General features: G+C 34.4%; 2 protein-coding genes and 1 long non-coding RNA gene across 3 annotated transcripts; 1 reads left to right on the top strand and 2 right to left on the bottom strand.

The window, feature by feature from the left end:
- Nucleotides 1–12,905: 12,905 nt before the first annotated feature.
- On the bottom strand, nucleotides 12,906–15,218 carry LOC123871780 (dynein axonemal intermediate chain 2-like). Its single transcript, XM_045915720.1, has 2 exons — nucleotides 14,608–15,218; nucleotides 12,906–13,668 (listed from the first exon to the last, which is right to left on the bottom strand). The coding sequence occupies exons 1-2, from the start codon at nucleotides 15,083–15,085 to the stop codon at nucleotides 13,340–13,342; spliced, it is 807 nt and encodes a 268-aa protein (XP_045771676.1). The 5' UTR covers nucleotides 15,086–15,218; the 3' UTR covers nucleotides 12,906–13,339.
- A 471-nt stretch (nucleotides 15,219–15,689) lies between these two features.
- LOC123871781 lies at nucleotides 15,690–22,883 on the bottom strand. Its single transcript, XM_045915722.1, has 4 exons — nucleotides 22,714–22,883; nucleotides 16,801–16,871; nucleotides 16,638–16,715; nucleotides 15,690–16,327 (listed from the first exon to the last, which is right to left on the bottom strand). The coding sequence occupies exons 2-4, from the start codon at nucleotides 16,856–16,858 to the stop codon at nucleotides 15,849–15,851; spliced, it is 615 nt and encodes a 204-aa protein (XP_045771678.1). The 5' UTR covers nucleotides 16,859–16,871; nucleotides 22,714–22,883; the 3' UTR covers nucleotides 15,690–15,848.
- Nucleotides 22,884–34,257: 11,374 nt separating this feature from the next.
- LOC123871665 lies at nucleotides 34,258–48,761 on the top strand. The gene is made up of 2 exons (XR_006797316.1): nucleotides 34,258–34,662; nucleotides 48,710–48,761. It is a non-coding gene; the product is annotated as an uncharacterized LOC123871665 (long non-coding RNA).
- The last annotated feature ends 23,328 nt before the right edge of the window (nucleotides 48,762–72,089 follow it).

Raw genomic sequence — 72,089 nt, 5'->3', positions numbered from 1 at the left:
TTTGAAATTCGTATAATATTTCTTACATTTTTTATTTGATAGGATCGCTTTTATTTTTGAAATAATACATACCTTGAGCTATCTATCTATCTAGTATCTATCTATTTTATTTATGTAAGATATGAGTTTAGTCGTATACTATTGCAGTTTAAATTCCAATTTTTTTTTACTTTTTCGTGGTCTTCGGCTAAACAAAAGGTGAAACACATACGCCTAATTCATACCACATTAATTTTGCTTATCAAAATGTCAATTAACCTTTTTTTGTGCTTACATAATAAAATACTTAAACATTAAATTTGATCTCTGAAGATCCCAACGAAAAGTGCGTCATTTATCTCACTCAGGGATCACTAGTGACAGGCGTGATGTGACAGTCCACTTTACTCACAATTTTTTCTGTGAACTAAAAACTATTGCACATTATTGTCAGATAAACTTAGATTAGGTTAATTTTCACGTTAGAGTGATGTGGAGCGGAGCGAAGAAGCGTTCATTAGCGTTCAGAAGCGTTCAAGCAGATTGTTAGATGACGTGATAATTTCATCACATCTGTTAATGATCTGATTGGTCGAAAATACCCATCAGCTCTGCTCTACTTCGCTTTAGTTGAAACGCACCCTTACTCATGAATCCATACGTCATAATACCTAAATCGAAAATAAAAGACACTGACTGATTGGCATAGTAATCAAGGAATAAGTGTTTAAATAGAGGTTAAAGGTATAATATTGTAATAAATCGATATTATAAATGCAAGTCTGGCTATCTGCTAGCTTTTATGGCCCATCCAATTTTGACGAAATTTGGTACTTACAGAGATACCTTGCACTCTTGGGGAAGGATATGGCTACTCTTAATCCCGGAAAATTGAAGGGGTATTTTTAAATATCATATTTTTTAAACCGGTTCTATATTTTCTCATTTAAATAACTCAATATGGAGAAAAAACAACATAGATTGCAAATGAAAAACCTGAGCATGTATTAAAAAGTTTTGATGAGATAAAATTGGATATGCTGCCAAGGCTTAAAATAATTTTAGAGTCTTCGAATCAGCAAATTTTGTGCTGCAGACTTTTTGCCTGTAGCAAGTTCGCCGCGCCTCCCCGTCCGCGTCACCTCGTCCATGAATATATTAGAAAACTTATATAAGTTCAATTGGTACTTTTGCTTTCGTTTTATAAGGCAAATTAATGTCAGGACCTAGCAATAAATTTATCATTCAGTATACCCACAGATTAAGGATGTAGGAGTAAGTTAGTGATCTAGTAGGTTAGCTTTGCGAAAATTTGTCATTTATAGCATACTAGCAACCCGTTAGGCTATCCCTAAAGGGCGCCACCACACCCGGTCCTCAGCCTTCCTCATCCAGCCACTTCACGCCAGCCGCTTTATATCGTCGGTCTATCGTGCTGGGACGCGTCCCACACTACGCTTGCTTAAACGCGGTCTCTACTCAAGGACTATCCGGATCCAACGACCATCGCCTCTACGACAGGCATAGCCTGCCCACTGCCACTTCAGCTTGCTAATAGTTTAGGCTATGTCAGTGTCCTTGGTTCTCCTGCTGATCTCATCATCATCATCTAACATAGCCCTCTCCATAGCTCGCTGAGCTACTTTGAATTTGTGAACAAGGCCGTTTGTTAGTGTCCACGTAATAGGTACACTGTATTCATACTGTATAAAATAATTGTATAATCTTATTTATTTAGGATTTTTGAAACTTGTAGGAAATAAGTAGCCTATTTCATTCTCTACGTCTGGAAAAAAATCACGTCGCGCGCCGATTCGCTGTTCTGTTGTGACGTGATTGAAGGACAAACCAACTAACAAACACACTTTCGAATCTTTAGTATTCTGGTTAGTGATTCTTTATTAATTATTCTTAAAATATTACAAAAACTACTTCATAAAATTTTAATGATTTACTTCATCTCTAAACTATAATATTAAGTACTTAAGTATGAAAAGAATTTCAACAATATCTATCAATCAAAAGCATTCAACTCTGTATTCAATTGCCTTGTTAAATAAATCCAGCAAAGTTTTAGCAAGTTCAATTAATATTTGACCGGGAGTTACCGATAAAAGCGAATATTGTTTTAGTTCAATAGCGAATTCCGCTTGAATATTACAAAGCCTTTGTAGGCTACCTCAAAGAATTTTACGCCGTACCAAATTTTTATCCGACTATGACGAAGCATAGCATATGTTTAATAGTTTATTATATGTATCCATTGTGTGTGTATGTACAGAATGTGTTTCGCTTCTAGTCGCAGTTGACAATAATCTAGATGACGTTCGCGATTTCATCCGCCTGTAAGTATCCGCCTCCGTATCCGTTGCTCTGTTGCTGTATGATTGAAAGAAACAGGTATGAAAAATAGTATGTAAAGTGGTAGAAATTAATTGTTTTCTCGCAATGAATAGTAGCATGTCGCTTTCGTCGCAAAACAAGTACATTTTCGCCAGTATGAGTAGCTGTTGTCGGATAATATAGATGGATCTTTCGCGCTGCGAGTTGGCGATTCAAGTATTGACACCACATGAAGCGCTTTACACAATTTTGTATCACAGAACGTACACTGTACGCGCGCATTCAGTGTGATGTCCATACAGCCGTATATACAGCGGACCGAAGGATATTATGAGTTATGACTGTATCTCTGTCTGTATCTGTATATGTATGTTTATGTGGTGTGTCACACACTACATAATATATAAACACACATGTTTGTGTGTGTGTTCCTACTCTACACCTGAGACACTTGCCATTTCTGCATAAACTGCGGGCTAAAACTTTTGTATATTTAAAAAATCAATGGGCTCATTTTAGGCTTGTGTGAAATAAGTATAAGGTATTTTTAAGGATCAGCCAATTAAAACAATTATGTGTTGCTCTGAATTAAGAGAAACGACATTAAAGTTTATATTTTCACTAAGTTAATTGCTTATTAAAGAATTTTTTCTGTTTCAATTTAATCTTTTCACGTCAGTCCTCTCATGTTGTCACCACAGAATACTTCCCTTCGTTATAACCTCCAATCTTGTCAAATGCTTTGTAACTTCCAAAACACAGACAAGATACAACTCGCTGACAAATGACAGTCTTATTATGGAGCGCGGCAAAATTCAAATTCAAAGATTACTAAGAAAATGGGAATGTATTTTCTTTACATCTCCCCTCCCGGTGGAGAAAATTTAAAATTTTCTCTCAAATACAGCAATTCCTTAAACATCTAACGTAGGGACTGGTATTAATTTTGTAATATGGAAAAGGTTCGATTCTGTTTTTCTGTGCCCTGTATCAATTTTGTAAATTGAGTTTGATAATTTTTGTATTATTTCATAAGGTCCAATTTTTAGTTCATCTAATTTCTTCCTGTTTAGCTTGTTTCCATTTTCCACATAAACCATGTCTCCCACATTAAATTCATGGTGTATCCGATTCCTATCAAATAGTGTTTTGTTGTAGTTGTGTGACTTTATTGTGTTTTCTAGTGCTGTTTTTCTGTCCTCTATCCAATCACTATTGGATATCTCTTGCTTTAATTCGTTTGGTAAAATATTGACATCTCCCCATATCATCATATAATAGAAGCATGCCAATATCCTCCACCTCTGATATGTTCATGACTAGTTTTACAAAATCGTCTGCTGTCTGCGTTTTCGATGTTACAATAAATGCATATCTTGTAAAGTGATCTACTAAGAGATGAAGATATTTCTTTGTTGATCTTGAGCCCCCAAAGCCACCAATTGTGTCTATAGAGATTATTTCGAAAGGCTTTTTGGCCGGGCCCAGATGAGACATAAGTCCAAATTTGTCATGTCCTCTTGATTTATTTTAATACAAATTTCACAATTACTACAAACTTTTTTAATGTTTTTCATCAAATTTTTGGCAGCATAGTGTGGACTAATTGTTTTCTGCATTTGTCCAATTCCAATATGGCACAGGTTTTTATGTATATTTTCCAATAATTTAATGCTGAATTGTTCTGATAGAATAATTTTTTCTTTTTTCCCCCTCTTTTTTAAGTAGACCATGTTTTTTTCAATCAACTTGCTTTTTTGGTTTTGTATTTCTTCATTGTTTTTCTGATCTGTTAAAATATCTTCAAGTTTAACCAAGTTAACAACTTTCAATTGTTCATCTGTATTTTCTTCAGACTCTAACACTGGGTTCCTACTTAAGCAGTCTGCTTCCAAATTTTGTTTTCCTGGAGCGTATTTTATTTTAAAATCGTATTGGGAAACATAATACATTAAATCGCCCAGCTCTTCATCCGTTCTAGATTTCAAATTCATGTTTTCTAGTGGTTTGTGATCTGAATAAACTGTAAATGATTTACCTATTAGCCAGTACTGCCAGTATCTCAGTGCTTCCTTGATAGCTAAACATTCTAAGTATATTGCCTTCTTTTTCTTCTGGGCTTCATTTAGTTTTTTTGAAAAGTATGCAACTGGTTTCTCTTTTCCATTAGGCTGGGTTTGCTTTAAAATTGCTCCAATACCTTCTATAGAAGCATCAGTGTAAATGTTGATTGGCAAATGTTGGTCAAATATTTCTAGAACTGGTTGTGAGCAAAGCAAGCTTTTTATCTTGTCAAATGCTTTCTGGCATTTGTCTGACCAAAAAAATTTTTGATTTTTCCTGAGTAAATTATGCAATGGTTCGAGTATTATTGCCCTATTTTGTATATACTCATGGTAAAAGTTTATTTTGCCCAGAAATTGTCTTACATTTTTTTGTGTTCGTGGAACTGGAAAATCCTTTATAGAAATCAGGTTATCTTTTAATGGTTTTACAGAATTATTCTGTATGATGTGGCCCAGGTATTTGACAGAGTTCGATGCGAATGTGCATTTGGTAAATTTTAACCTGAAACCTTCTGTTTTGATTGCCTCTAACAACATTGTTAAATGATTAATGTGCTCATCGAATGTTTCAGAATAAATGAGTATATCATCAATGAAATTAACTGTAAAATCCGTAAGTTTATATTTTCTCAATATGTTACTTAATATTCTCTGAAAAATTGCTGGCGATGTTTTCAGTCCGAATGGTAGGCATGTCCACTGAAAGTGGCCATCTTGTGTAACGAATCCTGTCTTTTTTCTATCTTCGATTCGTAAAGGAATGGACCAAAATGCTGAGTTTATATCTAATGTAGAAAAAAATTTGCAATTTCTAGTTTTTATTACCAGGTCTTCAATTAACGGAAATGGTTGAGCTTGAGGCACTACTATCTTGTTCAAGTCTCTGAAGTCTATGCATAGCCTGGATTTTCTGTTATCCTCTTTTTTAAATGCCAATGTAACAGGTGCCGCAAATGGACTGTATGATTCTTCTATAAGTTTATGATCCAGTAATTTTGCTATTTGGTTCTCTATTTCTTTTTTATCTTCTATAGTGCATCTATAGGGCCTCTTACTGCAATATTTGTCTACCAATAAATCTATTCTCGCTTCATATCCCTTAACAGTACCAACATCATACTTATCTTTTGCAAAAACTGATTTATATTTGCAAATCAGTGTATCTATTTTGTTTTGTTGATACTGATTTAAGTGATCTATCTTTATTTCAAAATCTTCTTCTTTAACATGTTCATTGAAATTTATTTTGTATTCTCTTGAAATGTTATTATTGTATTGTATATTTACCAATCCAATGTCTGTTTGCGTATTTTTTAAAACTTCTTCCATTTTTTTTGTTTCACTCAAACATTGTTTCTGTGTTATTGTCAAGTCTTCATTTTGAATAAGTTTAAACATTTTTATCATGTCTAATCCAATCAAAAAATCATACTTAAAGTTTTGTTCATCAATTATGTATACATCCACATTTTTTTCTAATTCAAAAATTTTTATTTTCAAATTTGTCAAACCAGTTGTCTTTTTAACACCATTAATTGTTACTAAATTAGCTTTATTCAAATTGTTTCCTTTTCCTTTAAGTTTCAGCAATCTTGAATTAATCAAAGAAACATTTGAACCCGAATCGTAAACTCCATAAATTTGTAATTTATCATTTATTAGTAGTTTGACATTTATTAATGGTGTTACTAATCGTTTTTTTGATCAGTTTCATTTAATTCAGCTTCGATCACTGAATTGTTTACATGTTTGATTACATTTTTCTTTAACTTATCATCCTCTTTTGTTCTAAACCAACAAGAAGTTTCAGCGTGGTACCGAGTGCCTTTATTTAATTGTTCACAAATCTTGCATGGGTATTTATCTTCATTTTTAGCATTAATTTTGGAATTTCCATATCTTTTCTTATTCAAAAAAACCCTTTTATTTACCATATGTTCATACTTGCTTACTTCATTGAACAGATCAACTGTGTCTTGCAATACTTCCCTATCGATCTTATTAAGAATAAATTCTGGTAAACCAGCTGCAATAAGATCCACCAAAGTACCTGTATCGATTGTTCTTCTCATTTCTAGTAAAAGTTTCTCTTTCCTCATAGCGTAATCCAATAATGAACCTTCTTTGTATTTAAATAATAATGCGTATGTGACTGGGTTCCATCCCTTGTTTGCGAATGTCTCACAGAATTTGTTTTTCCACGTCAACCATTCAGAGTTCATGGTTAATTTTATGATCATTGAACTATACCAATCTACGCAACTTTTATCCAAAAACAATCGGAGTATTTCTATTTTTTTTTCATCTGTTGTTATATCAAACCGCATGCATTCTTTTTCAAATAATTCCATCCATTGGTTCGCATTGGAATGTTTGCTTGTGAATTTATCGATCACAAACTTTTCTGCTATATGTTTTAGGCTTTTACTCGCCTGTGAACTTTCTACTAGTTTTTCAAACAATCTTTCTAACGTACCTGTTTCTGTTTTCTGAGTAGCAAGTTTTTCTTGGTTGATTTCTTCAAGAAATTGATCCCCAAATTGTAAATTACCATCCTCATCCATGTAGGTCTTTTCAAGGTCTTTTGTCAATGTTATCCATATTCTTCTTACCTGGTACCTTTTTTTTAAACTGTTTTTTACTTTAGTATAAGCAGGTGTTTTCACAATTTCCTTATGAAGACTGGCTGACTGTAAATCTTCCGGTATTGCATACACTTTACTATCACTCGTAGCTATTGAGGTTATAGAAGTAATGTTTGATTTTCCATCACTTCCAGGCAATAGTGTAAATTCAAAACGTAGTTTCTCCATTTTCAATTGACTTTTACAAACAAAAATGTCGTTTTATAAGGTATTTTTAAGGATCAGCCAATTAAAACAATTATGTGTTGCTCTGAATTAAGAGAAACGACATTAAAGTTTATATTTTCACTAAGTTAATTGCTTATTAAAGAATTTTTTCTGTTTCAATTTAATCTTTTCACGTCAGTCCTCTCATGTTGTCACCACAGAATACTTCCCTTCGTTATAACCTCCAATCTTGTCAAATGCTTTGTAACTTCCAAAACACAGACAAGATACAACTCGCTGACAAATGACAGTCTTATTATGGCGCATCCACACATGCCCGGCGGCACGGCCGGCGGCATGGCCGGCGGCCAGGCCGCCGGCCAAGCCGCCGGCTCATGCATCTTTTACCTGCGGCACGCGCGGCTTTTGGTGCCGGCGGCAGTTTGCTTGCGGCTTCGATACGGAGTGGTAGTGTTGTCGTATTCATTTAAATAACAAAATGACAGAATTTAACTGGGATGATAGTGCTGTACTTTTATTAATAGAAAAGTATCAAGAAAATGAACTATTGTGGAACCCAAGGCATATGGATTTCAAGAATCGCAACAAAAGAAACGATGCTGTTAGGGATATTGCTTCTGTGTTCAACATAGCATCAACAGAAATTGGTTTATGTCGTCCCTTCTAAAATCTTCAAGTATCGGGGACACATTAGGCCTATTTCGAAGACTTGGTCTGACCCAATATCTTCGTTTGATTTTGCGGTTCTTTTTATGAATAATGACATACAACACTACACTTGCGATACACGCAACTATATCATAGTCCAACATCTTTCGATTCTACGTACACGACTAATTTCAACGAAAGTCACAACACTACTGCGTAAATTGCAACCGCGACTGCAGGCCGCCGGTAAAGCCGGCGGCAAAGTCAGCGGCAAGGCGGTCTGAAAGTCGGCGGCAAACCCGGCGGCATAAGCCGGCGGCATGTGTGGATGCGCCATTATGGAGCGCGGCAAAATTCAAATTCAAAGATTACTAAGAAAATGGGAATGTATTTTCTTTACATAAGTATTACGGATTTTCTTTCACAGAGTAAGTAAAACAAAAGATGTTGAAATTGTTAAGCTCAAGCTCGGAAAGTGAAGAGGCACTTACGCAGGTCAGAATACGCCAGGTGTTTGTCGGAACTGAGACTCTGTAAACTACTCTCTACCACTCGGAGACTGTTAAAGCGCGATGAAGCGAAATAAGGTGGCTTTCTTTTGAGAAAACTTCAGAATATTTTTCAAAAAATAATCTTTGTTTAGCTAGTATCGTTTTAGAATTCAAAGAATATTCCTGGTTAGTTTTGAAGAAGTTTACGTTTAACCCCCGACCCAAAACGAGGGGTGTTATAGGTTTGACGTGTGTATCTGTGTATATGTCTGTGCCAGCTCCTAAACTAATGAACCGATTTTAATTTAGTTTTTTTTTGTTTGAAAGGTGGCTTGATCGAGAGTGTTCTTAGCTATAATCCAAGAAAATCGGTTCAGCCGTTTGAAAGTTATTAGCTCTTTTCTAGTTACTGTAACCTTCACTTGTCGGGGATGTTATAAATTTTTATTTTACATTTATTATTGTATTTGTGCTACGTCTCCATATACTCAGTTTCAGTGTCTAAACGAGTCCGCATTCAACGAGTCAATATGGATGGATTAAAGTGCCGATGCGTTTGCATTGCCAGTCCATTATCTGAATATTTGCCTCTTATCCAGTAGAGTATAATGGAGTTCTATCCAATTTTCGGGAGTAAAACTTTTTAACATAGACGCGACGGTTAGGGATCTTACTTAAAATATTATAAATGTGAAAGTTTGAATGTTTGGATGTTTGTTACTCCTTCACTCCACAGTTGAATGAACCGATTTGACTGAAATTTGGAATGGAGATAAGTAGCACGTATATGCGTACGTAGGTAGTACATAGGCAACTTCCTATATTATAGGCAAATCAAAGTTTCGGCAGGATTTAAAAAAACCTATATCCACGCGGGTGAAGCCGCGAGAATCATTTAATAGTTTGACAAAATGTTAAGAGGATACTTGTCAACAAGCCCCCGTCGATTTCCTACGTATGATATTATTGTTCTTATCTCTATCTGCCCTGGTTCGTGCATTCTCGGTTCCTAGATCGGTACATTTGTGATATCCAATTCAAATTGCTGTGATTGGCTGAATTTACCATGTTCTTGCTGCGACAGTGAGTTTGAGCCACTAGCGGAACAATGTTAGCCGGTCAGAAATGATTGCAATTAGTCAACCTGTTTGACGTCCGTGTTCTGTTTTAGTGTTTTATGAAGAACCAACCAACGTATTATTTTAATTTTACAAGTTTCACTCTTATAATAAAGTAAAATATAACTGAAAACGTATGCTTATATCTGTTTATAGGATTTAATTCAAAAGTTAAATCGTTTGAATTAGTCTAGAAAGTACCTAGTGCACAGACAAACAATAACTTCTTATTATGCTATATTTTCTTTTATCTTTTTATTTAGCACTGAGACTGTACCCTAAATAAAATCCGCCTAGCAAAACCGACGTGTTTGCATCGATCCCAAATTACAAAACAAGCTATGAGATATACTGGTATCAGCCCGTAGAGAAAGTTTGGATGGCGTTCGAACATTGTTCATTTTGGTTTAGAATCTGAGATCTAGGCTATTTGCGTATTATAGGTAGAAACCTATGTGAATTTTCATGAACATTTGCCGCTGCTCTGCATGATCAAATTAGAAATGAAGAGACCAGTAGAAGAAGCAAAGTAGTTTTTCTGCAGGTACCTACTTACGCTCTTTTCATAACACGATCCTTTGTAATTCCCTCTTGGAGTTCAAGCCACTGAAACTGTCCCATTATCTTTCCATTTAAATTAATTTTAATAATATATTATGTAGGTATATTATGCCTTTGAATTTTCTGTTGAAGAAATTTCCAAATGCTTGAAATTGCAAACGAGAATAGTGGAGTTTGCGGCTTAAAACAAAGTAGGTAGGTACGTCACAGTAAAGTTTCATTTGCTGAAAAGCCTCTTGGCTAAATTGGATGCAGTGGAAATTGTTCAGTTGTATACCTAGCTGGATATACAATTCTTATCTACCGTAATGTTCGTGTGTAGAGCTGCGACAGGTTTGCTCGGTGACCACTTTAGATAACATATTCATTAATTAGTTGAACTGACTGTTTGCTGAGCTGAATACTTGTTTTGTATAATCAGGCTTGAGGCACAAAGCCGATAATTTTTGGGTTCTATACCCAAAGGGTGCCAATAGGTCCCTATGACTAACTAAGTCTCCGTTGTTCGCTCGTCTGTTCATTAGTGTTTGATTTTTTATTATTTGTTGTTATAGCAGCAATAGAAATACAGACTCTATTAAAATTTCAACCCTCTACCTATTATGGTTCCTGAGATAATGCCTGTTGACAGACAGATATATCGATGGACGGATGGACACGCGGATGAGTGGACAGACGGGCGGACAGACGGTCGGACGGACAGACGCATGGACGGACAGACAAACGGGTGGACAGACGGACGGCACGTGGAGGCTTAGCCCCCTTAAACCGGAACGAATCGGAATATACATTAACTTAAAAATCATATCAAAGAAGTCAAAGGCTAGTAGGTGCGGAATAAACCCAAATATTATGTTGAAAACCTCCCGACAATATAAAATACTGTCAAGATATGAATAGATGCACTTAATAGAATTTCCCACTGAAAATGTGCATACAATATTATCGCCGGTCAACTGCCGGAGTGTCCAAGCGAGTCTGTAGGTACTCTGTATTTTACAGAATACATTCAGCGAGGGAATGTTGATATCAAATAGCATCTACATTGCGAATAATCCGTTCTCCACATGTTTCGTATCCACTGGAGTCTAATGGAATTGACACGACCTTACTGAAAATAAATTTTAAACATAGGTACCTATTAATATTATTAAATTCTGCTACTTAACTGTTAAGAGAGGCATTAAGTCAGACAGCGCACCCAGTGTAAAACGCCTTAAGAGGGGTCTCTCCGTCACTCGCTCCATACAAACGTAGTTCCGATTTCATTTGAATATTAAGCAACCAAAGTCTATGAAATTTTGCAGACATATTCTAGAAACTATGCCTGTGGTTTTCCAGATTTCTGTTAAAATATTTGGATTCAAAGTTACGCGGTCTAAAAATTCCCACACAAATCTTTGAGCCCCTGTAATTTTAAAACTACATATTTTTAGAAAAATCTAAAACTCCACAGGCACAGATATTAGTTTCTAGAATATGTCTGCACATGGACTTTGGTTGCTTAGTATTCAAATGAAATTGGAACTACGATTGTATGGAGAAACTGATTTCGTGCCACTAGTTTCATAATGTAAAATAAATTATTCGTGGTTAACTTATAACATAATTCATAACTTTGATTTTCGGCGAACAACTTTAACTTGAGTTAACAACGTATAATTTGTTTTCCGATATTCGAGTATACTAATTAAATTTAACCTTTAAAGTGCCATGACAACCAAACGACTAGTATTCGGGTAAAACTTCATGTGGAAAGCACTTATAATATAGTTTGTTGTAACCACCTAGTAGGTACCTACTAACTTTTGCACCAAGTAAGGACATTCCATCTCAAAGAACATAGGTACATTCTACTTACATTCACTCTAACAGGGCTCTCTCCGTCACTTACTCCATACAATTTCATTTGATATATTAAGATGATATTAAGCAACCAAAGTCCATGAAATTTTGCAGACATATTCTAGAAACCTCTATCTATCTATCTGTCTATCTATCTGTGCCCGTGGTGCTTTAGATTTTTCTAAAAATATGTAGTTTTAAAATTACAGGAGCTCAAAGATTTGTATGTGGCAATTTATTTTAGGTTAGTTAGACCTGAAAAAAGCCTTTGCTTGAAATATCTCACCCAAAACTTATTATATTCTATGGACCAATTGTACTGTACCTGTACTGCACGTTTGCGACGATCAAGACGAAGTTTTAACATCATCATGATGAATGTCAAAACTTTATCATCAACAAATCTGCTAGTTTAGTAGTTTAGTAGTCGTAGCAGACTTGTAGTCAACAAGAATGAGAGGGGCTTGGCAATAGTCCACCGCGCTGGTCAAGTGCAGATTAGTAGACTTCACACACCTTTGAGGGCATTATGGAGAACTCTCAGGCATGCAGGTTTTCCTCTCGCTGTTTCCCTTCACCGTCAAAGCAAGTGCATAAAACACGCATAACTCTGAAAAGTTAAAAGTAACCCGAGACCGAACCCACTACCTCCCACTAGGGTACCACAACTTCACATTGGTATAACCAAATTGAATTTCTTTACTTCTAACGATGTCAATAATAAGATATATTACCTTGTGGTAGGTATACCGTGAGTCGTGATGTATAAATATTCCACATTATCTGATTGAAAACACCTCGTGGCGGTGAAATATATTTATTTCTAAGCGATTACGATTTCTGAATGGATAAATCGATTAAACGAAAAATGTTCGTTCCGCGGACATTATGTGAAAGGAACAAAAAAGCACATTATATTAAATGAACAAAGTTTTTATATAAACATATTTATTAGTTCAAACTCAAATGAAAAGAAGATAGTATTCATTTAAAACACAAAAAAGTATATATTATAAACTATTTATGCATAATATTACAGATGTTGGTAGAAGTAATAAACGAAATTAGCTTTTAAACTTAATAGTAAAAAAAAGCATTAGCTTATGATCTTTCTTAATAGAAACAAACCAATATGAAACTTAACTAAGAAATTATTTTATCCTTAAGTGTGTTTCAGTATTATTATCTTCAACTAATAATAATATAAAGTAAATTCTAATAAGCTAATAATAATAGGCTTCCGCCTGTAGCTAACTTCCTAGAAAGCTCTACGACGTTGGTAGAGTTAGCAAATACATTTTCATAGAACAAAATAAAAATACTTAAGTAATTTATGTTTATTTCCGTGAATATAGTTTTATTATTACATACATATTAATTATCGTATGCTATAAAATCATTAAGTAGTTTTATTTTATTGCACACGCTACTCATTATTACTTTTTTGAAAAAAAAAAGAAATAAAAATAGCGACTTTATCGTTTTCGCATTTTATCTAACCTATTTTTAGGCCGATTAGTTAATGCGTCATATTTTTGTAATTCCTCTGTCACCATTTTGAAATATTCATATTCAGTATCTACTATCAAATTTTCCTCAACAGATTCAGTTAGGCCTGGAGCCGCTGCAGCTTCCTCTTCTGCTTTGATTCTTAGACGTATTTCTTTGACTCTCGTCTCAAGAATATGTTCTCGTCGATATTCACGTTCAAAACATTGTATCATCAATTGCTTATCTCGTTCCTCAGACCAAATCAGATCTTGAGATAATGATATGAGATTTAGCGATCCCTTTATGTCACCAACTGCGACAAGGTGATTTTTTTCATTAGGTTTTAATTTTGTTAAACGATATTCAGAAACGGGGAAAACTAAAACAGGAGCATGCCGTTTTCGTAAAAGATCCCAGTATCTAAATTTACCATCATCACTTACAGACATGTAACCAGAAACTCTTTGAGGAGACCAAGCTACGTCAGAAATTTGCTTTCGCTGAGCACTACCACTTAGGATTGGATCAAATTGCATATCATCACTCCAAATATGAGTAGTCCAATCACCGCAAGTTATAAATATTTTCGATGAACAAGGACTTCGATGAACGGCTCGAACTGGACCATAGTGAGCGTCAAAAACCCTACTCATTATTTCCTGGTGAGATTTACCTTTACGGTTAACATTTATTACCAATCCTGTATCAGTTCCACACAGAAATTTAGTTGGAAAAGCTCTGTCCCATTGTAATGAGCTTACTCCTTCAGAATTGGCCAGACTAACTTTTTCATTGGTAGGAACTCGAACAGACATAATAAGTTCCTCGGTCGGTTGTGACATATTTCTAATATCCCACCAAATACATTTCCCATCGGTAGAACCACTAAAAAACTCTGTATTAAGGCGAGAATGAATAAACATCAGGGCACTAACAGGGTTTCGGTGAGACAAATGCATTGGACTTAGTACAGTAGCTTTTGACTGTTCGCGTATATCAAAAATACTAACTCTACCGTCTTCAAGGCCACCAATAATTACTTTATGATATTCAGGAGAGCAAACTACTTGCCAGCAAGCAGACGGAGGGTCAAAATAATCGTTCGGCTCATTTGCGTACTCAATATTCCAAACGAAACATTTTAAACTTGTATTTACATGACCACTGATTGGATATTTTTTATCACAATAAGCAGCTACAAGCTTAGAATCGTCTTCGCAAGTCCAACAAATTGCAGCAATCGGACGTTTACCTTCATCAGTCGCTGCTTTATTCATACGAAATGAATATTTTTCCACTGACTTTTTAGACTCTATTTCCTTAAAGTACATATTGTACATGTCGATAGCATTGTTTTGATTAATATAATGTGTGAACTTGGGATATGTAGACATAATTGCTTTAACATATGGATCATCTCGTTCAATACGTTTTCGGTATCGAGAAGTTGCTTCGTCATCATTACTATTAATATCCTTTGGCCATCCCCCTTCAGCGTGTTCAACTCCTTGATTGCATGTTGTTATTTTTCTAGTATTCGCATAGTGCTCAGATAAAACTACAGAAGTTTGAGTCTGCCGATTAACTGGATTACGACAACAATATAGCTTCTGTTCACATTTATCGGGGTCAATGGAGTCTAATAATGTTGCATTAACTTCACAAAACAAAGCTTGCCTTCCAAAGTCCTTCCTCTTCTTTAGGTACATATAGGATAAGCTGGAATCCATATTTATATTTCAAACACTGTGAAGTGTGTAGCAGTTACTATAGCTATATATTATTACAAGTAGGGTAGCTAATATTTATTATTTCATTTTAGTAATTTAAAAGCATTTTAAAAGCAATTCGACTTAACTCATAGAGGCGATGACGTGTACATTGACGTCGTTTTTATTTTTCTTTTGATGGTTACTTTCTAAAAATATATCAACTTTGCCAGTAATGTATAAAAAATGTTTATATTTTAATTTCAAGATGATTTGGTGATAAGGTAATATTTTGATTTTTCATGGTGATATTAATAATTATGTACTTATTATTAGGTAACTAATGGTTGCTCGTATGAACATGCAAAACAAAGTCAAAAAATGTAGTCATAACTCGTAATATGGGATTTATAAATAAAATATAACAAAATAATATGTTTCTCAGCTTATCTTTATTATTTTTTACATTTGCTCGAATACAAAGGAAACACTTATATTGTATAATTTATGTCAGCACTCAGCAATAACAAAAAAAAAAATCTAGTTTGTGGTGAGTGATATTTTTGTTGTTGAAGTAGAATTTTATTGGAAGAGACATTATTTACTGGTTACATTATGTTTTTAATAGCATGATTGTTTTATAACATTACAAATTATTTCTGATACACTTACTTAATCACTTCATTTAAATACATTTTTAACCTTTATCTCATTGGTCCCCTCAAGTGTAAGAAATACAAGAACCCTCAATAATAAGCTTAAGCTCCATACCAACGTATGTTTTCTATCTTACAGCCGTTACAGCGACTACAATATTTCTTTTACTTTTGGCCCTATTTAGTTTTACAATTTTATACCTAAAATTATGTTTCAAATGTTCTATATTGTTCTTAGAGTTGGCAGGCAAACGTTTTTCTTTATCCTTTATTTTATTCTTTACTTTTATCCATCGATCATTTTTCCAATCGTATTTTTTCCCCATTTCTGTTAAAATATCTTCAAAACTAGGCCACTCAAAATTTGTGTCCGCTGTTACAAACGTATCATTTTTTACTGAAGCTTTTATATCTTGCAATGTGTTTTTAGTGTAACGTGGTTTATAATTGTCAATGTTTGAGTTAACACGCTTCTCTGTTTGTGTTTTTCTTTTCATATTCATATCAATTTTACTTTGTAAATAATCGATCTCTTCAAAAAAATAATCTGTAAATGGTTCGTCGGAAAATTCATCGTAATATGCTCCAAGTTCTTCTTTGATTTTTTCTGTAACAAAAATAGCATAGTATTACGAACAAAAATATTTTAGAAGGGACAAAATGTTAATTTAATTTGCTATTCATGACTTCTGTTCGTCTCACATATGTTAATTTGAGGAAGGCAAAAATATTTATAAGGTATTTTTTAAAGTAATAAGGTCCTTATTTGTGGGGAAAATACTACTAACAAGTAAAAGTTATAGATACAGAGATAGAGAGCAGAGAGAGAATAAATATGTAATTTATTTTATTGTTTTCTGATAATTTCAACCCATACTAGACTAACTAAAGATTAACCTTACAAGAGATTAACGTACCCGTCATCTTTTTGAACAACTTTATATCGTGCTGAAGCATTTCTCTATTCGATTTTTTCCACCTACCATCGCCTTGATCTGAAAACAATAATTTCTATTAATATAAAAATTATTCAGTATTTCTTGCAGTATTATTAACCAATATATTGTTTGGCATACATACCTATTAATAAAACGAGCAAAATTAACAAGAATGTGTGTCGTATAGAGCTACAATCCATCTTGAACAGCAATCTGGAACAAGTAAAGAACAAGTATTAGATGTAATCATAGTTTTACTTTCATTTAGAATGTAATATTGGGGGTTTTTTTAATGTATGTTTTGCTGGCAACCCTCCGACATAGTTATCGGAGACTTTGTATAGCTTAACACGGCATTTTTTTTGTACTGTGATCATGATTTCTATGCTAAAGCCTTAGTTTTTTACTTTATTCTATTAAGCTGATATTTATATGCATATATAACAAATTATTCCATTAATTTATTATATACATAATTTCTAACGTGTTCTTATTTATCTTATTTTAATTTAACAATAATCATGGCCTCTAATATTAATTAGCTACTATCTAGTCTTATTTCTATCTAATGTTTTATTTACTACCATGTATAAAATTTTAAAATCCTTTTTCTTACTTTACTGTTCATAATTATTTCAGAGATTGACTGCAGAGTTAAATTTACTTTAAATAATATTGGGGTTATAATAATACGATAAGTGACTTATAAAAGGCCGTTAATAATAAATAATCAATCGTTAAGGATATCAGATTTAAAAAAAAAATCCTTAAATCTTGACTTCAGCTATAATCCTAAAATAAGTCTCGCTTTGTAAATGATAATAAATGAGTCCATAAAATTCCAAATAACATTTTCATACTTTCAGTAACATAGGCTACTTTTTAACCGACTTTAAAAAATTTAGAAGTTTTTTTCTACCTGTGTACACTGATATCTTCGAGATTTCTAAACCGATTTGCGTAATTTTTATTTATCGATAGAGGAAGTTTGCGACATTGTTCATAAAAAATTTTATTTCAACTCCTCAATCCTGATTCCTGATGCTGCAGGGGATCTGACCAATCCACGCGGGCGAAGCTGCGGGCATCGTGTAGTTTTAGTATAAAAGATTACTTACTACTATTTAAAGACTACTAATTGAACTTTTATAGATCAAATCGTACAGTAGGTAGGAGTAGCCATACGTAGATTTAAGGTAGGTATGCTTAGTTAGTGAGCTTAGGAGTAACACGAGAATATCCAATTAGTTCCATAACTAATTTCGATAGCAGGTGTTCCTTCTCATTTATCTAGACTACAAACTTATTATTAACCATTAATATAATAGGTTCCTTTCATTTACTACAAAGACGAGTCTTACAATGGTTCCTTTGAGACTTTGATAAAGAGAAGTATGATCTAATTGACATTTTACAAATTTGATTAATATTGTGTATAATTAGAGACTAAGTGTAATTGCGCACATAAAATTATATTATTACTTTTGTATCGTTACAATGGGATATTTGCCATATTTATTTAATTTATTGCTACGAATCGCCGTAGCTTAACTTTAATATTAAAATATTAAATATAAATTTCCGGTTCCAGATGTTACCATTCCCTCGGAGAAAATGGTTTAGTAATCTCTCATTAATTTTAAGCTCCAAAATTAAATTGAAGAGTTTTAAGTTATTAATTTAGGAAAATAATAAGACTTTTGTGTGACTTATTATTATATATTCATTTATTTATTCGGACAACAACCGGATCCTCCAAACATCAAAAATCATAAGATTTTTTTGATTTATCGTGCAAATATCGGATAAAATACCCGAATACGGAACCCTCGTTCGGTGCGCGAGTCTGACTCGCACTTGGACGGTTTTTATATATTATAATAATATGTTATTTTGTATCTATAGTTTAAATTGTGTTTGTTTTACATTGTGTTGTTTTCTTTAACAAAAGCTGACCATTTTGAAAAATCACTGCAATTTCCAGTGTGTTTTATGTACACATTTTCTCCTCGTACATGCTATAGTTTCGGTTTTTTTTCATTTTTTAAACGAGACGAACCAGACGAGCGTTGCTTAGCAAAAAATGGTAACCGTTTTTCTTCTATCTATTCTTCCTTTATAGCTTCCGTTTGTTGCCGGACTGTATGATATTTCGCCAATACACCGACCTTTAACGAAATTCTATACACATTTTTCCATATCTGGCGCTGTATTTCGTAAATAGTTAGGTATAGGACGGTTCTATCATCACTTCTCTTACTATAATTTTCCACTTATGTTGTAGTAAAGTCTTTATCACATTGGTGATGGAATATAATACATAACTACATAGTACACGACAGGTCGAGATGGTTTTTATAAATTCAACCCCCAAGGGGGTTAAATAAGGGAAGAAAGTTTCTAAGAAAGTCTGTCATTTTTCCAGTTATATTATCTATGTTTGGTATTTGGGTTTTCGGGCAACAATAAAGAAGTAGGTAGGTACTCGTAGATACGTGTTTCAGGATTTTTGGAAATTCCACCCCGTCACCGATTTTCGAAAATTGCACCCGAGCGAAGACAGGGCGGGTCAGCTAGTTGATAATCCTTACTAATTTTATAAATGTGAAAGTGTGTCTGTCTGTCTGTCTGCTACGTTTTCACGGCCCAACCACTGAACCGATTTTAATGAAAAGTGCAGACTTGGGATACATCCCGGGGAAGGGAACATAGGCTACTTTTTATCCCGGAAAATTCAGGAGTTCTTACGGGATTAAAAAAAACCGAAATCCACGCGGGCGTAGCCGCGGGCATCCTCAAGTAACAAATAAAGCATAGGTACGCACAAAAGTATAACTTAGATAATTTAGACTAAATGTAACGTAAAATCCGCTCGTCCAAAATTGATTTGCAATATCAATAGAGTTTTTTCATAAAATATATCGACATTTCTCGTTAGGTAGGTACCTACTGTTAAATCAAGATAATAGCAAATGCAATTTCTAGTCCTACATTTACATTTCCGCTCCAATCAACATCCTATCGCAGTCACAATCAGCACATTCAATATTTGTTGCAAATATCAGAATATTTTAACGAACATTTTGTTATAGAAAATGATTGACAATGGGGCACAACCTGTGGGCACAACCTAACATTGACCGAAGTAATAATAGTCTATAACTTTGATAATGTTATTTTATCTACTCCTTAGCATATCCTGATGAAACTTCTTATTATATCTATGAGTCTGAGAGAATACTATCTTTATCTGAACCTGCATTATCACAGAATTATGCAGGTTCAGATATATGCAGGATCATTAATTCATAACACATACAAAAGCATGTGTATCTGATACTTTTTCTCAGCTCAATCGCTTTTATAACTGATCCTGACGGGTACAAACATATTTTGTACCTATTAGCTTGCAGCCTGAAGGCAGACACAGGTTTTTTACCCCGAAAATAATCTCACACGGAATTTTAAAAAACACGCTGATTCATAATGATTCACTAATAATAAATAAATGATGATGATAATGATGAACTGGCTGACAGACATACGTACTTATACCTATGCTGAAATTGTACCTCTAGGGGTCTAGAGGTATAATTCCAATTTAGGTTTTGTATTTAGAATTCTCTCGTTATTAATAATAATAATAACAGGATCTATCTAAGGATAGAAGACCTACATCCACACGAACGTTGCCGCGGGAATAAGCCAATTGGTAATAAATGACTTTTACTCACAGCAGAAATCATCTCCCAGACCTATTTATTAAATAGAATATTCAGGATTTCATATGAGTTTAGTCATATCCTATTGCAGTTAAAATTCTAAAGAGTCAAAGACTAAGTGCAATAATCAAAATTATACAAGTGTAAATTTAAAAATTATAACACCCCCGACAAGTGAAGGTTACAGTAACTAGAAAAAAGCTGATAACTTTCAAACGGCTGAACCGATTTTCTTGGATTATAGCTAAGGACACTCTCGATTAAACCACCTTTCAAACAAAAAAAAAACTAAATTCAAATCGGTTCATTAGTTTAGGAGCTACGATGCCACAGACAGATACATAGATACACGGATACACAGATACACACGGTAAACTTATAACACCCCTCTTTTTGGGTCGGGGGTTAAAAACTGAAACTAATTAAAATTAAAATTATACAGTGATTTGCTTCCAATGCTTTGCTGTTAATATTTTATTCATCAAACGCTACACAGTGTATCTACATAATATTATTAGTAGCACGAGTATCACTGACCATGATCACACAAAATATGCCGAACAAATACAATTCAAAACAATGGTTTAATTCAGGATTCAGACGATTATATTTATGACTCTTATGACTCTAAAGTTAGGGTATATAATTAAAAAATAAATATCTACACAGGTATAACGTATTGATGAACACAGTGGTACAATTCCCAACAAATTGTGTGGTCGGATTAATTAATGAATGTGCACGCACGAAAACCTATGTTTGTTGATAACGTTAACAATTACCTACAACGTTCTGCTGGCCATGAATAATATAAAGTGGATGGATAATTGTTTGAGCGTAAAACATGTTTACTAATTAAATAATCGTCAATTGCACAAAGGTTGAAAATGAAACAATATGAACTCAGCAGAACTCAGTGACATAGCCCAAACTATTAGCAAGCTGAAGTGGCAATGGGCAGGCCATGCCTGTCGTAGAGGCGATGACCGTTGGAGCCGGAAAGTCCTTGAGTGGAGACCGCGTATAAGCAAGCGTAGTGTGGGACGCCCTCCAGCATGATGGACCGACGATTTGCGCTCTTTAGGGAAGGTCTATGTCCAATAGTGGACATCCACAGGCCGATGATGATGATGATGGTGATGATGATGAATCACAGATTTCAAAGAAAACTTATAGCACAAACTGCTGCGACAACTTGAGATTGTATAGCATGTAGGTTTCTATAATACTCGTATGTTGTAGATCATCACTAAGAAAATATTTTACGAAATTTCGTTTGAGTGAAGACGGGTCAGGTCAGAAAGTTTATCAAATATTCGTGTTCATTACTGTCACAATCTTAAATTTATGTTGCAACAAGTGTAAATTAAAAAATTTATAACACCCCCACAAGTGAAAGTTACAGTAACAAGAAAAGAGCTGATAACTTTCAAACGGCTGAACTGATTTTCTTGGATTATAGCTAAGAACACTCTTGATCAAGCCACCTTTCAAACAAAAAAACTAAATTAAAATCGGTTCATTAGTTTAGGAGCTACGATGCCACAGACAGATACACAGATAACTCAAAATATAAGCCGGATACAATGTCATACCGTATAATAAAATTAATAATATAGAAAATGGTACTTTGAGCCAAAATAAAGTGCTATTATAGCAAAGGTTAATTTTCCAGTATGAAAGTCAAAGCTACTTTTTATGTATGAGGTAGGTAAGCGTCTCTACTCTCTATGGGTAAACCACCAACAGAAAAAGTGCCTAGAGTGACTTATCACTATACAAATGGCTTTATTATCAACTAGAGAATGCCCGCGACTTCGTCCGCGTGGATTCATCAGAATCGGTTAAACTGTTGGGCCGTGAAAACGTAGCAGACAGACAGACAGACATACTTTCGCAATTATAATATTAGTATGGATATATCAGATGCTACCACATTTCATGAACTACGAGTAAAAATATAGATCATTAACAAAATACTTATATACTTAGCGACTTACCAACCTTGAAAGAATTAAAAACTCTGTTCAAGAGAATTAGTTATATTTAACTAATATCTAGGATTTGCAAACCTTATCTGTACTTAATAAATTGATTTTATACGTAACTCGTTTACATCGATCTTATCATAGGATTGATTCATAATAATGTGTCAATAAGATCAACAATAATAAACGTCTGTTTTCATTTTTTAAGTTTTCTTAATGAACAAATTTTTGCCAATCATTTTTAACCCGAATGTACAATTTTGTCGAAATAAATGAAGCCTCTACAATGATTTTACAGAGGTGTTCATAAAAGGTAGATAAAAAGACAGCTGAGATAATATTTACCTTAAAATTATACACGCACAGTTGTATTAGAGCAGCGAAAACATCAGATTAGCACGCTTAGATAGAGTTTCTCTTAACAAGCAACTTCAGTAATTCACGAAACTTTCTGCTACTGTTACGTAGTTTTCATGTTCGCACAATCCCCGTAAATACATCCACCTCACTTGCGATCCGATATAACACTGAAAGCTTTTCTGTAGAACAACTCGATATTGCCCGTCTCGGAACGCTACACTTCTAGCAAAACAGCTTTAGAGAAGTTTACGATTGTCACTGCATCCATTACCGGTTGGAACAAAAAGGCGACTAACTATTTTCAACTAAACATGCATTGGATGCATAGCTTTTGGTTTTATAGAGGTGTTCAAAAATGTTTTCTTACATTGCTAACGCTTTTCATCCGCTTTCATTCCACCCTCGATAACCCCCTATAGCCACCATGGCTTAACTTGTATTGCATGTCTGCAGGTAAGCTGGGTCTTTGAAACTGAAATTCTATGGGGTGACACATTCAATAATATCCAATAACATCCATGTCCATTCAGGAGTTAATTGATACTTTTTGAATGTCGAATTATACTCGTATGATATTGGAAGTTGGAAATGAGCGATTCATGAAATTTTAGTTAAGACAAATAGTAATAAATTATGTTGTCTTTATATTTTTACTACCTACTACCTAGGTATTTTATTATATATCAAAGTGTTTTGTTAACGATTTGGAGTACTAAAAGTCAATTAGTTATTTAAGTTATACTAATAATAATAATTTAATGCTTAGTGGGGGCAGAATCAAAAGATAGTATCAAAAGAAAATAGCTAAAAATAAAATCAAAAGAATCAAAAGCTAGATCGCGAATAAATCTTGTGTGTATGATGTGAAGTAGTGAAAAGAAATACCAGAAATTACATACAAGAATTTGTTTAATATGTATATGTGTGTGTGTGTGTGTGTATGTGTGTGTGTGTGTGTGCGTGTGTGCAAAAAAGTAGATATACAATTAATCAGTCACTAACCAATGAAGAACTTGATAAGTTGCATAAAAACCATTTCAGTTACATTGCCATTTTTTGGTTTACCTTGAAATTGGTTAAATTGTTATTTTATTGCAACTTATGAGACAATGCTTATAATATTGGCAAAAGAGCCCCACGTCTTAAAGTGGGTCACAACAGTAATGATTACGTACGGAAAACTCTCCCCAATTAGGGAAACCGCTGATTTGGAAAAAATATGGAGGCAGGCTTTTGTTGGTTAAATAAACGCTTTTCGCTGCCGGCGCGCGGCGGACTGGTTGCCAAGCGACTTGGAGTTTCTGTGCAATGCTATCTAATTAGTAGTAATGTAAGCAATGGTATTTAATGAGCCGATGATGTAATATGAGGGCGACATGGCCTAGTTGCGACAGCATATTGCACATTGAAAACAAAACTGATTCCATCCAAACCCTCGATACTTCAATTTTTGCGTTTAGCAAATAAAGTGACAATAGAATAATCTAGTGAAAAGCTAAGAAATTACCGAGACAAACATCTATAAAAGACGTATTTTGTCTTTTTTGCTTGGGCTGCTAATAAGTTGTTTTATGCTGGAAAAACATGCAGCATGCTGCAGCAGTCTATTTTATGCCGGAGAAACATCATGCTATGGAATTGGAATACTACGGTATGCCAGTCTGCCCGTCTACCGGCAAAGAGCGATTTTTGCTACAATGTGCGACCATGTACCGTATTATGCAGCCATATTGTGGCATGCTGTAATGTCGCACTATGCTACTGTGGCGAAAATGAAGTTTGACAAGAGAATTACTATTTTTTTTGATTTATCGACTAGCGCTTGGCCGTAGAGGCCGAGGAGGCTAGAGGTCGGTGGGTTGATGGAGTGGAGAAGGACATGAGGGTTCTAGGGGTTCTGAGCTGGAAGGTAGCTGCATCTGACCGACCCGATGGCGAAGTTTGCTTGACCAAGCCAATTTTGATGATGATGATGATGATGTTTGGCTGCAATCAGACCTGCTGGCAAGTGATGATGCATCCTAAGATAGAGCGCACTTGCCGAGATGCCTATATTCACTATTGATTTTGAAGGTTCCTTTATTAAAAGTGGAGGAAAAACTGGTTCCGGAAGGATGTTCCACAACCTAACAATTTGAATTAGAAACGAGAAAGCAAATCGCTTTGTACATGTCCATGGAGTTTGGCCAACGTACCTAGGTTCGTGTGTAGACCTTGACGATGCCTTGCGATACAATAGTAAAAAGGGAAGGAGGAACCAGATCAAAAAAGTTCTTAGCTTAGTCTATAAAGACGAAGAAGAAGAAGACTGGTTTTGGTGGCAACTATATGTTTTTTTTAATGTAACTAAGTATATATTTTTATATAACTTTATGTTTATCATAGGTTTGTATGTATCCATCCATCCATATTATCCAAATTGTATGTAGCCTATATGCGTCCACTGACCTTTAGGCGATCGCGAGTAGTGTTGAATTGGGGATTCTGTATCAAAATTGGTGGGGATTTTGGATCACTCTCGCTACGCTCGCTCGCTTCGCTCGCCGTGATCCAAAATCGCCACCAATTTTGATACAGAATTCCCCAATTCTAAACTACTGTCCTCAACAACACATTAAATAAATGGAGTGTAGCTAAATCCAAGCAAAAATTAATCAACTATCCGTATTTTGAACAAACTATTCACATGGTTTAAGAACGAAATATTCATTCTATTTGCACGAGCAAATATGTTGATAAAACTAGATAGGTACTAAGAAACCTTGAATTTTAAAATTACTCTTCAAATGTAATATTTTTACAACATGAAAAACAACTATTTGGCTATAACAACCTACACCAAATATTGTGTTTTCAATACGAGTATAATCAGTAAATTAAATAAAAGAAGCAGGTATATGGAAATTAAACAAGCATATTTAATCATCTAAAACTTTATTATTCATACACCACTTTTTTAAACAAGTTACATTTTTCAGCGCACAGATGGTCGGATGATAAACACAACTATATATGTCAGAATGTGAATTATACAACTCATACAATGTTAATAAACGAGGACATCCTTTATCTTCTAAATTATGTACGTTAGGATTACTTAATATATCTTTTAACCATAACTGCTTTTCAAGGCCTTTACAATAAATATCATTATTTTTTAAAATATCTATTAGATGGTATTTATAGGTCTCGTAAGGCACGATTCCCTCGCTCCATAATATTTTTCTATTCTTTTCAATCCATTTAACTTGTTTCTTTTCTGTGTCTGTTAGCCATTCATAGGGATATGGTGGTTTTATTAACAAAACTTGAACTCGATCACTATACACTATAGCAATCTCTTTAGGCAGAAAGTAATTTTGATCATTTTTAAAACCTTGAACGTCCACAATAATTTTCATGATAGTTTTCGAACAATGTTACTCAGCGGCCTATACTCCACAAGACGATCGTTTATGATTAAACAGTAAGCGCTGGTATTGCTTGGAATTTCCTGAGACGTTTCTATTTCCAGACGAACATCAACTGGACCAGTTTTTAAATTTTCATTTTGTCTGGAACAATCTATGACAAATAAAGGCGCTATTTCTTTAAATGTATGAAGATCAAGCAGTGGATCAATAGGAAGGTTGTAAAACGACTGACGAAACTTGGTGTACATGTCGTATAATATACTGTATTTATTTTCCTCAAACTTGAGATTTAAAGCATCATACGGATAATAGTGGGAATTCAGGAATAATGTGACATTGGTTAATGTACAATGATCGAATATTGTGCTGTCTCTGTTTTTAACATTTTTTCTATTAGTTTGCAAACCAAATATAACATATCGAGGTTTTTCTAATTGAGAAGCAGTCTTTAACGCCCATGAATGTTTGGTAGTTTTTGGCAATAATGGATATTCATACAAATCCCAATTTCTAAATGCTATTTGTACGGGATTATCTTTTTCTAATTTCCTTAAAAGTATTAATCTTTGCTGATCTGATACTTTAATATGTGGTACTCGCCATTGGATTCTCTGTATATCAATGTCTACAATATCATCGCTACCCATGACAACACTATTTATGTTAGTACTACCTCTGTTAAGTATGAGTTCATGTTTACAGTTTATTATTATTTTATTGTAGTCTTCAGCAAAACCTAAAATCTTATTTAAGGGTATCAAAGCATTAAAATTTCCATTTTGATTTTTAAATCCGTCTATATTCCAACCCCAAGCAGCAGCCGCTTTACTGTCACCGCTATTCATTGAAATGAAAGATTTTATGGTTGTAGTTATTCCAGCATTTCTAATACGATCGATTTCAACACCATTCATTTCGTATCGGATATCTTGAAAAAGAAATGCAATTGCATTATTACTGAAGTCAACACTTTTCTTTTGAACTTTGCCAGCTTGATCTTTATGAGTCACCGAAACTTTTCCTTCAATGTAAATGGAACTGGCTGATGGTAACACGTAAATATCTTGCTGGTGAATAGGTATCCGAATTTCATCATTTTCATTGAAACTGTTATTGTATGGATTATATGTATGAACCTCATAACTCTCGATAGAGTTATCGAATTCAGGTAATTCGTTGATCTGAAGGAGGCTCATACTTTGAAGCCGAGGGCTTTAAGAAATTGTTTATTACTCTGATGAATTTTTTTATATACTCTAACACGTCTTCTTTGTTTTACACTTTCCTTGGTAATAACTTTCTTAATAGTTGGGTTATACTCTTTATAATAATTACTTTTGTTAAATACGATCATTTTGACTTTTTCAAATGAAGACACAAAACAATAGTTTCGCCCTTAAAATTTATATTATTGCCTTCCAAATCCAAAATTTTTATTGTTATTGATGAAATTATCTTTCTTTTGACCGGAAAATATATCACATTACTTGGAGATTCTATAAATCTATGACCTGGAGGAATGTTTGGCACAAACTCATAAATAATATGTGAAGGAGAACCGTTAGTGTACGAACTCTGTACAAGATCACATTCGATCCTTATGACAGACAGTGGTAGAATGTTAACGGATTCTGTAGATTCATGCCATTTATTTGCTTTTAGTTTTTCGTTAGAAAAACCTAGCATAGGTCCAATACTATTTTCTGAATTAAAGTTTATAGTTTCAGTACAGTACAAAGAGCATGTCATTGTATTGATGTTAGATTTTATTTGTAATTCACAATTTTCAACTCTTTCTTTTAGGTATTCATACAAATCTTGTAAATCGTAAGCACCTGGTTGAATAAGAATTCTTTTTTTCTCTTCTCCATATTCAAACACATTATTATTATAGTCTACATTTGGAATTGAATTAAATGCAGAAAAATATACTAAGCCACACTCATATTCGTCTTCCAAAATAAGAGGAGGGGCGTAAAATGATTCTAGAATAGATTTTTCACCCACGATCGTGAGTGTAATAGACATGATGGTTAAATGAGCTTACATATTTTTGTATCATCTATTTATTTTCAATTTTTATTCCAAAAATTAATAAGAAATTTGATACATAGATGGCCACAGTTATAAGAATTAGATCCTTGATAATTGTCATAATTATAATTAATATTCGCTCCCACATATTTTACAAATTCTTTAGGCGGTTTCAAATTACCATAACTATCAAAGTATTCAATGTAATTATTTATTTTTGCATAGGCTACCCAATGAGTTCCAGGATTTTGAGAGCTATCTAAGTTGATGATACCACACTCTTTTTTAAAAGGATATTTTGGAAGTTCATTTCTCATAAATACACCTCTGAAATAAGGAATATTTTTTGAAATTTTTAGAATATCCAAGTTACTTAGAGCACGATTAGGTAGCCGCCGAATCAGTTTTTTTCCTTTGCTGTGTATATTCCCAAACCATTACCATAGGGCTTTATAAATAATCCTTTTCCGATACACAATGTTTCCATCTTCTCGTTATGTCTCTTTAGTTCTTGAAATTTTTTTTTCATTAAATTAATAGCATTGACTGCTTTCACTATACTAGCAGTACCACCCGCTAAGCTGCCCGCGGCAGACAATCCTGCAAATATGGGGACTAGTGGCAAAACCCCACCTGTCTTTGGTATGGGTATTATACGCGGTACATTAACTGAAGATGTCGCTGCTAATTCCTTAGCAGCAGCAAGAGCTAATTCGATTGCAGCTTTTTTGCATTTAGGTTTCAATTTATGGATATGTTTTTTCGCGCGAGATACAATATCCTTAAAGCTTTTCTTAAAACCAGCACCAGAATTACTTGTTTTCAAATTGTTAGATTTTCTTCTCAAAGTCATTTTACGCTTGGATGGTTGTTTCTCCATTTTTAATAAAAGAGAACTCTGCTCAGTATCGTAGATAATAAGAGACTGAAAGTTGTTAACATAAAATGTGTTTATAAAAGATTTAGTTTATCTATCCAACTGTTTTCACTAGGCGGCAGACCTAACCATTTGACATATAATTTATTTCCTTTTGTTTTTAAAACCTTTTCAATAAGATATATATCAGGATGTTTTGTTTTTTGTAATTCTTCAGTATAGAATGATCCTAAAATAGGTCGCTGTCTTGCATCTTTTAGAAGGTAAGTAATTGGATGAGTGTTTTGAACTTGAGCTATATTAAAAATTTCAGTTGACCAGTTGGGAGTATATCCTTTGTCAAAAGTTCCTTTGTATTTGCTTATTCTTACATAATCTCCAATTTTGAATTTTGAACGTTTCTGCGATGGTGCTGATAATTGTAGTAGTCTGTATCTTTTTAGTATATTTTGTTTATTCTTTTCATTAACTTTATCTGGAGCTGTACCAATTGTTCTGTGAAATGTGGAGTTATATTTTTTCATGATGTGCTCGAGGGTTCCATCATTCCATTTGTAATTCCCTTGCAAGCTAAATTGCTTGTACATTTTAGTTTTCAACGTTCTTATAAATCTTTCTACTATTGACGCCTTTTTAGTGGAATAAGTGGAATAATGATTTATACCGTATTTTTGTAATAATTTTTTGAAACAACTATTATAAAATTCTGTTCCTAAATCAGTTTGTAGATTTTTGGGAACACGACCTTTTTCTAGTAACTTACTAAATGCTTCAGTCACAGTTTCTTTATTTTTAAGTTTAAGCGGATATGCCCATGCATACTTTGAAAAAGCATCGATGACTGTTAAAATATATTTATATTGTGAATTATCTTTTGAGAATGATTGCATATCAACTAAATCGGCCTGCCATACATCATCAATGTCTTTAAGTATAACATGTCTTCGAGGAAAATTTTTCCTAACATTTTTATGTATTTCATTTACTACACTATCTTTGCTCATTTTTTGAATTTACGACTTACACCTTCTATATTCCTTTTTAGACTATTTATTTCTGATTTTAACTGCAACAATGTTTCCTCTACTGTTTTTAATCGTATATAGAGCCCATCTAAGAATTTGTCAACATATAGTTTAGTAGCACAGTCGTTTGGGTCAATGGGTGTACCAACATGTTTGATGATTTTATGTTGAGCATCAAAGATATTTTCTAAGGCAGAGCTATCCATTTTCAGTTTCTTGTGTACATGATGACCAAACTTGTTGACATTCATGTTCAACAGTGTTTATAGAACTAAGCAAAAATGTAACCAGGTTTTATTTTTATATACTTATTTTATTATACCAGCTTCTTTAAGTTCTTCAATTATTGATATAATCTCATTGTCATGACTAGTGTTGCCAGCATCTTTTGAAGCAATTAAAATTTTCAATCTATCTACTAACTCATTCGGATCATCCCAGTATATGAAATCTGTATTTTTTTTCAAAGTTTTAAGAGTTGGCATAAAACCACCTTGTTTTTTTTCTTTTAATTCACTATCAGTAAAGAGAGGTTTCACAATTTTAGTATATTTTGTCCCTTTATCGCCTTTAATCTGATTCGTAGGGTTATAATCTCTCCTATGTGCACTAGTATTGCATAAAATATCTTTATATACTAATTTATCTTGATCAGATACAATCTTTACATCTGGTTTACTCTGAAATAATAATTCTGCCAAACCTGGGGTTACTTCATAGGATCTATTTCCTATTTTAGCCATCATATTTTTGCTATGAGCATCACCATCTGAAAATGTTACTTTTGTATTTCCAATCATTAAATTACTATTTTCATTACGTACACCAAAAGGTACATTCAAATTATAGATTTCATTGCTTTTTTCAGGCGTTGGAGATGGAGTATAGAATTCTTCGATTTCTTCAAAATTTTGGGTAGAAGTTATTGGTTTTGGTGTTACATAATTTTTATCATCATTTTCTATGTTTTTAATTTTATCAGAAGTTGAAGGTGAACATGTATCTGGTAAATCATGGTGACTATTGTTTTTATTTTCTTTTTTTTGCAATACTATGGATTCTAATGGATCCGTTATGGATTTAAAAAGTTTGCGCCTTTTTAGTTCTAAATCATCTTCTTCTTCACGCATTTGTTTTGCTTTCTTTTTGATGGTTTCAATTGATTTAATTAATTGTTTCTTTACAACGGCTTCCATTTTTAAATTAAATATGGGTAGGTATTCTTACCAGTGCTCTCATTTGACTGACTAAATTTGTGTCTCGTATGTGGTATATAATTGTAAAATTGTTAGTCGAATTTCACGAATATGTCAAATGTTTTTCTGTACCGACCGTTATTTAGTTCGCAATCTTTGTTGATTGATAAAAACATAAACGGATCTTTCCAAATACTTGCACACAATTGTTTAAAGACATGCCAGCTCATATCAGAATTAACATGTTCCTTATATATATGTTTTAAGTTTATATCATCTTGCTTGAAAATAATTAAAAAGTTAACATTGTCACGTATTAATTGCTTAGGAATTTTTGAATATGTTTGGGTCAAGTAAAAGCAATCAATTTGTTTGTGTCTGCCCATCGAAAAATAATTTCGAATATTAACTTGATTTTCACAAGTCACGTCGTCAAAAATGAAAATAGAATTTCTTAAGGCTTCAGTTGGCGAAATAACTTCTTCACTATTTTTGAACATAATAAATTTAACATCTGGAGTATTTTGAAAAACTTTTTGTAGGAAACAATATTTAGATTGAAAAGTGGACTTTGAGTAAATATAAACATTTTGGAATTTAAGTCCATTTTCGTGCAATAATAAGTTTATCATAATATTTGTTTTCCCACAGTTGGAGGGTCCGCAAATTATGCATCGAATTATGTTTGGTAGAAGTTTACTATGTCGGCTAAAGCATGGTGGTGGTGTTTCAACATCTATATAATTTATTTTTAATGATTCAGCCTGTTTTATCAACTTCATATTACTGATTGATGATAATTTTAAAAATGCAACTTATTAAATAACTTCATATTATTGCTAGTTGATTTAAATTTTAAGGTATTGCTTGTAGGTATCACATTCGTGTTTCACTTCGCACTTGTCTAGCGCACTATTATTTGTCGATGATTATATTAAAATGTAGGTATACATTTTAATTTAAACCTTGTGATAATAGTATGAAATTGAAATTCGTAAGAACTTAATACTAAACAGGTTCTAACATGTCGCTAGAGATTGCATAATGCGGACGAATGTCATACAAGTATATACAATTGTTTTGAAAACTTGACTCCATAGATTTGTTACTAAACAATTTTCATTCCCAGATCTTCTCACGCAAGGAACTCACTCGCTTCTGGTTAGTGAAAAAAATTACTTATATAATATTTTGACTGTATTCTTTTCTATTTTAGAATTTGTTTATTGATATTTTTATAAATGTTGTTTTATTGTTATATTTATAAAATTTTGTATTTTGTTACAGCATCATGTCGGACTTTTATTTCACGGATGACGAAAGAAACACAAGTATGAATAATCCATTTTATGGAGCTCAAGACTTGGATGCTATTTTAGAAAGAGAAGAAGAGAATAGATTGAAAGCTTTACGTGAGCAAAAAAATAATGAAACACTTGAAAATAACACCAGTTTGAAAACCATAAAAAAGAAAAATAAATTGTCTTTAAAAAAGAAGCTTCCAAAAATAGATCATGTGATTTCACCAGCTCCAGATTCATCTTTTGTTATACGGAAAAATAAAGCAAAGGGAAGCCACATTATAAAAATTGAAATACTTGAAATTGATAGTAAAGAACAGGAGAACAGTGCAAAGACTAATTTGAGTGTACAGTACATAGTGAGTGATAATTATGACAATATGATGGATGCTACAGAAGATTTAATTAATAGGATTATACAAAAGCTAAGTGTGCCTGAATAGTTAAATTTAATATTATTTTATTGTTATTTTGCGATTGTAAAAATAAAAAGCATAAATGAGTTCTAATTAAAGTATAAAGTATATTTTATATTTTCATATCATGCAAGTAAGTTGTAGTCCGAATATTTTCCATTAAGTAGTAAGTTTTTATAATACGTTAATCTTATGTTAAGTACTAAGTTTATGAAGTAATGTAAATAATTGGTTGAATTAATAAAGGGAATATAAAATATGTTGTGATTTTATTTGAAATAAAACACTGTGGTAAACTTAATCAAATTTATTAAATGCTAAATTACCATTAAAACTAATATTAAAATTAGACACATAAAAATTTGTAAAATACATAGGTACTTAGCATAATATTTTTACTAAAGAATCGTGCTGTAATGCCCCCAAGGCAAAGTTTTAAAATCATTTTCCATTATTTGCCTTTTATTATCATCACTATTTAATACTAATTTATTAATTTTCTGAGTAAAAACCTGATGATTTTTTGATCGTATGACAAACATATCATCTCTTATATTTTCATTGCAAAATAAGGCTTTCTTATATTTCTCAAAGTTTAATTTTTTTGTCACAGGCTTCGTGATACCCTTTGCTTTACTGATAGTTTTTTTCTCAGAAAGTAAACAATATAATTTTGCGCGTAAACCAACAAATTTAGAAATGATTTCTCCTCCCATTTCGTCTTTAAAATATCCAGGTATTTTCATATTAGCTTTCGGCATATTAAAAATATTATCATCTTCAAAATTGCTAGTATCAAAATAATGAATGTTATCTTTCATATCTTCATAAAAATCATCAGTTTTTACAAGATATAGTAAACTATCAGTATCCGTATAACATAACTGAACATTATTTCCATAGATTCTTTTTATGACCGAATAATGAAAATGATACAAATGCGTTTTCGACAGTTCAAGAATCGTGAATCCAATATATATTGGTCGATCTAAGACAATTTTTGTTTTTTTCAATTGAATAGCTACTAAGTTTTCAGAAAAAATTGATAAACTGTGAAAATGTGGTGCACTAATATATTTTTCCGCTCCATTCAATTTATTAGTATTATTTGTAGTATCTCTCCAAACGTTTACTAGTTTTACGTCAACCTGCTTCCTTTTGTTTTCTATCGTTTTTCCAAAAATAGAATTATTCTGCTTTTTAAAAAAGTCTTTCTCAAAATCAGACTTGGCATTTTGTCTGAGACTTGTGTTTAAAAAAATATAAAGCATAGTTTACACGGAGCCAACACTGGCTGCCAATAAGACTGGCAGCCAGTGCTGGCTTGGTATTGGCCTTGTGTAAACAGTTTTTCAAGCCAAGCCAGCGCTGGCTGCCAACGCTGGCGAGAATAGAGCGACCGTCTATTTTTCTAGCCAGTGACCTCCGCCCGCATACCCTTCGACCCCCGCGCCAGCGTTGCGGACACGTGTAGACGAGTCTCGCCAGTCACTGGCGAATGTCCATACGGTGTGTGTTCTTTGTTGTTTTTCCAAACGTGTGCACACCAGAAGAAAAAATCCGTGAATGATTGGCCGCGTCTAAACAACAAGGGCCAGGCCAACGCTGGCTTGTCTGCAGACTGGCGCCAGCATTACTGGCTTCGTGTAAACTCTACTTAAGGCTCTAAAAAGTTGTCCTGATAAAAAGATAGCACTCTGTATATTTTTAAAAGCAATAAACCATTCTTTAAGCATTCTTGCAAGTGCATATAATGAATAACAAAACGATGTTTATTATATAAATTTGCCACCAATTTTTTGCTTTGATTTTGAGCAGGAGAATATTTTTCCGCAGCAAATGGTAGGTCTGAATGAGCATCATGAATATTATCCGGATAACATAAATCTACCTCGAGAATATATCCACACTGACTTTTTTTAGAAATGTTCCTTACATCAAAATTTTTAATTTCATTTTCATTTAAAAATTTAAAGTCACGCATTGGCATTTTTTGCATCATAGCAAAACCGTAAAGGTTGACACAGTCTAAATAAATTAAGTACGTACTTGACTCATTTTTATTGTAGGATGGTAAATATTTATTGTTTGCTTCAGCATATCTCAATGAACACTGGGCTAAACCACCTCGAATACCTTTTTCTAACATCTGATACATATCCACATCAGAAATCAAATCAAGCTCAACTTTAGTATATAACAACATTGCGTCCCAACTTAAAGATGGAGATGATACATAATAGCAGGGGTCTAAATTATAATAGTCTAAACTCATATTTCTGAACTTTTCAAAAACGTCGCATAGTAATAAGACATCGCATTGTAAGTATAAATCTGTATACTCTCCTAAGTTTTTTATACCAAAAGTTTTCCATATTTTTAAAGCGTGTTCGTAATCCTCAATGGAAATATTTTCACCTGTGAGTTTATTAAAAAAAATCGAATGTTTTGGTAACTTTGTTTCATTATATTTCTCCCATGCATCCATATAATCATAACAATAGACACCCTTTTTACAGGCCAAATTTAATAAGTGTTCATCCTTAATAAATACACGCATATGCTGAAAATCATTCGGATGAAGACTCTTTGCCAGTTTATCCAAACCCGAACTCAAAAAATTAAATGAATCGATAAACTTCAGTTGAGCAGCATTTGTTTTATCAATAGGTAAAAATTTTGTGAATGATATATATTTTTCTTTAGATTTTGGTATCAAGCTCGTTTTTCCGGTAATTTCTGATAATTCTTTAATAAATAAGTGGCAATCATAACCACTCAAGTTATGAAAAATGATCGGTATAAACGTACATTTTTTTGCATTTATGTTACAAGTGTTGTGAGCAGGGCCTCGGTATTTACCTGTAAAATGGTCATGATCCTTTACTATTATATCATATTTTTTAAACATTGTTTTACAGATGCAGCAAATTTTTGCTTCATTATATGAAGTCAACTCTTCGGTAGTAAGAGGAAACATTGGATTATTTGTATTTAAAATACCGTGCAATCTTTTTACATCTCGCGTAATGCTTTCAACAAATTTTTTACCACAGTTTGGTCCGCGATAGCTTACAAAGTCATTAAGCTCAGGTTTAGAATGGCAACATATGTAATAAGCGAAACAAGATGGTTCATGTGTTTGTATATCTTCAGTATAAAGAGATTTATTTTCGTTTGAATATTTACAAAGCAAGCTCTCAAAATCGCCATATATCACGATAGGAATTCTTTGAGTTCTCTCATAGTTTGAAAAATGCAACTTACTACCATCTTCTGGAAGTACAGTTTGTCTTTTAGCACAATCGTGATTGTGTAGTTTTTGTTCATTTGCGAAATATAAAAAACATTCATCACATAAAAATATTTTAGACTTGTGTTTTGTTAATTGCCTTCGCACAAGTCGGCCAAAGTCTTTAATCAAACAGTAATGGGCTTTGTCATTTTTAGTAATATATAATAAATTAACATGGGTAAGTTTTCGAGCTAAAGTCACATACAAAGGACCTGTAACTGTATTATTGGCTTCTAACCCATAAACATTTACACTAATAGTTGGATTGTTCTTCTCAAAGGTTTTAATATCTTCAATTCCCGGAGGAAATGTCATATTTCTTATGTCAAAAAGCAATGAATAATGAGGATATGATGAAACTCTATTGGAATTAAGTTTTGTAGGATACATTTTAGCAGCAATGCACCATAAAAAGCAACAATCATCGAAATTATGAATATTTAGACATGATTTTGTATTTCTTATATGTGATGGTAATGCCAAATATGATCCACCTTTCAGAGGATTATATTTATTAATATTTATCTCCAAATGACTGATAGAATCAATTGTCCAACCAGATTCTGACTGTTCGAATTCTGCGCATTTGCAAGTTAACTTTTGAGCACATTGTAATAAAAAATTATCAATATCAGTACTTTGGACTATAATACCATATTTAGTACTGAAAGATTTAATAGACTTTTCAAAATTTTTTGGTAAAATATACGAAACAAATAACTCGAAATTTACTTTAATGGCAGTGTGTTTCTTTAGAGATATATTTATGATCTCGCGTGTGGTTTTAAATATTTGTGAAAAAAAACTCTCTGGAACTAAAGTTGTAGAGGTCGGATTTACTTTGTAACTGATTATTCTGTTTCTAAAAGCCGTTTTTATAATTTGCACATTCTCATATCTAGATTGAAATAAACTATTAGATTTATGAGTATTTGTTCTGTTATGTGACGATATAGATGTTTTAACATAAAGGTTACACTCTTTGCAGAAAAACATTTTCAATTTCATAGAATTGCTTATCTTGTTTATCTATTTAGTATCTAGTTTCTCAGTTCTGGTTTTAATATTCTGCGTATAAAAAATCGGTAAGGAAATACAGCTAAATAATAAATCAAGCTATTGGCTAATAAACAGTAAACAGTTATTAATAGAATGGAAGTAATGCGATGTTTCGATATCAACATTCAAACATGTCAAGTATCTAGTTTGTATGGTTCTAGTTTCTCAGTTCTAGATTTTAAATTTTGGATAGTTATGAGATGACTGTATTAAAATAAAGTAATCTAGTTATTTTCAGACAATGTGCAGACTTAGTAAGAGTATAAGGGCTGTAAGTATCACGTTATTAATATCCCAACTTCAAATCTTTCGATATGAACATTTAGACATTTTTATTTAATTTTATATGGTTCTAGTTTCATATGGTTCTAGTTTTTATGTTTCTAGTTTCATATGGTCTAGGCTTTGTATGGTCTAGGTTTTGTATGGTCTAGGCTTTGTATGATCTAGGCTTTGTATGGTCTAGGCTTTGTATGGTTTAGGCTTTGTAATTTCTGTAAAAAAAACACGTTAATTTAATTTTATATGGTTCTAGTTTCATATGGTTCTAGTTTTTATATTTCTAGTTTCATATGGTCTAGGCTTTGTATGGTCTAGGTTTTGTATGGTCTAGGCTTTGTATGATCTAGGCTTTGTATGGTCTAGGCTTTGTATGGTTTAGGCTTTGTAATTTCTGTAAAAAAAACACGTTAAAAAATATTTACAGGCACAAACATAAAGATAGTAATTTAATTGTCATACTTATTATATACAATATGTTGCAGATGAAATATTTTTTGAATTTATTTATGAAAATAATTTCTAAGATTTACAAAATTTAATTTACAAAATTTATCTTAGAAATTATTTTCATTTGCAGGGTATAAAATGGGCTGAATATTTTTTAGTTCAGCCTTACTATCATCAATTAATTTGGTGAGGGACTTCCATACCACCGAATTTAAATCAGTTGCAAGTTTTAGTGTGCAGATGGCATGCTTCCAACGCTCATTGTTCGCGAGTTTCTCCACTTCTTCAGAGTTGTAGACGCGCAGCTCGAAGTAGTAGCTGCCTTTCTTCGATGGGTCTGATTGGGATGTATACCCCGACGCAACGCGCCGACTGAGAAAACTTCTCAATTTCGCAGCGCGCACTGGCTTGCTAGTAGATTCATCCTGAAATTGAAAAATATTCAATTTAGTATCATCTGCGATAATTTCAACTCTCTACCTATTATGGTTCATGAGATAAAGCCCGCTGACAGACAGACGTCCGGGCGGACAGCGGTAGCTTAGTAATAGGATCCCACTGGTACCCTTCGGATATGATCCCTAACAAAATAATAACTTTAACAAACTATATTCATAAATTTATATACAGACCAATTGCCTAACAACATTCTTATTGGGAAGTCTTTTAAAAGCTTTAATCCAATAAAATATAAATAAGACAACTCACCTCAGATTCGGTAATAAACCTCCTCCGCTTAACAGATGGACTCGTAGGTGTATTTGGAGACGTTTCGGGTTCAGATTCCGATCCGCTCGATTCGAACGGATTCTTCGGAGCAGAAGAAGTCACCTCCTTTTTCTTGATCGTCTTCTTCCGCTTCACCTCACGTTTCTTCTTAAGAGACTTCGATGTTGATGGGGGCTGCACCAAAGCGATGGGGTCTTCGTCTTCGTCAAATGGATTGATGAAAGATGAAGAGGCCCTGAAAAACAATTTAAGTAACTATCAACATGAAAACTCCAAATAAAAATTCAATAGGTACCTAGTTGCTTAATTCAAAAATAAACATATAAAATAAAAATACTTACATACTTTATTTCGACTGTTGTTGTCGTCGTATCCAAAACTCGGAAAGAAAGGAATGGTGACGCTTAGGATCGACCTATTTATACGCTCGAATTCTAAAACCTCTTTCATAATAAACGAAATGGATTGAAATAAATTAGATTTAAACATTTGCGCATGTAACTTTAAACACTAAATCATCACAACATAAAACTTATATTTGCGAAAGTAATCAGACTAGATTTATACATTCGTATGAACACTGTCTTACGTATAAATTATTGCCGCATCAGCTATAGGTGTTCGATTTTGAAGCATGGAAGACGCTGTTGTTTATAGTTACGCAGTGAATTGAGATCTAACCGTAAAAGGAATGGTATGCGTCGGACTCGCGATAGTTAAAATGTTAAAAGGTTATACATTTTACTACTTTCCATAGGTAGGTATAAAATTTGTGAAAGGTCTAATAATATTTGCTCCTATTTGATGCTTCAATCTTCTTCCTTGCGAATTTGATTTAAAACTTGAGCGGAAATCCTTTAATTTTCGACGTCAAAAAATATCCTGGATCCGTCTCCAAGATGTGAATTGTCTGTGTATCAAATTTCGGCAAGATTCAGCCGTTAGTCTTTAGTTTAGACAGACGCCTTTTTGCATCACTAATCATACTTATTATAAATGCTAAAGTGTGTCTGTTTGTTTGTTTATTGGTTCGTCCTTCAATCACGTCGCAACGGAGCAACGAATCGACATGATTTTTCGTGGGTATAGTAAAAGAACTGGAGAGATATAGACAACTTTTTATCTCGGAAAATCATAGAGTTCCCGCAGGATTTAAAAACCTAAATCCATGCAGATGAAGTCGTGGGGGCATCAGTGAATTTATTATATTAGTACGCATTGTACGTATTTTTTTCGTCCATTAATCTCTATTTATCAAAGTATTTATAACAATCGAAATATATTTAAATAGCGGGAAATGTGTCTAAATTCATCATTAAAGAATTAATTTTCGATAAATAATAATGTATGATAAGCTTGCACACCTTACTAGAAATCTGCTATAATATATTTTTACTAATAAATCTTTATCCAAAATTCATTGTTTGTAGATCAGAATGGAGTTAATATATCCTAAATATCCTCGCTATGCAACTCAAATCGCAAGATTGCGAAGTTTTGATACCTGGCCTCAAGATTTAAATCAAAAACCTCAAGAAATGGCTGATGCTGGTTTTTTTTATACAGGAGATAGTGATCGCGTGATTTGTTACTTTTGTGATGGCAGGCTCAAAGACTGGGGCATCGAAGATCATCCATGGTCGGAGCACGCACGCTGGTTTCCGTCCTGTCCCTATGTTTTACTTGTGAAGGGTGAAACATACCTACAAAGTGATAGCAAAGATGTTTGTGGTGCATCAAAAGTATCTGAACAATTTGTAAATAACAATATAATAAGTTCTTTTGCAGACAGAAACATATTATGTGTTGAAAATATTAAAGAAACACTTTGCTGCAAAATTTGTCTTGTAGAAGAAGTAGCTGCGTGTTATATACCATGTGGTCATGCTATAACGTGTACTAAATGTGCTTTATCGTTGGATAAAATGTTATGTCCGATATGTGGAAAAGCAATCGTTAATGTAATACGAATATATTTCTGATGAGCTATAAACATTTAAAGAGTCTACCTTTATCCAACCTATTATAAGTATGCGCAAGCCTCGAATCAATCGATCGAAATTCATACTAATGAATACAGCAATGCCGGATCAAGCAGAAACACGATCAATATACAAAAATAATTTGAGCGCAACAAATCAAATGGTTAACTATGCGAGAGCAAACTTTTAGACGTAAAATTATCATGCATATGGGCTCGTTCGCATTTCTTATGAATGCCGCAGTCTCGTCGAACTCATCGTATTATATCATCCACTGTGCGGTGCGGGCGTATGATATAGGATCCGCAATAACTAGTCATTGAGGATTTTGTCTCACTGTTGATAGTGATTAATTGTTGCTTGGATTTAGGAATACTCCATTTATTTAATGTGTTGTTGTGGACAGTAGCCTACATTGGGGATCCTGTATCAAAATTCATGGGGATTTTGTATCACGGTGAGCGTAGCGAACGAGCGTTAGCGAGAGTGATCCAAAATCCCCATGGATTTTGATACAGGATCCCCAATTCAACACTACTAACGCGCCACCATTTATTATGTACCTATAATTATCACGGTATCAAGGTTTAGACTTAGTTTTATACACTCGTAGTATACCTACTTCAAAATCATGAAAGTAAAGTTACCCGTTAGGGACTTGAGACGTCGCGTGCAAATGGCTCAGATTAGCATAGGTACATGTGTCGGAGATACGGGGCCTGCCGAATTTAAACGAGTTTCCGGAGAGGCAGTTAAGAGATATGCCTAAAAGTTGTGATATTCTTGATTAAACTTATTAAATTTTATCAGAGGCTGAAAAACGACTAAAGATTGTAAGGTTATTTTTAAAAATTGATTTGTGTTGTCAAAAATAATATAAAATTATTAATTTATCTCATGCAGGTAGATTGATAAAATCGATATTTGGCTCATTCGATGTCATACAATCTGTTGCTAGGAGGCCAACAAGATTGAACTAGCATAAATACGGGTGTTTCGAAGGTTGTAGTTTAGTCTCCTTCCGAGATTCGGAGCGATATCGCATATTTTCGGTATTTGGATTGTGAACTGAATAATTAGATGTTGTGATAGCAATCACGCTCTAATTAAATTACTTATTTTGGCATTAGTTTGTTTAGATTATAACTCTCGGATAACCTTACACATTGAACTGGTGTTTTTTGTGTTGGTTTTGGAGAGGACATTCCTATAATTCGATAAAAATATTTAAATAATACCTGCTTTTCTGAGTGACGCCAATAAGATTTTTACACTTTTTGTATAATGTTATCTTGTTATATAATATTATATTATAGTTGTTTAAATCGATACTAATATATACGATTATAAATGCGAGAGTGTGTCTGTCTGTCTGTCTGCTACCTTTTCACGGTCAAACAGTTTAACCGATTCTGACGGAATTTGGTACAGGGTTAGTTTACATTCCGGGGACGAACATAGGCTATTTTTTATACCGGAAAATCAAAGAGTTCCCTCGGGATTCCCAAAAACCCATCCGCTTAACCGATGTAATTGACATTGACAACTTTTTATCCCGGAAAATCAAACAGTTCCCATGGGATCTTTAAACCCAAAATCCACGCGGCCGAAGTCGCGGTTAAAAGTAAAAGAAAATGTATACTTACAAATAATATCGCAGAACCATCAAGGATTTGCTAAAAGTAGGTATGTAGTCTTTGCAATCAAAGGTAGGCATTTTCTTATGGGAAAGCAAGGGTCGAACAGCAAAACTTTCACCAACGAGGTTTAATCTCGTTAACAATGTTCCACATTATAACTTTAGTGATTCCTGGTCCAATAAATAAAAGGATCCTTTTTCAACTTCCCCGTTTGTTATTTTTCGGAGTTCTGGTTTTATAGGTTAAAGTTCAGCAAAACTTTTCGAGACTCTTCCACGAAAGTAGTTGTAGGAATTAATTATTTTTAATTGGATATAAATTGCGTACCTACCCTGTTAGACAGAATACCTCAAAAAGAGATGTGGAATCGTTTATTATATTTCAAATGTTCAATGGACTAAAAACATTTTGTTATTAAATTTAATTCCATAAAGTTTTTTGAGTATTGTATTTTAATCAGTTCATAATATGAACCGACTAGCGCTGTGAAATTCAGTAGCTCGATTCTGTAAAACATGCATCTGCAATCATTATTATGCTACTCTTGTTGCAACTATTTTTTAACCCCCGACCCAAAAAGAGGGGTGTTATAAGTTTGACGTGTGTATCTGTGTATCAGTGTGTCTGTGTATCTGTATATCTGTCTGTGGCATCGTAGCTCCTAAACGAATGAACCGATTTTAATTTATTTTTTTTGTTTGAAAGGTGGCTTCTTGATCAGCCATTTGTTAGTTATCAGCTCTTTTCTAGTTACTGTAACCTTCACTTGTCGGGGGTGTTATAAACTTTTAATTTACACTTGTGTCTTCACAACTCGTATAGCATATCTGATTTAAAAAATCTAATGAAAGACAGATTTTTAAAAAGAAGTAAGTATCCTATGCCACGAGGCTAATTGACGTGGGTGAGAAAATTATTGCGATCTGAGACCTTGCGGCCCATATTCTTCAAATCAACGGTAGGTGGGTGCGGACATCTCGGGTATTAATACATTTCTAGGGTTTCGTAGGAAACTAAGAACCCTTATAGTTTCCACCAGTCCGTCTGTCCATTTGTTTATCTGTCACAGACATTTAAAAATAAATTATTATAAGAGCTGTAAGTTGATATCCCGCACAGTAATAGATCGTTACCGCTACACACAAGTAAAATGAAAACATAAAGGTTTTTCAGGATACCTCCTAAGACCTGAATTTGAAGAGTCGAAAAAAGTTGATTTGCTCCTTCGAGTGATACCTCGTTAAATAGGTATTATAAAATAATTAGTATCTTAGACAGTTTTGTAAGAAAACTCACGTTTAAGAAAAAAGGCCGCCAAAGTTTTTAGCAATTAGCATGGTTACGGAACCCTACCTTATACGTATTCTGACACGTACCTACTTGACTAGATTTTCAACATGAAAATTTACTGCCATGTGTCTCAGAAACTGATCATTGCTTGACAAGATAAAAGTTTTAATAATAAACGATAAAATGACAAAAATAGAACATTAATTACCTACTCGTACTGTGAAAACGAATTCCTGTTCCAATTAACCGAGTCGCTGACGTGAAAAATGGTGAGGAAATGTTCAGATTAATGCCGGCTTCACAAATGTACGATCGAATTATTTCAAAAAAAACCTTAGTAAAACAGGCTTAGTAAAAAAAAAGCTTTTAAATAGAATAAACAAAGGTATAGGTATAATAAAAAAAAAACGCACAACGATTTCATAGCTCAAATTCAGAATTTCATCGGCTAACTGATGAACGAGTATAATTAATATAATTAGTAAGTAATTTAAAATGTTTACAATAACCTATAACCTAGACTGTAGTTTGTACTTGCATCTTCTTCAGCTCGCACAGCGGACAAAAGAACGTACATACATACATACATTGCAAACTCATAACCCTCCTTTTCGACTTGGCCTTATTCAGGTAAAAATAATTATAATTAATTAAAACTCTCGCGATTCGGCCCTGGCGCCATTATATTGTACTTAGTCTCGTAAAGATATTATTAAACTGAGCACAGACACAGAAATAAATTAGATCACGCTTAAAGTAACATTGGTCATAAGATTTGCATAAACTAATTTAGTTAAAAGGCGAAAAAGTCCCTTTGCGGTTTCAACGTCTCTACATTTACTATGCTTTAAATATTTACTTAACTCTGTCTCATTTTCCTATGTTCATTTACTTAACAATAGTTTTAAAAATAATCAATATTATTTAGATAAATCGCAAGACTTACAATAAATTAAAATAAAAATAATAAATAAAAATATAATAATAAATAAATATATATAACAAATAATCTGCATTACTTAAAAATAATATAATATTGTGTTAGTATCATGCTTTATGTAAATTGTAGGGATTATACTTTTAAAATAATTCAAAAGTGGGATGGAATATTGTGGATCAAATTCAACGAATAAATTAACAAGTTAAAACTTCGTGTTTAGTTTTTATTTATTTACTTATTCGTTGTGAACACAACATGCACCAAGTCATTTCTGGCGTGCAACATTTTCTATCAATTAAATAAATAAAGAATTTCCAGTGAAAAAAAAATTATTCTACCAATATATTTTGGCGGTAGGTATTCCAATTAAATTAAGGAATCTGATACGGTTATATAACATTAAAATAATTGCAGTAAAGTTTATGCAAACTGAAATTTTACTCAGATTAGATACATTTCGTAAATGTTACGACATCTCAGCAAAATTATATCGCTATCAAACTAAAATTGTGGTCCCAAGAACAGAGATTCGTCTGACAACGGGACAGATGGTGCCAAAATAGTTTTCGAGTTTTCGATGTCACATTGCGATGCCGACAAGAAAGTCACAAGTTATATTAGAACGGCCAGATGATGCCACACGCTGCAGGGAAACTTATGAGGGTCCGACAACTGACGATCTACATTTTACTGGCAGTTTCTTTCTTTTCTGCGTTGTATTTCACATTGCCAAGGGTCATACTGCCTTTTTATTAATTACATAATGGTAGGGGTTTTTACCGTACCGTTTTCTACCGCAAACTTAGGTTTTCACAGACATAAGATATTATCAGATGTTAGTGATAAAAACCGGGGGTGATGATGAAAGAAAAAGCCAAAAAACCTCTATAGTTGGTTACTCATCAAGGTTCTGACTTGAGTCAACGGTGCTTAACAATTGCAATGGATTGATATGTGTTGGCACAACTAGAAACACGCCCCTCAAACTTGATACCTACTTGGCTAGTTATTTATTCGATTGTTGGCACTCATCTCTAACGGAAGTATATCCAAATATTTTATGGGGATATGAGGTGCTGGTCAATTTTGTGATAAAATCAAGCAACACGAGTAGAAAACTCTTAACTGTGTCATAGCGGTATTATACATTATTATATAAGTTATGTGACTAAAAATGAGGAAAGTAAATTATTACTAACAATCACGTTCTACGAGTAACTTTATCACGTCTCACTTCCACGTCAGCACGCAAACATCACACTAATATTATAAAGGTGAAAGTTTGTATGTGTGTGTGTGTGTGTGTGTGTGTGTGTGTGTGTGTGTGTGTGTGTATGTTTGTTACTCCTTCACGCAAAAACTACTGGACGGATTGGGCTGGAATTTAGAATGGAGATAGATTATACTCTGGATTAGCACATAGACTACTTTTTATCCCGGAAAATCAAATAGTTCCCACGGGATTTTTAAAAAACTACATCCACGCGAACGAAGTCGCGGGCATCAGCTAGTAAAACAATAAAAACAACGTGAACGCGTCAGAAATTATAAGATGAGAAATTCTCGGAACCACGTACCTTATGTGTGCAAAATACTTTTGATATTAAAGTACCTTAGTATTTAAGTCAAAGGTCCGACTCAATGACCTGAAAGCACATTGAAAATATTGTGGAGATATTATTTGATAAAAGCTGAAAGTTCTTGTGGTGGTTCTATTTGGATCAGGGTTGACATTGTTTTAAAGTTTAATGTTCTAAGCATGTTTAAAAATTTAAAAAAGTTTTGAACAGTTTGTGACAGTTTTTCTTGTTATTTTTTATTTTCAACAGTTACATCTAGCACTACAGGATAGTTAGATACTAATCGCTAGCGTAAAACATGTTTTTAATATTGTTTCAAGCAAATGTTTTGTTCCTAAAAAAAAACCAGTTTTTTCCAACCCTGATGTGGATTGAATTACTTATGGAAAACTTAATTATGAGATAGGTTGGTACATCTACAAATATTTACACTACAGAGCAACCTTTTTTTGTTACTATTTGTTCCTCATTTATATTTCAATCATAGTCGGGTAAAAAGAGATCACATTTGGAACAATCGAATATAGATTTCATAAAACAATTTCCCGATTTTTTCCTAGCATCCGTGTGATATATGACTGTACTTATCCCTCTGAACTGCTACGGTTTCCTACATCCAAAATGAGGATTGAAATAATGAAATTGTAACATATCTTTTCGATATCGGTTATACATTGGAATGGAACGCAATGACTCGCAAAAAAGCAATTTGTGACTTGATTTGATAAAGCTGTTCTTATAATTTTCTACATCAATTTGTGATTATATAATCTTCTTTTAATGATTTGTTTTATTAGAACTTGTTTGGTATAGATCGAATAGAATAATTTTAATAAAAATACGTCGCACACAATCGGAAAACTTAAGTAGGTTCTTTATGTACCTACTACTAGTATTATAAAGTCTCTTTTAAAGTTATTTGTTCCAACATTTGAAAGACGCTGGAATTTCCAATTTTATAGCGAAAGGATTTTATAGAGATGTTGTATCATTTACCCACTTCTCCAATCCAATCCATCAGCCTGTATGCGTTCCCTACTGGATATAAGCCTTTTCAAGAGCGCGATACCAAATGCGCTCTGCCCCGCCGCATCTCTTATCCACCCCTTCCCACTACGTTCTAACTTTTAAGTCATCTAAGTATCTAGTTCCAACGGGCTGGGGGATGCCTTACATTATACTCACCGGCACGCGGTCTCTACTCCGCAACAAGTTTGCCTCATCGCTTCTGACTTCTGCGACAGATATGACCTGCCCACCGCCACTCCAGCTTGCTACGAGTAATCCTTTACGCTACGTTGAATTGTTTTATTCTTCTACGAATTTCCTAACTACTTCTACCAGAAAAGAAAGAATAAGCGTAATACTCCCTCTTCTGTATTAGATGCTAATTATTTCGAATACATTATAATTTTGCCTTTATTCCTTAGAACATTAATATTGTCATTGCATTAAATGCTTGCCTCTCTGAAGCGAGAGACATTAGTCATTACTCCTTGCTACTAGATCTCATGTCATTATTTATAAAGGAGCAGTGATGATGCAACATTCATAATACATACATACATAAGCTGCAGAAGCGAAATTATTAGAAAACAATAGACAATAGAAAAGAAATGGGTCCAGAGACTAAACGTTAACTTTTCAAGCTAACGTTAACTGTACAGAAATGTGTCATCATTTTGTATGAACGGGACCGTCCGTCCGCGTCCTGATTTGACAACTTCATACTATTGACATTTAATGTAAAGTTAACCTCAAGCCTCCGATTAACTCAGATCTGAACCTCAAAAAAACAGATGATGTTAATTTTTACATTAGATCATCTTTTGTCTTTCAATCGTTTTCTTTTAATATGATCATGGTTCAGTTATCCTATACTAAAATATGCGATATAGGCTAACCACAACTTACAAAAAACATTTACAAAATGTTTTTCAAAGAAAATTATTATTTTTCTTTTCATAAATTGAAAGCGATTTTTAAGCGTTACCAGCGTTAATAAATAATACCTACAACAGAATTAAAAGCACACAAAGAGTCAAAGAAAACTCAAAGTTCATTAATTACTCTCACTTTTTGCTCTGGCTACAGATACTTACTTGAATAAATAAAAATGGTGCGTCACGCAAAATTTTGATAAAAAAAAATTTTGATCGTAAATCTTCTGGTTCTTTTATGTAAGAAATATAAAACGAAAAAAGAAATTCGTTCGCGTGGATGTAAGTTTTTTTAAAATCTCATTGGTATTTCTTAAAATATTTTCTTAGCGGGCAACGTTATAAATTATAGTCTATTTACATGCGCACAAAACGACACAGGAAATAGGAAATAGGTATGTCTTTTAGGATCAGGATTATAATTAGGATTCCTTTAGGATAAGCTCATAATATAAACCTCAATAGCTCAACGGTTATAGGAGTGGACTGAATTCCGAAAGGTCGTACCCACTCCTAACACAAGCTTTACGCTTAGTTGGAGGGGAAAGGGGAATGTTAGTTATTATTAAAATAGCTAATATTCTTTAAAAACAATATAAACTAATCTATAAAAGTAGGTACCTGTAGCTTAAAACAATTCTTTCATAGTGAAGTAGCTGTAAGTTGATTTATTTCAGACAGACAGCTTTTGAAATTTTGAACTAGAGATTATAAAAAAGGCTAATAACTATTCCCAACGTGTAAAAATTAAAAAAAAATACTTCTGAAAAGTGTTGCATTTAAAAATAAATAAAATATTCCACCCAACTGCAGGGTTCGAAATTTTGCTAACACACTTTTAGTATAAATAAAATCACGGAAAATATAGGTATAGTAGTGTTTTACATTTTATTTCGCTTTGAAAATGCTAGTGGAGATGAGATTTAAATAAATATGAGCCATAATGTAAGCCGCAACTCTGTTAGAAACACCTGCTTTACTTGGATACTGCCCAACGTCGTTCTTTAGAGTAGAGAAAATTTTATAGAGGTAGGTACTTCACCATAATATTGTGGAAGGGTACATATCGAATAATATCTAATTGTGATTAAAGACATTTAAAAACTTAAATAGAAAACTAACAGATTATTCATTTTAAATAACTTATTTAGGTACTTTTACTTTTTAGTTTTCATCCGCATGTATGAATTTATTTTATACTGTATCATTATATTCATTACCTTAATTTTAATTCTGTAATGTATTAATAAATGATAGCGGAAAATAAATCCATCTACGATAGGAAATATGAAAGTTTCAACAGCATTTTCAATATTATAATGACAGAAAAAATTATCATTGTAACACAACAGCCACACCAGCTGGCGCTAATTACAGGGTGCGAAAATATAGATCGCATCACTCCTTGTACCTTGCCAAGTTGGAACTAGATGGCGCTGACTATAGGTTGGCAAAAAGTAAACGACGCTAGGGAGATTTTCCAACCCTACAATAAGACCCAGACATAGGCAATGTTTATCAATCGAAAATCGAAAATCGATTCAATCAATGGATTCACTAGTACGGATCACTCGACACACGAGGTCACCTTGTAGCCGCGCTTCCGACTTTCGCTTCCACTGCGTGGGACGAATTGTATGGGACACGACTCTCTTAACCCCGTGTAAAAGTCGCGCTTCCGACGTTCGCTTCCACTTCGTGGGACGTTCGTAAGGGACACGACTCTCGTCGCCTAGTGGTGCTTCCGACCTTTGCTTCCACTGCGTGGGACCTAGGTTAGGGACTCTACTCCGTAAAACCTAGAATAAATCCATTGTGTCTTCACGCAACGTTGCTGTTTGAATTGCTTCGGCTGAATCCCGACCCGTCGACAACGTGGAACTTTCCCCAGCTTTCTTACATCTGGCGCCCAACGTGGGGCAGCTGTCCTACAACTGGCGCGCAACGTGGAACCGCTGTTTACAAACTGGCGGACACTTCAGGCAAGTCAAACACCACCCAAGGCCCAAGGTTCTTCGTGACGAGATCGGGACGAACATCAACGTTTTACTTGAAGACCAAACCGTCTATTATTAAAACAGACAGAAGTAACTATGCGTTAGGAGCTGCTTTGATCCAGGGGGAGGGGGAAAATGAACACCCCGGTTCAACCTTTACGAAGGAGGAGACGGCTCCGGAAACACAACTAAGAAGCAAATCGATTGATCCAGTTTCCTCGTCGGGACGCCTTCGGAAGCTGAGGGGGAGACTGTAACACAACAGCCACACCAGCTGGCGCTAATTACAGGGTGCGAAAATATAGATCGCATCACTCCTTGTACCTTGCCAAGTTGGAACTAGATGGCGCTGACTATAGGTTGGCAAAAAGTAAACGACGCTAGGGAGATTTTCCAACCCTACAATAAGACCCAGACATAGGCAATGTTTATCAATCGAAAATCGAAAATCGATTCAATCAATGGATTCACTAGTACGGATCACTCGACACACGAGGTCACCTTGTAGCCGCGCTTCCGACTTTCGCTTCCACTGCGTGGGACGAATTGTATGGGACACGACTCTCTTAACCCCGTGTAAAAGTCGCGCTTCCGACGTTCGCTTCCACTTCGTGGGACGTTCGTAAGGGACACGACTCTCGTCGCCTAGTGGTGCTTCCGACCTTTGCTTCCACTGCGTGGGACCTAGGTTAGGGACTCTACTCCGTAAAACCTAGAATAAATCCATTGTGTCTTCACGCAACGTTGCTGTTTGAATTGCTTCGGCTGAATCCCGACCCGTCGACAACGTGGAACTTTTTCCCCGCTGTCTTACATCATCAGATTATTTCTAATCTAATATCTATAGCCTATGTCCTTTGCACCATTTTGGTTGCCTGGAAGAGATCGCTAGGTAGCGATAAGGCCGCCAATTTGTACCTATCTGCCTATATTTTGTTGTGCTTTATATGTGTTTTTTCTGTACTAATTTTGTGGTGTACAATAAAAGTATATTTATTGATTCATTCATATTTTCGTTGTAATATCGATCATAATATTACAAAGAAAAATCGTAAACACTGTGTGGGGATAGCATCAAATCCACTGCACTGTAACAGTAGGTACCTACTCTACTAACGACCAAATTCCATTAGCTTATTAGGGATGCACTCTTTTCCTTCTATTTCATGAATGTGTAACAACAAACCAGAGATGCATGAACACTGCATTACGTTCCTAGAAAGAATAGCATTTTAACGTTTCCCATTTTGCTTGCATATTCTGGAAAATATTATTTCTTGGTAAAACTGAAGCGGTTAAAAAGGCCGTGATAGTTTAGTGGTTAAAACGGTTATCTACGGTTCGATTCCCTCTAATTTTTCGAAGTTATGTGTTCTTAAGCAATTGAATGCCTATCACATAATTTAACGGTGAAGGAAAATATCGTGACTAAACCAGCATGCCTGAGAGTTCTTCATAATGTTCTCAAAGGTGCATACAGTTTGCCAGTCAAACGCCAACAATAACGAGGTGGATTATGGCTAAGCCTAGAGGAGACCCTTGCTTAGTAGTGGGCTGACGATGGATTGATAATGATGATGATGATGAAACCTTCACCACCTACTTATTTTTAAACCCCGACCCAAAAAGAGGGATGTTATAAGTTTGACGTGTGTATCTGTTTGTGGCATCGTAGCTCCTAAACTAATGAACCGATTTTAATTTAGTTTTTTTTTTTTGTTTGAAAGGTGGCTTGATCGAGAGTGTTCTTAGCTATAATCCAAGAAAATCGGTTCAGCCGTTTGAAAGTTAGTTACTGTAACCTTCACTTATTTGATAAATACCATATAAATACCACACATCTGTCCCACAGTATGTTTGTGATTATTATCTTTGCGTTATACAAAATACGCTTTCCATACAAGGGTTAACAAAAACCAAATTGGGAGAACGAAACGACATTAACGAAGCGCCGTGAAAATAAAATAACGACCCATATAAAGCCTGTTAAAAAACTGCATCAATTATTACACCTATAACTACTACGGTGTGAACTTTTACTCAGCTTTGCTTAATAATAGCTGTATTAGGCCTGATTCATATTACGCCGTTGGCACAAAGAGACACCGGTCTCGGCTTTGAGACAATAATTTAGGGTCCCTGCATCAAATGTAATGACGTTTGCCCGGACACGGCAAGATCTTGCACATGCAAGGTTGGAACTTAGAAGTAATTAAATCCATCCCTGTAGGTAGATGTTCCTTGGTGTAAATGAACGCACGTATATAAAGTCAAATACTACAGGAATTATAGCGTGTTGGTATCATAAATATTGTGGTGCTGGATACCCTTCTCATTTTGAGGCTGGGTTGGTTGATGAGCAAAAATGCCCTGCGTAACGTGAATCATCTTATAGCGTAGCGTACTACTTTTATTTTTATCTAGGTCACAATAACATAGTGTTAAACACATATTAGAATAAACTAAAGACAGTTAATGGACTGTTAATTAGATTTAGAAAAATATTCATTAGTAGAAGTTAAGCTAGATTAATATTACTTATTAGCCCATAGGGTATTTGGTATTAGCAATAAAGCTGCCATGATTTAGTGGAGCTTTATGGTAAGAAAAAAAAACTTTTGCCACGGCTTCACTCTACACTACTTTTAAATACACTAATTTTAAAAAATCCAGCCTTATTTCTTGTTTATCTATCTGTTCGAACTCTGTGAGTCAAAACTATTCTTTTCATATATTTATAGATCATGAAAAAATTCAAGAACTTTGTTTATCCCACTATTACAGTTTTGTGGGAATTCCCCGCAGTAATAAAGAAAAAAGTTCACCTAGACAGATGGTTTATTCATCGCGTAAATTATTCGCTAGAATGTTAGGCCATATTTATGGTCTATATTACCAACAAAAAAGCAAATTCAGAGATCGGTACAACATTGGTAGTCTCATAAATAACAAACAACGGCCCATAAAAAAAACCAGTTAAGAGCGCTGAAAGACCGGTCATGCAGTTTATTATGCTATCCATTTCGGGCGTTCTGTCGAGCGATATACGAGCAAAAATCATTACAGTGTTCATTAAAATGAACGCTGAAACTGACGCGTCCATTTTCGATATTTTTAACTCCTAAGGGCTGTCGTCACTTTTTAATATTCACAATATACGTCTATATTATTTGACCTAAATAACAGCGAAATAGAATAGTGATTGGAGCATGCAATGATAACAAGTGTAAATTAAAAATTTATAACACCCCCGAAAAGTAAAGGTTACAGTAACTAGAAAAGTTCTGACAACTTTCAAACGGCTGAACCGATTTTCTTGGATTATAGCTAAAAAACCCTCTCGATCAAGCCACCTTTCAAACAAAAAAAAACTAAATTAAAATCGTTTAATAGGTTTAGGAGCTACGATGCCACAGACAGATACACAGATACACACTCAAACTTATAACACCCCTCTTTTTGAGTCGGGGGTTAAAAACATTTCCTTTTACATTAACGCTACAGTCTTTGCAGACTATCGTGGACTTTGCTCTGGATTGTTGGTTATTACTTATCTCGTGCACTCCTGTATGGATGCTGCTGTAGTGGCATTAATTTGATCTGTTCATTTCATCAACAATCTGCTGTGTGTCTCCCTCTCCAAGGCACGCTTTTGGCAAAAACGTACAATCAACTGATTTAGTAGTACAATGCCGGGTAGAAACCTATTACCTATTATTAATATCCTCGAAATTATGCCCTAAATTTCATTAAATTAACATACCTTTTCAAAGTTAGCTCGCTCCCTTCGACTGCATCATCACTAACCACCAGGTAAGATCGCAGTCATGGGCTACTTAAATTTATTATCGAATTAAAAATATATATAGCATACGTACCGTACCTACATACTAATATACCTACTTATATCTAGTTTGAGAGCAGCGATGAAAAATTCTGCCGAAATTGAGCGCTAAAATTGCTTCGTCGGTTCAATTAAACAGGAAAAAAAATATTATCTCACGTCCTGCTGAAAAGTTACTTCTGGTGAATCGTTAATCAGCCTTTGAGGCGGAAAACTGATAAGGCCTTTCCCCAATTAACTTAATGGGGATTCTTTTATCGGCCTTGACACAGATAGAAGAACTCGGCATGTGCAAGTCATACTTACGCAATTAGTGTCCCGTACAATTGCCGGTTTTTAAACATGCTTATTACGTTTTTCCTTAATTTCTAAAAAAGATCTTGTTAAACCATAATCCTACAGTGATCTTACATAAGCCCGTAGCTGAAAAATTATATAATATATCATGATTAATATAATGTAACTATCTAGTGATATTCCAACCCTACATGTAAGTTGCAAACTTTACCTGTTTATAAAATTTATAATATTAGTAAAGAATATGCTTTAGTTTTTGAAATATATGATCTTGTTAAATTTTCATATAGAACTTGAACTGCTGGACAAAGTAGACAACATAATGGTAAACATTTTGTCAGAATATCATAATACAATAACTAGGTAACTTTGTTGTCTAGTGTTTAAGCACGACGGATTTCAATGTAACAATGGAGTTGGCTCAGAACATGAGTTCCTTTATTTGCTTTTCATTGTACTCGTATTGTTCTCATTATTTAAGAAGCATAACGAGCTTATATAGGTCACTTACTTTAGAGAAACTGTTAACTAACAGAACATGAAAAATTAAAACACCCAAGAAAAGTAGAGTCATTTTATGAATTTTAAAAGCTATACTTCTACAGTGTTAAAAGCTAAGTATTTCGTGAATTGTAGTTACGCTGTGTAAATTCTCTCCTCTTTTGTGTCTCCAAAATGGCTTTACAAGATTTTATTTAACTATAGTTCATGCTCGCGACTTTTTCCGTGTGGATTAAGGATTTTTAAAATTCCGGGAGAATTCTCTTATTACTTATACGAAGTAGCCTTTTTCGTCTGCATAAGGCAAGCTATAGTTGTTCCATCTTTCGTCAAGATCGGTTCAATTGCTCAGCTGACAAACAGGCACACTTTCGCATTTATAACATTAGTACGTAAATACTATTTTTATTTTATGTAAACGCGGTGCCTAAGGACAACGGATCACGTAACATGAGGGTCACGCCTTCCATCAACCTAATTTTGTTACGAAAGTTTAGGCTAAAGTCAAAGAATATGCAAACAACGTTATCTTGTTCCCCAAGTTCAGGAACCTTTGTTTAAGACGTCATTAATCCGTCACGGAAAATCCCTAACGCTAATAAGTAATAACGTAGCTATAAAATAATTACGTTTTAATTAATTGTTGTGGGGAAATAGTACGAACTAAATTGAACTCATCATGTTAGGAATATCCATGTAAATTGGTATTTGAGGTTTCGGTTAAAAATTAAGAAAGACGTGCTTCACGGTTTTTAGAAATTCCACCCCAGGGAAGTTAGGAAATAAGCGTTGAAAGTTTGTATGAAAGTCATTGATTTATTATGTTATAGGCAGGTACATACCTGTCCATGAAAATGGTCTGTGGGCTTTCGGTTAAAAATGAAGAAAATATACGGATTTCAGGGTTTTGGTTACGCCACCTCCTAAGAGATTTTCACAAAATCTACTCGAGCAAAGCCGGGGTGGGTCAGCTAGTATTTATTAAATTGTATCGTATTTATTACTATAACTTTCTCTAGGAATATGAAATAGATGAATCTCAAAAGAAATGCAACCGACTCTTTTTAAGAAACTTTGGGAGCTTTTCAATTAAATCTTTCTTACGAAATACCTTCTCAGGAACTTCCAACGAATTTTAAAAAACGTGGAAAACATCTCCAAGACGTAAATCAGTTTTAACGAGCGCAAAGCAACAGCAATGAATGTATTACGCTACAAAATAAATCCGTTTGGTACAGGTCAAATAAAATTAAAACCAGATTTTCTAAATGATTAAATTTTATCAACTGAAAAACTTTCAAGATTTCAACTTTGGTTGTTAGAAATTCAAGGCTCAATAATGATAATAATTGGCGGTAAATTGTCGGTACTTAGACCTGTGCTTAGACATAATATTTAGCCTCTCCTGATATTATTCTGTACATCATAATTTAATGAAAGTTTTTATAACTAGTTACTAATAATATATTCAGCAATTTGATATTTTAGGCCTTTTATGATACGAATTTACATACTTTACAAAATTATTTTATCCCTTTTATATTTATAACTAGATAGATAGATATAGATTCAAACTTATTTTAAAAGGTTACAAAAATATCAGAAAGGCAAACTCCCAAACTCGTATTATGATACCATATTATTATTAAAGTCTTTTTTTATCTCTTTAATAACTCAGATCCGAAACACAGAGATGGTATGTTTTTACTTAATTAGCTGCCAGAGGTTCAACGAAACCTTCTACACAGAGAACTATTAAATAATGACCTTGCATTAGCCTATACCTAGGTACTTATATTATGACTGAACGGCTGCGCACTCTTCGCGCTCTACCCTAAAAACGGTTGACCGTACGAAAAAAAAGTTTAAACAAAAGTTGTAGAAAATTTTATATTCAACAACTTTTATAATAGGTGCAAATCTCATTTAAGCAATAAGAACCGAGATATTCAAGAAAAACCGATTTTTATGACCTTTGACCTTCAATATCTTAAGACCCAGACACGATAGCATATTTTGTGACTTTTGAGACAACATTTAGAACGACAAAACAAAGGTTTAGAAAAGTTAACAAACCGTTAACACTACAAAATAAGGCAATGTATTTATTTCGTTTATTGGCATTGAATTGTTTATGTAGTAGGTATAACGCTAAGTTTTTGATGGTACACCTTGTATAAAAAAAAAACAGTATTTTGCGGGAATTTAGGGTCTATATCTTAGGAGGTCTACTGTAAAATAGAAGAACAAAGAAAATGTACAGACATAAACTTCTGTAGTAATGTAGATAATTCCTTAGCACTGTTGAGATACAAGTTTTATGACCCGAATACATAAATAAGTCTATGTAAGCGAGATAAAATTTCCTTCATCCTAAATTCTTATCTACTAAGCTTTCTCCTGTAAATTACAGAAAACACCAAAGCGGCAAAGTTGAATCATTTTTGCAGTTACATAATTATTTCATCTTCGAGTGTATTTTTAACCCCCGACCCAAAAAGAGGGGTGTTATAAGTTTGACGTGTGTATCTGTGTATCTGTGTATCTGTGTATCTGTGTATCTGTGTATCTGTGTATCTGTGTATCTGTGTATCTGTGTGTCTGTGTATCTGTGTATCTGTGTATCTGTGTATCTGTGTATCTGTCTGTGGCCTCGTAGCGCCTAAACGAATGAACCGATTTTAATTTAGTTTTTTTTTCGTAATTCAATCATTCTTGCGAATAAGATAAAGTTAAAAACTAAAACCCGACTGTGATCGTCTTAATAAACGCTGAAATATTATAGTAAAATTGTTTTTCTGTCGCTTGGTATATTTTAATATTGTAGTAGATTTATGTTATATGAACTCAGAATTTTCTTCTCTTTTATTTGACATCCCCTCAATACAAAAGCAAAAAAAATTTTTGGAGACCCCTACTTTTTTGATGTAACATCCGTTAGATCATTTTTTTCGTATAAAATATAGCCTATGCCTGTGAATTCATTGACACCTCATTCATCAAAATCGGCCCAGTAGTTTAGGCGCTACGGTGGAACACAAGAATCGGGATACAAACATACATACATAGACTGCTAAAATCATAACCCTTTCTTTTGGCTTTGCCGCATTCGAGTAAAAAGCAAAATGCACAGAATTTAAACGTCCGCGTGACGTCGTTTTATACAGACAAATCTGCAAAAAAGTAAAGTTTTTTCTAAAATCCTTGAGAATTCCACTTAGCTATAATATTTAGTGAATCGCTACTGTATAATTTTATCTCTATTCAATTTAACGGACTTAATTGTTCATGTCAACTATAGGTTGAACTAAGCGTCGGGTCCCTGATGGAAGCCTTTTGTGTTGCTGATGGATTCGCCGTTGAAACTCAATAGCTCTGCACTAATGGCCAATATTGTTGAGTTTATAGGACACCTGAGCTTTCCATCACGCCGTCGTTTCATGATGGAATAGGATAAATCTCTTTTTTTTTTGTTTAAATCTAGACTAGCTGTTATCTGGAATTTCATCTGCATGGAGTTTTGTGAAGTATGAACACAAAAAATTATTCTACAGGTCCGTTATAGAATTTGAAACCATCCAACCGATGTGCCCCAAACCGGTTTCATTAGAAAAGAGGGGTCTCTCCGTCACTCGCTCCGTACAAACGTAGTTCCAATTTCATTTGAATACTAAGCAACCAAAGTCCATGAAACTTTGCAGACATATTCTAGAAACTAATATCTATACCTGTGGTTTTCCGGATTTCTGTTAAAATATTCGGTTTCAAAGTAACGCGGTCTTAAAAATTCACATAAAAATCTTTGAGCCCCTGTAATTTTAAAACTACATATTTTTAGAAAAATCTTATCCACCACAGGCACAGATATTAGTTTCTAAAATATGTCTGCAAAATTTCATGGACTTTGGTTGCTTAATATTCAAATGAAATTGGAACTACGATTGTATGGAGTAAGTGACGGAGAGAGCCCTGTTAAACCACTAAAACAACGCATAGGGAAATCCTTTTTTATTGCGTAGTAGCACACGCCGAGTATCCGATTGACTTATAATACCCAAAGTAGGTACCTACCTACAAAGGTAAAAAAATTACAAGGCTTAAAAATTAAGACGAGAGAAACTGTCAAGATATCATTGCACTCCAAAGATAATGAACAGTATACCTACCTAAAATGATATTTGAATATATTATATCAATATCTTATATCAATATCCCGTCGTCTAAGAGAAAGAGGCTGCGATCCACGCTCGCCACAGGCCCAGGTAGGCCCCACGCTCTGGGGCCTACCTGGTCCAAAGGTTGTCCATCGCCATTCAGCGGGGCAAAGCTTGATGGGCACTTTTGGTCCAGGGGCAACCAGGGGTGGTCATTTTGACGACTATAACTATTAGGAATATTAATTATTATTTATTATTGGTTATGTCGCTTTTCATTGATAAATATGGATTTCGAAAATTTGACCACATTTCCAAATATCAAGTTATACATCTAATATATTGAAATATTTATCCACATATTTTAAAAATGATATGATCGTAAAAATAACGAACGACAGTCGACAAGGTATATTTTTTCATGTGAAATAACATAGTAGCATATTGGTACCTTTTCACTGGAAATAATATTACCTTAGAGCATTGCAACGAACATTCCGCAAAGTAGCTTTGAGAAGTAAATCAGTTTTAACGAGTGAAAAAACCACAACGGATGTTTTACAAAAATGGGCATTTTTCAGGAGCCGGTGGAAATAAATCCATTTTACCTTACCTCGGAAATTAGTAAGAAAGAAATTCTTAATGGTACGAATAAAGTAACACAGCATTTACGTTTTAACAAGAATTGTGTGTTATAATTTTTAAATTATAATAAATGAAAAAGTATCCTGGTCGGCGCCATGTTGAAACACCCATCTTCTATAGTATTTATCAGATACTTAATTATTCACCAAAGGATTAAACTAACAAGATATATAGTATAACTTTTTTAACAAACAAAAGAATCGTCGAACTCGAGATTTTATTGAGTTTGACCGAGTTATGTTAAAAAATCTCATCCCCTATTCCGAAGGAACTCTAGATTGTTATTTATCGCAATAAAAATTATTACTAATGGCTGATTCACACGTGACACGTGCGTAGTGACGCGCGTGATCCCGTAGACGAACTGCACGCATTACGTCTACGTGAACATCCTACCACGCAAGCGGTATGCCATGATTCATACATTTCTATACATTGCAACGCAATGGTACGTCGCGTACGCGCTACGTCTACGCTTACGCAATTGTGAACGAGCTCTTAATGCTAATTCTAACAAGAATTTTAATGTGTTAAATTGCAGTCAAAAAACGGCGATAGTCAAGGGGTTAAGACATCGGCCTCTTACTTGGAGATTTCGGGGTTTGATTCTAGGCATGCACCTCCAATATTTCGGAGTTATTTGTGCGTTAAAAGCAATTAAAATATCACTTGCTTTAATGTAGAAGGAAAACGTCGTCAAGAAACCTGCATGCATGAGAGTTCTTCACAACGTTCTCAAATATATTGTGTGTATTGACAATGATGGCATTGAAATCCGTTCAATAGTTAAAAGATAATATGCGAACAGCCACAAAACTGACTCAGGCTCTATATCGGTAACTAGCGACCTGCCCCGGCTTCACACGCGTAGCTTATAAGGGATCTCTATTTTTTATGAAAATACATTTTAGCCTATGTCATTCAAAAATAATGTAGCTACTAGTGAAAGAATTTTCAAAATCGGTTCAGCAGTTCCAGAGATTACTTCCTATAAACAAACTATAGATATGTAAGATAATGCTTCCAAATTAATTTTAATTTGATTGATTTAAGTTTTCAAAATATATTGGTAGGTATATTTTGGTGTACCTCCTGCATTCGTCCAGTTAAAGTTTTATTACAAGTAGGTAGGTAGGTATAGATTTTCGTTATAATTATGTAAAAAAATGTAGTTAAAATTACTCAGAACATTGGATTTTGTTTTTATTTAAGCATAGGTACGTATACATAATTAAAATACACAAGGCACCGTTAGTCCTCTGGGTAGTGTTAATTTAGGATGGGTAATTTCGAGAATATAGACGAAATCCTTCGAGTATTATCCTGATTCAAGCGGCCCCGGACAATATTTACCTAATTACATTACACCGTTAGGCTTTTAAATTCTCCGTATTACTCGTTCCTTGTACGAACTTAATTTATTTGAGAGTAGTGAAAATAGACCACTGAAAGTCACGCTAATTAAATGATGTTACTATTTGTCTGCAGTAAAAAAAAAGTAACTAGTTATCAAGTGGAAACTCACAGTTGCTATAATTAACAAACAAATATTCACTGCAATCGCCATCAACAACGCGAGTCGTCTCAGATATAATATGTTGCAGTAAAATCAGTTTGGGAAGTCGTAAGGTAGGTATACCTAGCTAGGTGCTATAAAAACGTAATCTGAAAGAGATCTTTGTGTCTCACGTGTGTTGTAAATCAGATTTAATGGACGAGGCGGTTCGTAATAGTGTAGATAGAGAAAAGGTTTGCGGTAAAGTTAGTGGGAAAACAAATAAAAGTAGTCTGCGATTTATTTTGTCTATTTTTATTTTAGTAGGCACAAGCTGGCCCACCCCGGCTTGGTTTAGGTGAATTTCTGAAAATCCGTTATTAGTGGGTAGTGGGTAGGTATCTACGTTATAAAAAACCTATACAAAATAGAAACTTTTATATGAATCTTTTTTAAAGAAAATATTACAGTAAAACATAAAGCTAGCCTTATTTAAAGCCTTATCTAATTAATTACTATACAAATTATACCTGTGTGGAATGGTGCCAAGAATAATGGCTGCGTTTCCACGCTGGACAGCCAGGCTGATCCGTTGCGCAAAAAATGAGCCAGCCCTTCTGTCACCCGATGAGGCTATTGAACGAACGAATGAAACGAACTATTGAAATGTCTCGTAATTTTGTTTAGCACTAAGACTCCATGGCCCCAGGGTCTTCACGGCAAACGAAAAAAAATGTAACTCTCAATCAAGCTCTCAATATCTGAAGTTTTCCACATCAAGTTTCAAGATAAATCGATAAAGGAAAAGCTTTAAACATGTTTAACTTGTAATTTAATACAATAAGTTGCTTGACTCTAATTACTAAACTTTTAATTAATGGTATCGCTTAAGCGAAGTTAGCATTGAGTGAAAGTGCCCTTCCACGTTGATCTTAGAAATAGTTTCCAGTGTGGAGTGATACAGGATTAAATTTAACACGAGTAGGTATAGTACACTCTACTTGTGAATTTATAAAACCTGAAACACTAGATATATTCTTCACCTACTTGAAGCAGAGGACATGCCCCTTAATAGTCGATGTTATGCAGTAGGTTCTCTACATTGTTTGAACAAGTATGAAATTTTTACCATTAGGTATCTTTATTAGATATTGTATATATTTATAAATATTTTAAACAAAATAAATTTTTTGTTTGATTGGCTGTCTACAATTTTTTAATTGTTTGTAAGGTTATATGAACATACATCCTGTTTTCTACGCACATGCAATCTGTGGAATGAGACTATACGAACAAATTCCTGAAAGGTCGACAACGCATTGGCGGTTCCTCTAGTGCTGCAAATGTTCATGGGCAGCGGTAATTATTTGACATCAGATGATTCGCCTGTTCGTTTGCTCGCTATTAAAGTATAAAACATATTTAAAATACAAAATCAGACTGACTCACGGACACAGAAACTTTCCTTTGTTTTCCCTGCGAGCAGGTTCTAACGAATGACTCTAAATTCAGGGACTTAAAACAATTAATCCGGAGCCCGTTTAACGGATTATTACAAAACAATTTCGGCGTTAATAAGAAGAAATGGATTGCGAGAGTCAAAAGTCGCGCCTTCCGTCATCTTCATTTTGTTATCGAAGTTTAGGTTAAAGACAAAGAAAATGCAAACAATGTTATCTTGTTTGCGCAGTTTCCGGAACCTTTGTGTAGGGAAATGTCATTAATCCATCAAAGGCGAAAGTTTAAATTAAAGCCCATTAAAACATGTTTTTTTTCAAATGAAATCGGGAGTTCTCACTTCTTTACCGTATGTTTTTCTTACCAGGAAAATAGCTCAAGATAATTGAAAGAGATGTTGTATACCAGCCAATCACAATCGAAAACAAACGAACGTTTGTTTTCGAATTGAATTTCGAATGTTTTTTGAAAACATGGATTCGCTATTAAAGTAATACGGAAAACATGGGTTGGTTTGTGATTGGCTAGTCATTCAAAATGCTTAACGCCCACTGACTGTTTTGTCTTTGTCATTTGCATGGGACTACGTAACAGAGAGAGTCTTATACTAACTTGTCTGTGGATAGAGTATAGAGCGTGCAATCTCACCCGCAAATTGGCCTCAACGTGACTGGGGTACGTACCATCTGTGTTCCTGTGAATACAGATGGTAGGTACCTGGGTAGGTATAGGTGAATCCAGAATAAGTGATTATTTAGAGTGGCCGTCTTTTACATTATTTAGTAAATTGGCTTTGCCCACTTACTTGTTACTTGTACTTGTAGTTTTACTTGTTACTTGTATTGACATCTAAGTAGATAAGATAAAGACTAGGTTACTCTATTTTCGAAAAATTGCTTGTAGAGAAACAAAAGTTAGCATATTCATTTTCTATTTACGTTTTCGTCAATGAATTCAGTATTCCCGTGCAATCTCGTAATGGATGAACCGTGTCAATTTTTTTAAAGCTTACTCGCCCAGATACATCTGTTATCCACTTCGTATTTTAAACTCGGAATCCTATTCGGAAAATAGACCGGGACTGAAATAGGGACTCCTGATAGTTATGTTAGAAATACTGAAAATTATCAGATGAAAATAGACTAAGTGGTGATTCGTTCTACGTTAGCGTGCACAGCACGGTCTAGTATGAAAGTTTATACAACAACATTACTACAATTAATGAACGTAGGAACCCTCTCGGACTAGGGTTGCCACTGGTATAGTGTGCGCAAGACAAGGAGGTACCTATACTTAGTCCAAACTGAACACGAGGCGTATGAAACAGATCTCATAGCGCTTGACTTTGGTCCAAGATCTTATTTCCTTCCTTATTTTCTGAGAAACAAAATAGTTCCTAAGAAATATAAAAAAAAACAAATCCACGCGGATCTAGGTACTAGTTTTTTTTATCCAAAAACATTACATAATTTAGTTATAGTTAATTTGATAGCAAAATATATGTTCGCTATGGTCAGAGCTTAGAATAGCAATATCAGCTTTCCTCTTCATTGATTAAACAATGAATCACGGAAATAGTTCCTGTGATTCGAACAGTATTTCTACCACTCATTGAAAGGCAGACAATATTCACGTTAATTTATACTAGAGTGATTTTCCACGGGCCTTCATACGACACGATATACGTAATACGGTAATGAATTGGAGTCACCTGTTTCTATGACCATTTTACTCAAGCGACTCCTTAGTACGAATTCGAATAATATCCAATCAAGAGCATGGATTTAATGAAACTACCATACTCCTTCCAAGTTAGCCCGCTTCCATCTTAAACTGCACCATCAGGTGATATCGCAGTCAAAGGGTTTTAAATTGTACGAGAATAATAATAAAATACATACATACATAGACTGCTAAAATCATAACCCTTCCTTTCGGCTTTGCCGTAGTCGGGTAAAAATAAGTATTGTTCACGCAAAACAAGAAGTCCGAGCTGCATATTAGGCGTATAACAGCGCATTGTACAAAAACATGTTTCAACTGGGCTTGTGTATTAAAGCCTTAGTCTGTGTTATGCGCATTAAATTTTTTTCAAAAAATAATTACAGTCAGTTTCACTCTGGTTGTTGTAAAGAAACGTTAATCCCTATACATCCAAATCTGTTCAGGTGTTAAGAAATTATGTTAAAACAAAGACACCCACTTACATATACATGAATCCTGGAATCATTTCAACTTTTTTTTGGCTAGTCGTGCAAATAGACGTTTGCATTGAGTCATGTGTTGCGTATCGTGGCCAAAAATCGTGTCGTGTGGTGCTATGTGGAATCACCCTAATTGCTTGACAAGTCGGACTGAAATAAATAGCATAATAAACTGGACGACCGGTCTTTTCAACGCTCTCTGCCAGTCGTTTTATGTGCTATTTTTCTGTATTTATTGCGCTGTCAATGATGTGAATGTCCCTCCATTCTTTATAGAGTGAACACAGAGTGAAAAAGTTAACCGTATTTTTTTAAAACTTTATAGTTAAAAACTATTCTTACAGTTTTTATATTTTACCATCACTAGGTACGTATTATTAAAGTCCGCCGCCGTGCTGAGTTAATTTCAGACACTACGGCACTGAGAAAACTAAGTAAACTGAAAACTGATTCGTCTAAACAGGTTTGTAGGCTATAATTTATGAACATTTTATGAAAAAAGTTATCGGTATGATGATAATTTGTGAAGTCGGAAAAAATTGTACCATCTGAAGGCTTTCGTGGCGTGCACATTAATAACTATTAATGTACGCACATTAGTTATTAATGTTACAGAAAAAGATATTGGAATAAATAGATCCCATCCCGTGCGAAGCTGAAGTGGATCGCTAACTATACCTATCATAAAACTGGTAAGTTGGTTAGCAAAATAACTCAAAATAATTGTTAGTTTTTATTATCAAAAAGTTTATGCGAAATTCCTATATGAATGCAGAAACTTTTCTGACACATACAAATAACATAAGTATACTTAGTTCGGGACAGGTCGACATGGCAATTGGGGTATGAGGCGGGGGGATGTTCAGCACACCCGCACTATCCCGCACCGAGTTAGCACGGGGGTTGTGCGGGACGTCTCCACTCCGATTTCCATGTCAACCTATCGCGAACTAATAGTACCTACCTTAGATACTATATAGATACATACCGAAACAGATTAAAGATACAACATAAAAGTACCAACACTCAGTACGTCATTACTAAGAATGCACTGTATAAAAGTATGTGAAAGATTCATTTACCGTAGTAAAATTAATCAATGCATTCCAAACCAGAATCGTATTCAACGATTTGGAATGGCAATCATTGTCCCCTCTGCGAATTCTACACTCGAGAGCCTGTGGTCTTGATATAGAATTTCTCGATAAAGCTTAATTGATGCCCTAGCCCTAATACCAGAGTTAACTAGACTATGTGAGTGAGCTCTCGATCTGTTACTATGCGTCCACACACTGCCCTACTCGCGCAATTAATCGCGACACCGCTTCACTAAGTTGCTTGCCTTTGCAACACGATGGCCATCAAAACAGTGGCAGCGTGCGCGCTATTGCATACTTACCGACATAATAGGGAGCGATGGGCATGAACGAGGAACATGCGAGTAACGCGGCCACACTACGTCTCTGCCTCCGTTCCTCACTCCTTCCCATGCCACACGGGCAGCGTGTGGACAGGGGGTTAAACATTAGGTATTTAAGCACTAGAGGTGATGTGAAATCAAAAAATACTATAACGTTTAAAAATCTTTGTCACGCTGCCACACAGATGCCACGACATGCCATGTCACATACCTAGTCGTTTCATACACTTGATGCCTGCAGCTGCCAATGTAGGTGAAGCCTCAAGGTTTTGTTACAAGTTTCATAACTGTCGTGAACTGTAATTAATAAATTATATGGAAGTCGTCATAAGGCCCTATGGCTTCTATACCTATAACTCAAAATTTAAAAACCCCCGACATAAACTACTAAGTATAAGAAAACTAGAAAAGAGCTGATAACTTTCAAACGGCTGAACCGATTTTCTTCGATTATAGCTAAGAAAACTCTCGATCAAAGGTGGCTACCTTTCAACCAAAAAAAACTAAATTGAAATCGGTTCATTCGTTTAGGAGCTACGATGCCACAGACTGATACACAGATACATAGATACACACGTCAAATTTATAACACCCCTCTTTTTGGGTCGGGGGTTAATAAATTACAGATTGTCTTGGTCGCCGTCAACTGAGTCGCCGTGCGATTAGTCGACCGTATATATTGGTCTTAAATGCTCTCTAGTCTGAGTAGGAAAGTCCAAACTCAGCTGGATAATTCTTTTCAGACAATGGGCGGTCTACGTTGGCTCTGAAGCTCATTAATATTAAACCTCTGATCGGTGAAGTAGCTATTCAAATCAAAGAATTGTAAAGGCTACGAACGATTTCATTTATTTAATTAAATCAACAATAATCCGTACTCGGCTAGTTCAACATAATTAATCTAGGCAAACGGAAAATTTACTTTCATATTTTCTAGAAAGATTTTAACAAATTCACCAAAATCTTTCTGGTGAATTTGTAGGTAGAGATTGTGGCAGAGGTGTCAAAAGCGACATTCGATAAATCGGCGCAATCGTTCTATTGAAGCTCTACCGCAATTTAGGCGTATAACACCCCCGACAAGTGAAGGTTACAGTAACTAGAAAAGAGCTGATAACTTTCAAATGGCTGAACCGATTTTCTTGGATTATAGCTAAGAACACTCTCGATCAAGTCACCTTTCAAACAAAAAAAAAACACAGATACACACGTCAACACGTCAAACATAAAACACCCCTCTATTTGGGTCGGGGATTATTTGATCAAGTGATCAATTTGAACGACTTTTTTTTCTCTTTTTTAAATTTCTCGACGTTTTGTTTAAAGTTTCCTAACTGTCGTGAACTGGGGGCGTAGTCACACATTATTGTTAAGTGTATGTGAGCTGGCCGGGGAAACTCGATTTGTTTTGTATGTCACCTAGAACAAGCATGTTGACGTCACCAGGCTTACCCGCCATATTAGTTCTTAAGAAAAACACCATTTGCTTTATTTTAACGATAGTATTTTTGTAGCCCAACAATTTTAAAGTTTAAGACAATAGTAGCGTAATTTTCGTATCCTGAAATTAATAGGGTGAGAATTAAGTGGGTTAGTTTGAGTTGGGATACAGTTTGGAAGCTTAGAGTTGGCAGGCCTTTGTTAACTTTGTTTGGCGCTGGCATCAAGTAATGAAACTTTAATTTTGAGGCTCTGCGCAAATGCAAGATTCTCATTATACTTACAAATAGGTTATGTGTACCTAAGCACAATCCGCAAAATCCAATCGTGGAATTATTTATTACATCAGTTATAAGGCTGTTCATCCGCTAATTCGGCGGGTATCTATTACTAGATCCATGATTAAAGCTAATTGTTTTACTTTTTTTTTTTAATCCTGTACAAGTGAGCCCCTGATTGCGATCTCTCACTATGGTAGGTACTATATCTTATTTAAGATGGTAGCCAGCTAATCTGATTACCTAGCTATTCTATTTCTACGCGGCATTAGATCGGACGCTTTGCGACACGACTTTTCTGGTAGGTACAGTGTGATAGCTAGCCACCGCATGAGTCTCGCACTAAATCAGATCTGCCTATTTAGAAATAGTACGGTTAAATTCCCAAATTGATCCAGCCGGGAATCGGAACCCCGGAACTGTTAAGTCCCCAGTGGACTTCACTACGCCAGAGAGTCCCTAATCGCCTTAAGTTTAGATTTTCATAGACCTATTAATAATAAAGTTTCGTTAAATAAACAAACGTAAACCTCACATTTATCGGTTTATCAACAACTTTAGCCGGAGCTCATTAGTAAAGTTGTTCTCAAACTGAAATGTGCATCAGATTTACGAAGCGTGGCACTAATGTTAATTAAGATAAACTTCATCTTATGGGAACTTCTTAGGAGAGTCTCCAGAATTTCGTAATTGTGAGGTGAAAGTGCTAATCAAGCACTTTTGAGCACTTCAAAGGAAAAACTTTCCCTTTAGGGACCTATTGGCTAACTTTTAAGTAGTTAAGGCCAGCTTACCAAATTGAAAAGTCATGAAAATTATGCGATTTCTTCATTTATCTCAAGTTTGCATCTTAGCCGTCTGTAAGTCAATGGTAATTTTTTTACAGCACGTATTTTTACAAAACAAAATCTCAAATTATAATTTATCACTAATGACTTCTTAGTGTAACTTTTTTCCATGAACATCTTTTTAAAGATTAGTTCTTTTTACTTCCGGAAGAGATCGTGTGATGGCCCTTGAAAATCCCACGGGAACTCTTTGATTTTCTGGGATAAAAAATTAACTAGGTACGTATTGCCAACATAAAGTCATATAAAATATCTTGCTATGATAGATATTCCTGGGCTCACTGAGCCGGCAGGGATTAGTCGGGATGATGGCAAGAGACCTGATGGATTGACGCTGGTTCCCTGGGAATGGGAACGGCCCCTAATATGGGACGCAACGTGCGTTGGCTCCGTGTCGTAATATCATAGAGATAGGATCGGGAGCCACAACAAAAATGGCTGAAACCGATAGGCGAGGCAAGTACTTAGGTATGCCTCTCTTATTGAGAGTTAGGTACATTTTGTTCCGTTTGCCATGGAGACCCTGGTGCTATGGAGTCTTAGTATTATTAATTATATTATTTTTAATAGTCCTATCTAGTGACAGAAGGGCTGGTTCATTTTTCGCGCAAAGGACAAGCCTGATTGTCCAGCGCGGAAATGCAGCAAGTGTTCTCGGTACCATTCCACGTGGGCATGATGTCTACAATAATTAGATAAGGATGGCTTTAAGTTTTACTGTAATATTTTCTATAAAATTAATACTTATATATTATCGTCATCGGCATTGAAGGTCTAAACAGACTAAGGGCGCTCACGGACGCCATAGCCAAAGGGATGCAGGTTGAATCCCTGTCACGTCGGTTTTGCAATTTTCGATATGTATAAAAAAATCCAGTGGTATGTTTCTTCAATGTTTAAGTACTTTAAATTAAAAAACAAAGCTTATAAAACAACTAACGTTTATTAGATAGAGCCCAGAGGACGTGATGAAGCGTATTTTGTGACAGTAATCTAATTCGCAACCGAGCCAGAAACGTGATCTTATTAACTTCTCAAGACTTTTTTGTTAGAGTAAGTCGTCCACCTTAAGATAGCAAAAAATAATGTGATTTAGATCCTTTCCTCCTCATCTTTTTCACTTATTCAACGTACTTATTTGTGTTATATACTAGCCAGCTAAGCTGCAACAAAGCAATTAAATATTATTTGCTTTAGTGGTGAAGGAAAATATCGTGAGGGGTTTCCTCGCGATGTTTTTCCTTAATATGCCTGCGAATTCTCCATAATGATATCGAAGTTGTGGTGTGATGTCTGCCGATCCCACTTGGCTGGTGTGGTGGGCTAAGGCCTAAAGCCTTCCCATTCGGAGTGGAGACCTGTATTCAGTACTGAGCCGGGTCAATAATTCTATCAATAACAGCTCGTTCACACAGGCTGCGTAAGCGTGGCATAAGCGTAGACGTAGCGCGTACCATTACGTTGTAATGTATGGAACCGTATGAGACATGGCATACCGCTTGCGTGGCGTGAACATTCGCGTAGACATAATGCGTGCAGTTATGTCTACGGATTCACGCGCGTCACTACGTGCGTGTCACGTGTACGTGCTTGGTGTGAATCGGTCTGAGATTATTTTGCAGTAAAATTATTATTAGTATTCCAAAATTAAGTAATTAGGACACTTTTCCTGCTTAAAATTATTTATTAGGTACCTAAAGTAAGAGTAGGATTTGGACGTGAAACGGGTTCTTCCTACCTACTAATAAATGTGTCAATATTCTACCCTCGTCATACATCGTACCTACCTCAGCCCTACTAACAGCAAAATATCAGCAATGGCAGCAGCAGAATCTTTGAGTTTTCTTCATGATTAAAAATATGCAAAAACGTATTTTTTTGCCCTCATTATAAATTGAATTCCAAATGGACACTTTTACCTGAGGGCATCGAATTATTACTAAGGACTAGCTGATGCCCGCGATTTTTAAAAATGCCGTGGGAACTCATTTATTTCCCGGGATAAAAAGTAGTCTATGTTTAATCCAGGGTATTACCTATCTCCATTCTAAATTTCAGCTAAATCGGTCCAGTAATTTTTGCGTGAAAGGGTAACAAACGTCCATAAATCCGTCCATACGTACAAAATTTCGCGTTTATAATATTAGTTAAGTATAATTATTTGTATGAATTTTTATTTAATCCTACTTTGTCTCATAAATAACTACTTTTTTCTCCATTACTAAGAGAACAAAATTTGGACTCTTAGATTTTTACAGTTATTATCAGACGTTGATATATCTAAGCGTGAAAATAAAGTTTCTAGACACAGCAATTTAGTTGTGTTATTATATCAGTCAGTTAGTGTCTCCTTTTTAAATATTTAGATTTGGAACTTTGAATTATATTATTGTCTCAAGCGATTTTCAAATAAGTTATGCGGTTACAATTATTTCGTCTTGCAAAGTTTTCCAATTTACACCGTGGATTTCCTTTTTAGAACCTTTGTCATCCAAAAAACCAGTAAGTACTAAGTATTTTCCCTAATTGTTCCAGATTTTCATCTGCATAGTCAACACAATCTTCTTCGAAGGATAGAGAGAGATCAATTTACCCAAGAGCATTAGCTTAAGTAAGCAAGAATAAAAGGGTTATCTTGAAAAATAGCGACACAGCGATCTTATGCGAGAAACATCCTTACATTCAGAATGTAAAATATTTTATGAGAAAATTCTAGTAAGTAATAGTTTGTAATCCCTGGTGCAAACGTCAAACTTATACACATAGGTATACCTTTGGGCGTGTAATATTGGATAATAAAAAACAGTTGTGACAAGTGTAAATTAAAAATTTATAACACCCCCGACGATCCAAAGTATCTGAGTTTTCCAAACATCATTTTCAAATAAATAATTATGTATTTAGGCAACGTCCATCTTGACAGCTTGACATTTGTCTATTGACATAATATTATGAACCCAACGGTTATCTAACCTTCTTTTCTACAAGAAAACTAGAAAAGAGCTGATAACTCTTAAACGGCTGAACCAATTTTTTTAGATTATAGCTAAGAACACTCTCGATCAAGCCACCTTTCAAACAAAAAAAACTAAATTAAAATCGGTTCATTCGTTTAGGCGCTACGATGCCACAGACAGATACACAGATACACAGATACACAGATACACAGATACACAGACACACAGATACACAGATACACACGTCAAACTTATAACACCCCTCTTTTTGGGTCGGGGGTTAAAAAAAGATAAGTTTGACAATAATTGATAAAATAAGGTGATAAATAAATAAATAATATTGGACCCACTGCAAGGGACGTGTGGCCTAGTTGTGA

This window comes from Maniola jurtina, chromosome 14 (genome assembly GCF_905333055.1).
Source record: "Maniola jurtina chromosome 14, ilManJurt1.1, whole genome shotgun sequence".
Classification (NCBI taxonomy): domain Eukaryota; kingdom Metazoa; phylum Arthropoda; class Insecta; order Lepidoptera; family Nymphalidae; genus Maniola; species Maniola jurtina.
The sequence above is the reverse complement of the archived record's forward strand: the minus strand, read 5'-3'. Positions and strand labels throughout refer to the sequence as shown.

Coding starts and splice junctions, on each gene's coding strand:
- LOC123871780 (XM_045915720.1), bottom strand. CDS start 15,085: ATGGATTCCAGCTTATCCTATATGTACCTAAAGAAGAGGAAGGACTTT. Junction 13,669..14,607: donor TAAAGCAGCGACTGATGAAG/GTAAACGTCCGA, acceptor ACCTTGTCGCAG/TTGGTGACATAAAGGGATCG.
- LOC123871781 (XM_045915722.1), bottom strand. CDS start 16,858: ATGGATTGTAGCTCTATACGACACACATTCTTGTTAATTTTGCTCGTT. Junction 16,716..16,800: donor TTTGCTCGTTTTATTAATAG/GTATGTATGCCA, acceptor TATTGTTTTCAG/ATCAAGGCGATGGTAGGTGG. Junction 16,328..16,637: donor GTTGTTCAAAAAGATGACGG/GTACGTTAATCT, acceptor TTTTTGTTACAG/AAAAAATCAAAGAAGAACTT.